Here is a 72,089-nt window from a genome sequence, read left to right as displayed (position 1 = left end):
ATGCGAACAACGTGGTTGTGGTACCCAAAGACCAAAACCCTCCCAACAGCTCAGAACTCCGCCCTTTCGAACGGTATTGGGCCTTGGTGAAACGGAATCTCAAAAAAAAAACTAATAAATCCATGGAAAATGAGCAGTAGTTCATATCTATCTGGCGTTCGGCGTCGAATAAGGTCGATGAGACCACTGCGCCAAATTTAATGGAGGGGTTAAGCGGAAGGCACGACAGTTCGGATTTGGAAAACCAAAAGAATAAGCGAACATTTTTTTTCCTTTAAATATATTAATTGAATTACCAAAAGAAAAATAAGAAGATTTTTGTGATATGAATTTTGACTGAAAGAAACGTTTTTTTTGTCGACCAATTTTTGCGCGTTTCTTGCGTGAGAAAGTAATGATAAGTTGGGTTGACCACCAGTCGGTTTAGACTACACCAGTCAGCTAAGATGTCAATCTGATTTTGGAGAGAACGGAAATCAGTGAGTGAACAGATGCACAGAATAACATTCAGATTGTTTGCAAACGATAATCGGGGAGTTTCATAACATGGTGAACGTCGTCGAAGTAAAGGGGAAATACCAATGGTCCCAGATGGTTACCCTGAGGTATACCGGACTTAGCGCAGAAGCTTGCTGAGCGACAAGTACCAAAAGTTACTGTCAGTTGGTGCTCCGTGAGGTAAGAACGAAATCATCTCAAAAGATTTCCACCGATCCCTAGCCTATCAAGCTTAGCGATCGCAATTTCGTGGTTCAGCTTATCGAAGGCTGCCGTACGATTTGTGTAAATAACGTCCGTTTGGGTCCGAGCAATCAAACTGTCTGTGATGTAAGACGTTAGGCACAGCAGGTTCGTAGCTGTGAAACGCCCAGTTATGCATCCGTGTTGATCTATATACTTAGATAAAGGGTGTCCACGATGAAATTGCCACACTATGAAATTGCTCTAACTTTTTAACCGTTGGGTAGAATTTAATGAAAATTTGGGTGGATTTAGTTCATAGTGCATATTTACAGTTTTAAAGTCCTGTGATCAAAACTCGCGGAAATGGAGTCGAAAGAACAGCTCGTGCGTGATAAAATCTTGCGCATTCATCACGAGAACAAGGATCTCTCGCATCGTTCCATCGCTAAAACGTTGGGAATCGCGAATTCCACGGTGTCGCGAGTGATTAAGCGGTTCGAGGAACGGTTGACCACCGATCGGAAGCCCAGAAGTGAAGGAAAAAGTATTCCGTACAACACCAAAAATCACAACCGCGTAGTTGGGGCCTTCAACCGAAATCCGAACGCCTCCGTTAGGGATGTGGCTAAGAAGCTGCACCTAAGCCGAAGTTTTGTCCAGAAGGCCAAAACTAAGGCTGGGCTTCGAACGTTCAAGGTACAAAAGGCCCCTAATCGCGACGAGAAGCAGAACAAGTCCGCCAAAACCCGTGCCAGGAAGTTGTACCTCAACATGCTGACCAAAGTTGAATGCTGCATCATGGACGACGAAACATATGTGAAAGCCGACTTCAAACAGATCCCCGGCAACCTGTTTTTCACGGCCAAGGATAAGTTCAGCGTTCCGGAGCATGTCCGCACTCAGAAGATGTCCAAATTTGCGAAGAAATTCCTGGTTTGGCAAGCCATCTGCACGTGCGGGAAGCGGAGTGCACTTTTCGTGACCCAGGACACGATGAACGGACAGGTGTACATAAAAGAGTGCCTCCAGAAGCGGCTGCTTCCTCTCCTGAAGGCCCACAACGTCCCAACAATCTTCTGGCCGGATTTGGCCTCATGCCACTACTCCAAGGACGTGCTGAAGTGGTATGCGGACAATAAGGTCAATTTCGTGCCGAAAATGTTCAACCCTCCCAACACTCCGGAGCTCCGCCCCATCGAGAAGTACTGGGCGATTATGAAGCAGCACCTTCTTAAACGACCTAAGGTAGTGAAGACAGTCGAGGAACTGAAGAAAGTATGGGTTTACATGCAAAAAACGGTTGATTCACAGGTTGTGCAGAATCTTATGGCCGGGGTTAAGGCCAAGGTGCGGGCATTTGCGTATGGACTGTAAAAAAAATACGAGTAAAATGGTAAAATGAAGTTTAATAGTTATTTCTCAATCCCTGAAAATTTGATGGCAATCGGATGAAAACTTGAATTTTGCGAATCAATTTTGTGTGTGGCAATTTCATCGTGGACACCGTTTATTGCTTGCAATACGCATTTAGGGACTCTATGACAACCAATTCGAAAAGTCTTGATACAGCACTCAGCGACGTCATTCTCCGGTAGTTGTTTACTTCGCGTTTGCTTCCCTTTTTATGAACAGGAAACATATCCGCAGTCTTCCAGCAAGATGGAAAGAGAGAGCTGGAATATGCGGCGCAGTGGATCTAAACGACAAGTGATGTTCTTTTTTAAGAATAATCGACGGGACACCAACAGATCCAGCCTTAGCTGAAGTCTTGAGTTTAGATGCTACTCTAGAAATCGTATCAGTAGTGGTGTCGACAACGCTAAGCGTTTGGTTGACCAAAGGAACATTGCTGGCCGCGGAAGTAATGAGATTAGCGGAGAGTTGCTCGTCTTCAGGCACACTAGCAAATTTGGCTGAGAACAGGTTGCAAATGTCTTGTTGATTGCCAGCAGTTTCATCATTGAAAATCATGGAAGAGGGTAAGCCGACTTCCCTGCGTTGCTCATTCATTTACGAAGTTCCAGAAGGATTTCGGGTGTGATTTTAGCCGCCGTTGAATCCTCCTTTGATAGCGTTGGAAACAGAGACGACTTAGCCGCTTATACAATAGCGGCGCCGGTGGTGTAGTGGTAAGCGTGATTACCTCTCACCCCAGCAGGCCTGGGTTCAATCCCAGTCGGCGCCGCCGGGATGTTTTGAGGCATAACATCTCTGATCACGCCTTCCTTCGGAAGGGAAGTAAAGCCATTAGTCCCCGGTTCATGAGTTGATGGGTCGATAGGTAGGGTCCAGGTGTGGGAGCTGCCTTCCTGGCGTCGGTAGCATTGGTGCTCAGCACGGAAATCAAGATCGACGGAAAACAAACCAAAAAAAAAGCCGCTTATACTCGTGGTTGAGTCTGACATATTAGCATTTCAGCGGCAGTGTGCGGAATTTAGTAAATCTTCTGAGAGCCTTCTTAGTTCTTTTTAACGAGCGAAGATCTTTCGTCGGGATGATCTTTTTGGAAACGTGCCTGTCAATGACATATGCCAAGACGCGAGAAAAGGTTTGTGCAGCAATGTTGACGTCTACAGGATCTATAATATGCTCCCAATCTAGGTTAGACAGCACATAAACAATACTGCGATGGTCAACTCTACGGAAATCATATGACACAGCGTTTGGAGTGATGATGAAATCATGGACAATATTATTTTCGATCACGATAACTAAAGCAGGGTGATGATGCACTTCCTTTACTAAAGGTTCGGGTGCCGTGGAGAGGAAAGGAGCTGTGTCACGAGCACTCACAAAGCAGAGATCCAGGGTGCGGTTGTTTTCATTCAACAGACCATTGATTTGTGACACAATTGCGGAACTATAACTATCCAGGAGCTGGATGGTTCCTACGTGGAAAGATGAACGCTCGTGATCAGGTCAAAAGAAACCACTATGTGTTGGAGTCCATGCAATGTCCGGTAGGTTAAAATCGCCAAGAACAATAACTTCTTCGGAAGGGCCTGCTTTTTCTGAAGCGACCAAGACGGATCGACAATGTGCATCAATAAGTTCCACGTTTCGATCTGGAGGAATGTACACTGCACAGAGAAGCGTTGTTCGAGTATCGGGGACACTCTCCCATTGTCCCTTTGAATCTCGAAGGGTGTTACGGCAAGGTGATGGACTTTCGTGCTATTTAACATTCTTCAGGAAGTCCATCCAGCTTCTTGGTTTCGCCGATGACATCAACATCAAACTTTGAAACGATGGCGGAAACATCAGACTAAAGGTTGAAGCTAGGCGGATTGAACTTGTCATCACCACATTGAAGACGAAATACATGAAACGAAGAGGTTCTAGGGAAGACAATGTTACGCTCCCACTTCGAATTCAAATTGACGGTGACGAATTCAAATTGGCCGACGAGTTCGTGTATTTGGGCTCACTGGTGACCGCCGAAAATGATACCAGCAGATAAACTCAAAGACGAGAATCGTGCCTACTTTGGATTCCGGAGGACGCTCCGGTCGAATACTTGGTGTTTTCGAACTGAAGGTGTTGTGTATCATCTATGGTGGAGTTGACGAATTAACCACGAACCATGCAACCATCCATCGTCCACACTGCAAAAATTTGGTGACTACGGTGGGCTGGGCACGGCGTAAGAAATGGTTCTTGAAAGCAACCCAACGGGAACAAGAAGAAAAGGCGCGCAGCGGGCAAGGGTTGATGCATATATTATGGGGGGTTAAGATTTTGTGACAAGCAATGCATTAAGTATAGAGTATAGGAAAAACGTCACGATAGGGGGGGGGGGGGTAAATTTCTCCTCGATTTAGCGTGGCATAATTAATGCCCCAAGGTGTATCAACGAATTAGAAGGTGCCTGCGGACCCTTCACAGACTACGAGGTTGGCGACGTTCATGCAAATCGGAGAAGATCTAGTTTTTCTATTATTTTGCGTATTTGGCTAGAAATCTGCTCAAATGCTAAGTAACAATGAAATAAAGGCTATTTAGAAACCTATTTGAATGAAAATTAGACTTTACTTCGCAACTAATATTCAATAATTTTTGGTAACGATCGTGTACACTTCAAATATTTGGAACGATCTAGAAACGAATATGCACACATATTTGACAAAGCTTAAAGTTTAACTATGTATTCATATAGGGTATAAGGTGCGTCTACTCTATATGAAAGTAATCCATTCTCAAGCATTTTTTTTTTCTAATACGACACTATCCTATTGTTGTGCATATGTTCATAAGTGGACCCCCCGCGTCCAATTTTAAATAGTGATTTGGAAAACCCTTGTGCATAGCCGTACTCAGGATTTTTTTATTAGGTGATGAACTCTCAGTTTGGTGCTATCACTTTTACGATATCCTTATCACATTCCATAAGGGTATCGTAAAAGAGAAAAAAAAAGATATCATAACAATTTCTCCTGTCCTTCGTAGAAGTTCAGTCAAAATTGTACAAGCTCAGCAAACTTCTTAGAACTTCAGGGTTGATTTGGGAACTTTGCCTCACACAGATGTTTAGGAAAATTCGTAGAAAAAGGTACAGGGTGGTGGTCGAATTGAGGGTCCCAAGTAACCATAAGCATTAATTAACTGTTTATCAACATCAATCTAGCATTCATTATACCCGGAAACAACAGATCAGCAATTATCTGATGTACATCAATTTTACAGCATGACTAATGCCACCAAGAATTACACTAATCAAGTACAGAAGAAAAAAGCGCTTGAAATTAAATTCAATGAATCACATCAATTGAGCAGTTTAAATTGACGCTTCCTACCACTCTAACTTTCCCGTTGAACCATATATTGTTCATGCCAAGCTAGAAAATCAGGAATGAATTGCTTAATTATCCTAAAAACGCTGGTAGTAGATCATCTTAAAACGGCTCAACAATATGATTAATTGATTACATTACTAGATCGTTCTTTTAGGATCAGCGATGCCTGGTAATGTTACAAAAAAATACCCATAAAGCATTGGTAAAAACCGAGGAAAAATAACTGCTGAAGTCACTGTATTTGATCACAAAACCACATCATAAAGTCCATTAAGGTGAAAACCGTTTTTCCAGACTCACCTGGAGGTAATTTTTCGATTCGATTGTGCTGAATCACTTGACCGCCGATGTAATTGCGATGCGATGAAAGCTCAGTTGCCGAGCAGCATACATTTCATGCTTGAAAGCTTCTCTAAGCTTTGTGCCTACGTTTACGGCTTTCGGTTTGGTATCGTGCTTTTGCTACACATTCGAAGCAATGCGATGTTTCGGAACCCGTATGCTGTATGGAATTTTGTCCGATAACAATGGACTGATATGGGCATAGTCCTTCGGTTGAAAGACTCCAGCAGACTGACAAATTCCACAGTGGAATCAGTGTAGCTAACCTACAGATTTTGGCACACGCAGAAAAAGGGTGGGTAAAAACTAGACCATATTGGCACAGCGTAAAGCATAGCCGTTCTAAAAACTTGTTTAAATATTAGGAGGCAAGGATTCCCTGTTTATATGAGGATACACACATTTTAGATATTTGTTACATTTGGCTTGAATGCCGTCAATGTGATCTTTAAAATTTGGTCAAGTACTATTCCAAGAATCTGGATAATCTGGAAGAAAAATGAACTCATTACAATTACAGATATAAATTTCACCAACAGTTTGTGAAGCAATTGATCACAGCTATATAAATTTGAAAAAGCTTAGGCGTTCAGCTCTTAGCTCCGTTTAGCGCATTTAGGAAAACGAATCCCTGTAGGGTTATCGAGCATCTCAAAACCACAACAGTCCATGGCAAAATATAGTTAAGTTTTCCCTTAGTATGTAATGAATAACAGAAATACGCGATAATTCATATAGTTTCGGCGGATGATGGTTTTTTTTTCTTGATTTGTTTTCCGTCGATCTTGTTTGGGACGATTCAGTTTCCGGTAGGACACAAGCCTGATGCTGTGGAAGATCCTCAATATCCGTAAAAGTGGCCAATTCATGAAACTGATCCTAGAGCTCCACGGATTTTTCGAAACCACTCATAAAAGTCTTATCAGAATAAATTCGGAGTTGTGTTTGGAATATGGACTCTGGGGACCACGGAATGGTTCACCAGAAGATCTGGAATATCCGTAAAAGTGGTCAATTCATGAAAATGACCCTAGAGCTCCTTGGTTTTTTCGAAACCACGTCTTATCAGAATGTATTCGGAGTTGTGTTCGGAATATGGACTCTGGAGACCACCGAATGGTTCACCGAAAGATCCGGAACATCCTGAAAAGTGGTTAATTCATGAAACTGATCCTAGAGCTCCGTGTTTTTTTTTTCGAAACCGTTCATAGACGTTTTATTACAACTAATTCGGAGTTTTGACTGGAATTTGGACTCTGGAGACTACAGGATGGTCCACCGAAAGATCCGGAACATCCGCAAAAGTTGTCACTTCATGAGACTGATCCTAGAGCTCCGTGAATTTTGCGAAGTAGTAGTAAAATTTACGTTTATTTTCTGGGTTTTATGTTTCAACATTTGATTTAACATTTCAATTGGTTAGCCTTTGGCTCTTCATCTTTGTTCTAGTTAATTGGTTATTCTAATGTGATGATTGCGTTTAGCGCTAATTTACAGGATACCCTTTGTGGGATTGTATTGGTTTGAATTTAAAAATTTGATAACCTACCTACTTGAGCACCTAACTACTTATACTAGGTTGCCAAATCACGAATGATCTGGTGGTTTGATCGCAGACAGGCGACTCTGAACCTTTCCAGCGTGGAAGTCTTTCGCTCCTCGAGTGTTTGAAGACCGGCCAGGTGGTGAATCTCAGAATTACGAGTTCGCGGTGGACTGTTAAGGATCATTCTGAGGATCTTGTTTTGGATCCTCTGAAGCTTTAAGTGGTGGCACTTAGCACAACTCTCCCAGATTGGCATACCATACTCAATAGCCGGCAGAATGATTTGCTTGTGGACAGCAAGCTTGTTTTTGAGGGACAGGGTGGACTTCCTGTTTATCAGAGGGTAGAGCGACCTGATCAAGATGTTACACTTGGTGGATGCCTTGTCCACATGGGATCGGAATAGCAATTTGCTATCGAGGGAGAGACCAAGGTAGACTACTTCACTCGACCATTCAATGGGAGTGCTATCAAGATGGATCTTGACGTTAGCAGGCGGGACAAGCCGAGGTGAAATCGAGTGTGGAAACAGAATGGTTTGTGTTTTAGCTGCATTGATACAAATCTTCCAGCTCTTAAAATAGTCGGACAAAACATCCAGGCCTGATTGTAGTTTACTCGCCAGAGCACGGATCACTCGACCCTTATAGATGATTGAGGTGTCATCTGCGAACATTGACAGGATACCACCACCCGGCAGGGGAGGAACGTCTGACGTGAAAATGTTGAATAGGATAGGCCCAAGCAGGCTACCTTGAGGGACCCCTGCATCAACGTTGAACGTATCAGAGGAGACATTGTTCAAGTAGACCTGGAATGATCTGCCCGACAAGTAGTTTTTGATGATCTTCACGAGGTAGTTCGGAAAGTTGTATCGATGCAGCTTGTACACTAGACCATCATGCCAGACATTGTCGAACGCCTTCTCGACGTCCAACAATGCCATGGCAGATGTATTGGAAACGGACTTGTTCCGCTTGATGATGTTAGTAACCCGTGTTAGTTGGTGGATGGTAGAGTGGCCTTTCCTAAACTCGAATTGCTCTTTGAGAAAGATGTTATTCTCATTTGAAAACACCAGCAGACGGCTGAGTATCAATTTTTCGAATAGCTTCGAGATGGAGGACAAGAGGCTGATGGGGCGATAGCTTTTGGAGGGGAGGGGAGGAATGGGCCTCGGCTTATTTTTCGAATTTTGCGAAACCACTCATAAACGTTTTATCAGAATGAATTTGGACTTGTGACCGGAATATGAACGCTTAGACGGAAAATGGACCTTTGGGACCACGAGATGGTTCACCAGGAAGATCCTGAACATCCATAAAAAAAAAATCAGTTGTTGAAACTGAACTTAGAGGTCCGTTTTTTTTCGAAACCACTCATTGGCGTCTTATCAGAATTAATTTGGAGTTATGACCAGAAAATAGACCCTGGGGACCAATGGTCCCAAAGCCGTATTTATGAAGACAAAAATATTAGCACCAAAACCATCACTTTGAGGTATATGGTGTCTTGGGGAAAGTTTCTTCGTATTTTTTAGCCAATTTGAAATTAGGGTGGTCCTTAAAATTGCTGAATTGAAAATACCACCTTTTTATTGCTTCAGATAGACTAATGCAGTGTTTTAAAAACTTGTAGAACAATTTTTTTTTTTTTTTTTTTTTATTATAGTTACTTTAACACTCTTGGGTCATTCGTGATTTGTCCGGGGGTGAGATTTGAACTCGTGACTTTGGCGTGAGAGGTATGGATGTCAACCACTACGCCAGGGTCACCCCCGATGTAGAACAATCAATTTTAACCAACTTTGTTCACGGCATCAAATTTTTATCTCTTATGGTTCATAACTTATGGTTATTTTAAACGAGTAAGTTAGAGTGGCCCCTAGAAAATCTTTCTTTAAATATTTTTATTGGTGATCAACGTATGAACAATATTTAAAGAAAGCCGGTTTTCTAGGGGCCACCCTAACCGCTCGTAAAAACATTTTTCTAAATTTTTTTAGAACTTTTTATGACGCATATTTTTGCAGAAGTCACTAATTTGATATCTCCTTTATTTAAAAGTTATGGCTGTTTTTGATTGAAGATTTTTTTTTTATAATTAAATTAAATATTTTAAACAAAAAATGCTCTCACAGTTTTTTCCACTAATAATGAAAAAAACACGATTTTTTAAATGATATCAAAAGTTTGAAATTCGGTTTGCTCCATTTAGAGACATTGTCATTTTAATAGAACCATTTTTTCGAAGAAAATCTCCATTAATTTTCTAATAATAAAAAAAAAGATAGCAGCAAGGTTGCTTCAGCAAAAATATGCGTCATCATTAGTTCTAAATGTAACCAAAACAAGGTTTTTACCAGAAATGAACTTATGAAAAGATGTTCGAAGAAATCTGTTTTTAGGGGCCATTTATGCTTGTTTAAAAAATCATAACTCATGAACCATAAGAGATAGAAATTTGGTGTCTTGAACAACATTTCGAATTGATTGTTCTAGAACATTGCATTGGTCTATCTCAAATAATAAAAAGTAGAAGGGTCTGTGCCTAGGGGCACGAACGGAAGCTTGACGTAGGACCGCTAGTGAACGGAATAAATGTGAAGAGCATTTAGTTCTTTTAATTGATCAATTATCTATTATCTCAACTCTTTCCGTTTTTGAATTGTAGGTGTACCAAATTTGTAGTAATTTTTTTTTTCAGAGAGAAAGTTGATTAAGAGAATCAATCAAAATCACTTGCACCACCCCTGCTTCCAAGTTTGGTTACAAGATTACAACTCTGGAGAGCATTTTGTGTAGTCGTTGGGGTTCTTGTCGTTCTGAATATGGACAAACAAGCACAGATAAATTCTATTCCAACTTTTTACTGACGTAAGCTTGATGGCCCTGAAAAGGGCCGTTTTATTGAAGAGGACATCCATGGCCACTTACGCTTGGCGTGTTTAGTGTAGGTGACAGCATCACGGACCTCATTTTCCAGGAACACCTTCAGCACACCTCGTAGATCAGACCGGAGATGACACCACCACAGCGAGCCAGACGATGGCGGTTATCTCGAAGAACTTTGCGATGACGCTTGGCGCCTCCTTTACCACGACCAGTCAATTGTTGCTTGTTCGGTTATAGAAGAGTGGACTAGTTACCACCTGCCTACTGCTGCTATTGCTGTTCATCACGCCGTCCGAAGCGAAAATGAGCTAATGCCATACAGCAGCGCTATTTTATATCTTTTCAGGTTAAAGCAGAATGATTTGCAACCAAGTGGTATAAAAGCTACAAAGACTCCTCCCATTATGAGTAGTTTGCTATCAAGTAGCGACACTGGCTCTTTTCCTTGTTCAAAATATTACGCAATTCCAAACTCCGTATTCGCACGCGCCCGAGGATCGGAGGCGAATGCCACTTCAACTTGTTTCGTCTACTTACTTCTCTCTGACGACTGTGCTGGGGAAGCAGCATATGCATGTAGGTAATTGGTTGATTTGTTAGTTAATTCGACGCTTTTGGACAATGCTGGACATTTACCAGTTTTTCAATAGTTTCTTGTTGAAAATCAACATTCGGAAGCATTGTTATCGATGCGTAGCCATATTTCTGATCGATTGGTGATAAAATTATTGGTATTGGACCAGGGGCAGCTGAGTTAATAACGTTCAAAATCTTTCTTAATTTGTTACATGTTCCATTTTCGGTTTTCACAAAGTGTGCCCCCATATAGAAATCAAAGACGTAGTCCTACGTCAAAACAAAAGTTTGTATTTTCAAATCTCCAATTTTGTGGACCACCCTTATTTCACTAACATAAAAGATCGGCCAAACAATATGAAGAAACTTTCCCGAAGACACTATATACCTGAAACTGACGGTTTGGGCGCAAACAATTTTGTTTTCCTAAATACGGCTTTGGGACCATTGTACAGTGGATGGTCCTCCGAAAGATCCGAAACATCCGTAAAAAGGCTCAATTCATGGAACTGATGCAAGAACTCCGTTTTTTTTTCGTAAACTCTCATAGACGTCTTATAATTATAAATTCGGAGTTATGCTCGGAAAATAGACCCTGGAGACCATGAACGCTCCTCTGGAAAATAATAGACAACTCATCAGAATGAACCCGGAGTTGTGACTGGAAAATGGACCACAGGGTCCATTGGATGGTCCTCCGGAATATCCGGAACATCCGTTAAAGTGCATAGGTCAATCTATAATCAGAGTGATCTAAGCATTCTGTGGTTTTTTTTTAAATATTTAATAACTTCCAGACACTTTTAACAGAACTTTTGAATGTTATTCCTTGGATTTCATGGACTTATTTCCACTGACTTCTTGGAGATGTTTCTTTGGAGTTACAAGTTAACGAGGGACTAGCTTCAATGTTAATATTTTTAATTCATCGCATCAAAATTTAATCAATGGCTTAAAACATCATCTAGTTTTGAAAAAAAAAAACCGTGGAGCTCTAGGATCAGTTTCATGAATTAATCACATTCAATGATCTTCCGGATCTTTTAATGGACCATCCCGTGGTCCCCAGTATAAACTGTCTGGTCAAAACTCCGATTTGATTGTGATAAGATGTCTATGAGTGCTTTCTAAAAAATCGTGGAGCTCAAGGATCCATTTCATTAATTGAACACTTTTACGGATGTTACAGATCTTCCGGTGGACCATCCCGTAGTCTCCAGAGGCCATATTCTGAAGTCAACTCCGAATTCATCTAATAAGGTGTCTATGAGTGGTTTTGAAAAAAAAAACGCATAGCTCTAGGATCAGTTTTATGCATTGACCACTTTTACGCATGTTCTGAAGCTTCTAGTAGACCATCCTGTAGTCCCCAGGGTCCATATTCCGGTCAAAACTCCGAATTCATTCTGATAAGACGTATATGAGTGGTTTCGAAAAATCCATGAATTGACCGCTTTTACGGATGTTCCGGATATTCTAGTGAACCATCCAGAGTCCAAATTAAGGTCATAACTCCGAATACATTCTGATAAGACGTCTATAAGTGGTTTGAAAAATCCACGGAGCTTTAGGATCAGTTTCATGCATTGACCACTTTTTCTGATGTTCCGGATCTTCCGGTGAACCATCTCGTGGTCCGCAGGGTCCATATTCCCGTCACAACTCCGAATTCATCCTGATAAGACGTTTATGAATGGTTTTGAAAAAAAAACCGCGGAGCTCTAGGATCAGTTTCAGGAATTGACCACTTTTACGAATATTCCAGATCTTCCACAGGACCAGACTTGTATCCTACCGGAAACTGAATCAAAAGGTGGCAAACTTTCTGCTTAATAACTGCTCAGAAGACATCAGGAAGTTGCCTCTTCACTTGCCGTACAAACAGTGTTTGGTCCCAATTAGCTCTAATCCCATATGCTACGTGTATTCGTTATGCCGGTTCCTATAACCGTACTATAGGAATCTTGACTGTATGTTATATATACAATTCAACAATGAGCATACATAAGGGCGTATATGCGATGATCGATTCTCTTCATCGATTTTATCTTTGCATTGCTACAGCTAAGCGAAACAATTTTATAGAATTTGTTCCATGCTGAGTTGTAACAGCTAATATTGGCTATCAAAAGCAACAGCAAACGCACCGAGAAACGTTAATTCTAGTGAGTTATTAACGAAAATCGCGTTTACGCCCTTTTGCATGCTCTTTGTCAAATTACACTAGTTTACAGCATTTTTGAACTCGGTAAGGTGATGATCATTTCCAATGCAAAATCCTACGCTGAATTCAATGCCGTGGTCAGAAAAAATTAAAGTAGAGCCATTTTTGAGATATACAAAAATTTTGATTTTTTGAATTTCGGACAAAAGTACGATTACTAAAATGTCAATATCTTTGGAACTAGCGCACCAATTTTAAATCTTTTTTTATAAAAATGAAGCTAAATAAATTTGCTATCGTTCACTAGAATGTTAGTCTAAATTAAAAATTTAATTTTGAAGTCATTTAAAAATTTACAGCATTTTTTTTTTTATTTTTCCTGCGAATTTTCTTTTAAGCGTGATGCCAGCAATTCAGATTTCTCCTTCGATAAGTCGAGATCTCGCACCAAATCATTAAATTCGGATTGTGTAAACAGTTTTGGGTTTCTTTCCAATTCCACCTCGAAGTCTTCCTCGCATTCCTCCTTGAATTCCTCCTCACTTTTTGTAACGGTCGATTCAACAGAGGGCGCTCGTTTCCGCTTTGGATAAACAGGATACGGGACCGAACTTGAATGTGGAACAGGTTTTGTCATAGAAGCCACTTGTGGATACTCAACTGTTTTGTGACGTCCTTGTTGCTTAACTTTTGTCAAGCAGAAATAGCAATCCGTTGCATGACAAAACGGTCGACGCCATATGGCGGGCACGTCAAAGGACAAATAGCGACTGACAGATAACAAATAAGTGAGTTAGTAAGTAAGACATTAACACTTATCAAAAATAGATGAAGTAAGATAATGTCGATCAGGAAAGAACAAAGCACTACCATGCTGTACATAAATTGTTTATATGAAAGTTATTCAAAAAATCAATTTACCTTGCGCCTGACATCCACCTAGCCAAGCACGTTTTGCACGAACTACATAATACTTTTGGAATCCACGGTTCGTCAAAGTCTCCAGGATCAATTTTAAAATAAAGCCTGTATGCAGTTTGCAACGAAGCAGTGAAATTGACCGATTTTGTAAATATATAGTTGCCACACGCGTAACAAAACTTTTGAGGATCATTTTTACACTTGAATTAACGTTTTGTCGTATACATCGTTAAGCAATGTTAAAGAAAGAAAGCTGTCAAATTGAGTTGGTTGCGTTAGGTTCTCGCCGAGCGGTCTCACAAACACTAGCGTAAATTATATTGTTGAAAATATCCCATTTAATTTTGCGTGACAGCTGGTAGTGTGAGTGAAATGCACCGTATGCGTACACGTCCGCAGAAAGGCTTACTGGAAGTGGTGCTTGAACCTAGGAGCGGGACAACGGCCAATCTTGGAACATTCAATTTCCATGATTTTACAAAAAAATTCATTACTTCGACAATTTCCAACCGATTTCATCCATTAAAGGCTCATTTTCTCCACTTTTTAATGGACTTTAAGAATAAATTATGGAATGATTTTTTGAATCTTTTTATCCCATTAAAAATGTTGATTAAAACAAGATTTTTATGGAAAATTCGCAGGAAAAATAAAAAAAAAATGCTGTAAATTTTTAAATGACTTCAAAATTAAATTTTTAATTAAGACATAATATTCCAGTGAACGATAGCAAATTTATTTAGCTTCAATTTCATAAAAAAAGATTTAAAATTGGTGCACTAGTTCCAAAGATATTGACATTTTAGTAATCGTACTTTTGTCCAAAATTCAAAAAATCAAAATTTTTGTATATCTTAAAAATGGCTCTACTTTATTTTTTTCTGACCACGGCATTGAATTCAGCGTAGGATTTTGCATTAGAAACGTTGGTCAACCACTAAAGTTCACACTTTTTATGTTGTTTTGTAAACTAGTGTTATAATTTGACATGGTCAGCAAGTTTCTTTGTGCAAGTTGAACACTACACACATTGAAATTAATAATTTTACACGTGACGGAATCCATTTTCGACGTTAAGGATGATACGTTATCATACATTTTATGCAAAGTTAAGTGTTCTGAGTCTGAAAAGTTCGTTTCTCGATGAAAAATACGATTGATTTAGCTGCATTTCGCGTCTGCCATGACTATTTTTTTAATTGACGCTTGTATATGTCAGTCTCTGAGCACCTAAATTTACATGAATTTTTCCAAGTGCGTGCATCTATTTCAAATTTCATTCGATATAAACTACAAACTGAGTTGTGCTATTTAAAACATTTTGACCCACCACTGTTCGTTGGTTCATACAAGTGTTTTGTACTCAATCATATTTATTCACTTAACTCTCCAAAAAGCATGAACTTTGTTAAATATATCTTAAAATTAATTGCAAGATAATCAATTTTATCTCTAGAACAGATTCTTCGCACACAAAAGTAAATTCAAACGCAGATTACAAATCTAATCCCATCAATCCACCTCTAGTGAAAGTAACCATTGCATCGCCTTTCTATGGCCTAACGACTAGCACGCACGAAAACTGTCTTAATCGGGAATCGAAGCAATAGATTCGGTGAAATTGACTACCATTTCTGAAAATTTAAAAATAGACAATAAAATCAAACACAAGCTAACTGGCTAACAGCTTTCGCTCACCACAAGACAAGTATTGCAATCGTTCCTCGCCGTTGGAACATTTCCCGCGAACATTTCTCCTTAGGTGCATTGATCGGGGCTGGCCATTCTTCCTTCTCAGCCACAGAATCGCTCTCGATTCGCACAGCGCGCACCAAAACATCGAAGCGCACGCCAACCGTCGTCATCAGCTGCTTCACTTGCGCGTCCGCCGAGTTGATTTTGTCGGTCAAATACCTACGTTGCCGGTCCAAAAATAGCTCAGTCGTCGCGATTGCTCAAATACGAAAACATCGGGTGGGAAAATCACTAGCAGAGTTTTCCTTATTATTTTGCAGTACCTACATATCGAATCGAGTGCGTTTTTTTTCCTTTAATTTCTCAACTCGCTTATTTTCCTACCTACCGTTTGAAGTCCGAAAGGACGAAACCGTGCGCGTGTAATTTCGCAATGGTTTAATAATTGTTCCGGGAAAAGTTTGACTCAACGACCGCGGGAAAGCGAATAAATATTGGTCAACTGCAGCAGTAGTGCGAAGGGTGATTAATTTTCCGAGCGGATAAAAGGGGCCAGGAAAAATGGGCAGTTTTCAGTCGACCCATGGTCGCGAAAGTCGGGAAGACGAGTCGCGGCCTGTGGATGATGGTGGGGGTGGAGGTGCGGTGACAGGGCAAGAACATGACACCGATGTTGGTAGCAGCAGTTCGGGTACGATTGTGGATGAAAGTTGTGCAATCGTAGGTAATAAATCAGAAGAACATACGATAAATAACGAAACTCGCTCTGGAAGCCTCGAGGGCAGTGAAGATGATCCGGATGGATTCGAATCGTGCGATGGAGGGGAAACATGTCGAGAGTTGGCTGAGTTCCGCGAGGAACTGGGCATAAAACGTGAACTGCGAAAATCGAAAATGGCGGATATCAAACAGGAGATGGAACAGCTGAGGAAGGGTTTGGCCGAGGAGCGAGCCAAGAACCGCGCTCTCATACGCTACATCCAGCAAAGCCAGGATCAAACAAAGGAAGCACCGGAGATCACACCAAGCGGCAATGAGGAAATTGCGGTAGTTGTAAGCGATCGCGTGGAAACGTGTCACAACGACTGTGAAAATCACTCAGAACAAAGCAATTCTAGTCCCAGCGATACAACCACATCAAACGGCGATGATCTGCGTCTTGCTTTGAGGTGTGATCTGGCTGAATCACAGCTGCAGCTTCAGCAGGCAAACGGTGAGATCCTGTCGCTTCAGTCCGTCATCGACCAGCTGCGAACGCAGATTCAATCCCTCCAGACGCCGTCCGAAGAGGAGGAAGCTGCTCAACAGGCCCGAAACAAAGAGTTCCGCCATCTTAAGGCGGAACTGGCCGAAGTGCAGTTCCAGTTGCAAATTACGAACGCTGAAGTTTTGGCGCTCCAGAGTGAGGTCAGCCAGTTGAAGAATCAAGTCAAGGGACTGAAAGACGTGATCAAAGCCGGCAAAGAGATCATCCACATCAGGGAGGACCAAGTAGAGCAGGTTAGTCGGCGGTATACATGTATGCATGCTAAAATGCTAAGTGACCATGAGGAAAGCCATTAGTGAACTTGAAGCGTGTTTTTGGGGCAGGTGTAACATGTTTGAGGGGAGTCTGAGCATGTTTACGGAATTGATGCCAAAAAATGGAAGTTGGATTCTGGCCACAGAGAAGCGACTTGACGGCGAACTTGAACTTTACTAGGCAATAGGTATTTTAATTGGAGGTACTGTCTGATATTATTCCAACTTTGTGGAATTATCTGCAAACCCATCAATCAACAAGAATAACATTAGCAACCCAAACACATCTGGTGATCATCAGACATAAGCATGTGTTATACAGTTGATTGACAGTTCAGATCGATGGGCTGAACTTTGATTCATGGATGGTATGGAATATATTTTTTTCTTTTAGATGTTGACGCTTCTTTTTCGAGCGTTTGGCCAACTCTACAAGTAGTGCTCTCTGAGCACTTATTAATTGTTTGTTAATTGTTATTAAGTGATAGCATGATTTTGAATTGAATTGATAGAACATAGTTATTAATAGATAGCTTCAATGTCGTCCTCTGCATGCATTTGTTTATTGTTTGGCAAGCACAATGATGCACCATGTGCACACGCAGAAAAATATATAGTAGTTTCAAATATTGTTTAATCAACAAAATGGTTTATTGGGTTTATTTATTATTATTATTATTATTATTATTATTATTATTATAACCATCTTGTTGATTCAATTATATGTGTTGCTGAAATAATGGTGCAATATTTTTAAATCGTTGACAAAAATCTATTAGACCTTGACCCTAGAAATATTTCGAGGGAGTCGAGCATTCAAATCCAAAGATATTCTTGACCAGTCGAGGAATCGAACCTAGGCAAACAGTGAGATCTCGATATTGATGACACGATCAAATTATACCAAACACTGTATCGTTAAACTAAATGTTTTATTTTAAATTATTATTATTATTATTATCATTATACGGGAGTCCAAGGAATAATAAACCCAGTAGGAAGCCAAAAGAGCAAACACTATATGTTGCCATAATCGAGATCTAACTATATGGGTCATTCCAGCTCAAGTGGGTACACCACCTGTGGTCGATGTCACCGATTTGAGCCAAACTTGGCCAAAACGCTTGTTTTGGCATTCTGAACAAACGCCTTTTTTGATTTTGCTCTAAAGCGCCTAGATCCTTCTGGGTTACAACCCTGGATCTCCGATTTTTTTTTAATTTAGACTTTCAGAAGAGATTACTCCACAACCAAATAAGCTATTCGTGATCTTAGAATGTAAATTTGAAGGTTTTTAAGGTAGATTTTTATAGGTGTGCCCAAATTTTGTTTTTGGTACACACTTAGAAATACCTAATTTTACACGTGACGGAATCCATCTTTGACATAAAGGATGAGACGTAAACAAACATGTCATGTAAAATTAAGTGCTCCGAGATTGAAAAGTTCGTTACTCGACTAAAAGTACGTTTGATTGAGCTAAATTTCGCGTTTATTATGACTCAATTTTATGTCAAAATTGACGCTCGTATATGTCACTCTCAGAGCACCTAAATTTACATGATTTTTTCTAAGTGTGTATAGTAACTACAGTAAGCAAACTGATTACCGGCAGGTATCCAAATTGTCAAAAAATGGCCTACGAGCATAGTCCAGGTCTCGTGGCCGTAGAGGACCACCGGTCTAATCAGCGTATTGTAGACAGTCAACTTCGTGCGGTGGCGAATTTTATTCAACCGGAGCGTCCTCCGGAGTCCAAAGTAGGCACGATTCCCTGCCATAATGCGTCTTTGAATTTCTCTGCTGGTATCATTTTGGGCGGTCACCAGTGAGCCCAAATACACGAACTCATCGACCACCTCGATTTCGTCACCGTCAATCTGAACTCGGGGTGGGAGGCTAACATTGTCTTCCCTAGAACCTCTTCCATTCATGTATTTTGTCTTTGATGCGTTGATGGCAAGTCCAATCCGCCTAGCTTCAGCCTTCAGTCTGATGTACGTTTCCGCCATCGTCTCAAAGTTCGGTGCCATGATGTCAATGTCATCGGCGAAACCAAGAAGCTGAATGGAATTCCTGAAGATCGTGCCACTCATGTCTTTCCCAACTCTTCTGATCACACCTCCTAACGCGATGTTGTACTTGACCAATCGCGTCAGTTTATCCGGAAATCCGTACTCGTGCATAATTTGCCGTAGCTGATCTCGATAGATTGTGTCGTATGGGGATTTGAAATCGATGAACAAATGATGTGTGGACAAGTTGTATTCGCGGCATTTCTGCAGAACCTGCCGAATCGCGAATATGAACCCATGAATCCCGCCTGGTATTGCTCCACGAAGTCTCTTGCAAATGGTGACAGCCGGCGGCATAGAATTTGGGAGAGTAGCTTGTAGGCGGCGCTCAGCAGTGTGATCGCGCGGTAGTTGCAGCAATCCAACTTGTCGCCCTTTTTGTAGATTGGGCATACGACAACTTCCATCCACTCCTCCGGTAATATCTCCTCCTCCCAAATCTTGGCAATTACCCAGTGCAGTGCTCTAGCCAGTGCTTCACCATCGTATTTTAATAGCTCACTTGGTAGTTGATCTATACCAGTTGCTTTGTTGTTCTTCAGCCAACCGATCTCCTTCTCAACTTCTTGAATATCAGGGGCGGGTAGCCTGTCGTCTTCTGCGCGTGCTCCAAGGTCTGTTGCCGTGCCACCTTCGTTTTCTGCTGCTTCACCGTTGAGGTGCTCGTCATATAACTGCTTCCACTGGAATGACCCATATACCTATATAAATATATTTTTCAGTAATTCGGAACCAAATATCGAACGATAATGATCGATCCAATCGATTTTTGGTGTGTTTGAAATCGATTAAAACATCGATTCATCCGACCAAAGTAATAGATTTTCCGAGTTTCGATTCAAAATCGCCTATTCATTCTGCACTGATTTTTCCGTTTTGAACATAATGAAGACCGCTTTCTCCTCCGTTTCTACGGGATTCGTATGGTGGGATTCGCACTTCTGTTAGGAAAGCCAAATCCAATCAATTTCTTTTGTTTCCATAATTTTTATAATTTTTTCAGCGGTGAAAAGAAATCCAATCAATTTCTTTTGTTCCCATCATTTTGATTTTTTTTCAGCGGTGAAAACAAAAGGCACCGATTGTGTAACAGGCATTGAACAAATCACAGTATTATAATGTTATTTGATGTATTGTATGATCGATTTTGGATCTTGTGAGCTTATGGCCACTTCTTCGGCGCGTTCTAGAACATTTTCGGATTTGTCCATTGTGGTTCTGAACACTAATTATAACCATTGAGCATCTGTTTCCTGAATTTTCACATCATTTGATATGTCAGATTATGGCCTGACCACTTTCCTGGAGACACCCGAATCGTGTCCAGGAGTGTTCGACCTAGGTACTCAATATAACCAACCGGTGGAAACTAACGATTTTAAATTGGCTCACTACTTGACTAGCCTATTGGTCCCAAACAAATCGATTAACGTATCCCATTCTTGTCAAAATTCTACTACTACACTATGTTTGTTTTGATTCGCTATGAAAATTTGACAGATAAAATGAGGGGTTCGTGGATTTTCGTATGTTTCGAGGGGTGCATCGATTAGCTTGGGACCGAAGAGAGTACCAGAGCTGAGCCAAAAAGTTGAGCACGTTTCTTCGGGAACTTCTAGTTTTAGAGTAACCTCAATGATATAACCGCCAATAATATTGTTCTTCAATTCTTATGTGATTCGGTGATGAAACACGGGTTTTGGTTCTCGTTCCTTATCTTTCGCATTTCCTGGTGCAACGTCCTTTGGTGAGACATCACCTGCTGTACAATGTTGCGCCAATTAACTCGGTAGATGACTGTTTGTCTGTTTCTTGAGGGTTCCTAGACATTGCTCCAATTGGCTCGCTGTTCTACCATAGAGGTAACTCTAAGACTAGAAGGTCCCGAAATAACGTGCTCAACTTTTTGGCTCAGCTCTGGTACTCTCTTCGGTCCCAAGCTAATCGATTCACCCCTCGAAACATAGGAAAAACCAATAACCCCTCATTTTATCTGTCAAACTTTCATAGCGAATCAAAACAAACATTGCGTAGTACTAGAATTTCGACTAGAATGGGGTACGTTAATCGTTTGCTTGGGACCAATAGGCTAGTCAAGCAGTGAGCCAATTTAAAATCGTTAGTTTCGTATTGATTGTTGGTTCTACTCTGCGTCGAGATGTTGACCCATCATTTACACGACAATTATAAATTCGCTAGAGACACCTATCGAGAGGATTCCGAACTAAACTGTCAACAATTAAAAGAGCCTTGACATCTTGAACAACACTGCAGAAAAAAACAGCTTTGAATCTATCAGAGATACTAGTGCTACCTAGCGAGAGGATACCGAATTAAATTGACAACATTCATACTGAACATCATTGTAGAAACAGGCAACTTTCTATATATCAAAGATCTTCAGATGTCGATCCAGCGTTCACACGAAATTCATAAGAACACTAGTGCCTTCTAGTGAGAGTCCATGATTCCAAAGGCCTTGGCCTCCTGAACAACATTGCAAAAAACAGAAACGTTATTTATAGATTGGATCATGAAATATTGCATGTTCACAAATTTCACATGAACACTAGAGCCACCTAGTGAGAAAATTTCGGAACTAGAATATACACTGTAGTGTTTGATTTTGTAATTTAAACAGCATTGCAAAAGATCGGACCCTTCGGATATCATGTGAACTTTATTCTATAAAAGTTGATAAAACAAAGTTTTCTAAAGACACTAACACCACCCAGTGGGTCAATTCTGAACTAAATTGTTTACCATTTTCAAGTGATTGGTCCATGGAACAATTTTGGTGAAAAAAATTATAGCTTTTGAGCTCAAGTTTCTCGACAGTAGTCAAAAATGTAACTGATCTTGAAATAGATCACTGGACGTTAGAGGATGCTGATATAACTAATCTAACAATACAAAATGATCACTGGGTGTTAATGCGTTAATGGGCACATCATACCACGCACACAAGTTATATTTAGTAAAAATGAATTTTAAAACCTTCATTCAGGCTTGCTTCCACTCACTTGCTATAAAAAAATGATTTTCAGAATTTTGAATTCATTAGATGTTATTATGATTTTTTACTTGTTAGATACAAGAAAAAGTTGACAGGCAAGTGCTTAATTTGTCTAACACATAAAACCTGTCAAATTCGCTTTGAGATAGTCACTATCAGCGCTTTTACGACTCGCGAGCGCTCACTCTGAGTGAACGCTCACGAATCATAAAATCGCTGATTGTAACACTCTGGAAGCGAAATTGTCGGGTTTTATGTGTCAGATACTTGCCTTTCAACATTTTATTGTATCTAACAAATACAAAATATCCTTATAACGTCTAATGACAATTTCAAAATTGAGAAAATCATTTTTTTTTTATAGCTAGTGAGTGGAAGCAACCCTGCCCACTTACGCCACGGACTCACATTATTTGGGACCGCAATCCTCACACTGTCGTAGTTTTCCATCAGAAATAGATTAATAGGGTTATTTTGATTGCCATAGAAAAATTTCAGCAAATTGTTTTTGATGTCTAATTTCTATTCACAAAAGAAATATGGAAGACTAAATTTGAATTTAAAGGTCCATAATAATGATTTTGTAAAATTTGCTGAAATTACTTCCATTAGTGTGCATTAGCTAGAATTCAAAACGATATTTTTACATTGTAGTGGAAATCAGATAGAATTAATAACATATTTGTCACAAGCCTCACACAGTAATTCTGAATTTTATTGCTGATGTAAACATTGATGCGAATAAACTTATTTTTCATTTCACGCAAACCTGCAACTTGCAAGAAATTTTGCTTACAAAGATGGAGCGTGATTGCATCTCACCCAAAAAGGCCTGGGTTCAATCCCAGTTGGCGCCGCCGCGATGTTCTGAGGCATAACATCTTTGATCACGCCTTCCTTTGGAAGGGAAGTAACAGCGACTTTACCCCCGGTCCATAAGTTGATGGGCGGTCCAGAGCAGGGTCCAAGTGTGGGGGCTGCTTCCCTGGCGTCGGTAGCATTGGTGCTCAGTACGGAAATCAAGATCGACGGAAAACAAATCAAGGAAAAAAAAAACGGTTTATAATGTAAACTTGCATGACAGTGACGCTCCATTTATGTGCATTATTTTCAACACAAATTTACATTACTTTTTGGAATTGTGCTTTTCCTCCAGTGTACATTATGTTGATATAGAGCTGATATATTACTGATTAGCAATTTCCCTGCTTTTGCCGGAATTTTGGAAATTTTCCCGGTTGGGCGATATACAATTAAATTAAGCATACATATAATCAAATACAATTAAGCCGAAGAGATCACTAGGTTAAATAACAAGATTAGGCCAGCAGCATTTTTGCTGAATATTAAACTTGTTTCTACGTTCGAAGTCTTGAAGAATGAGTTTATCTAAATTCGCTCAAAACTTAACCGGATTTTATTTTATTGTTCTCAAGCATTTCCTTTAACATAACTAGTTTCCCGTCACAGAGTTCTTTTAAGAATCATTCTTAAATAATAATAAAAAAAAAAATCATGAAATTCGTCCTTATTGTCTTGATTTCTCCTTAGAATTCCCATGAAGCTCAGAATTGTCTTAAAACTTTGCTTAGAATTCTCTTGGTGTTCTCCCTTAAATTCTTCTGAAAAGTCACTTGGAATTCTCCTTAAAATTATTTTATAGAAGTCATTGAAATTATCATCGCAATAAACTTAAAATTCTTTGGAATTGTACCTTCAAAACTCAAATCCAGTGGTTTTTCACGGGCATTAGAATCTTTTTCACAATGGCTATGGAATTTCCTATAGAGCTAAATATAAAAAAAATGACTCACACAATTGAATTGGACTTCTAGTCAAAACTCTCTAAAAGTTCATCCCAAAGCTCTCTAGGACATATGCTCTGAAATATCTTGGTGTTATCTCCAGCATTCATTCTAAAATCGGCTCAAAATTGCTTAGGATTAAAATTATCTAAATAGTTCTTCAAAGTGCCCAGGCATCAAAATTATCTGATAATTGGATAGGTTTCTATTTGATAGATTCTCTCTCAGTCTATCATGATAGAACCCCTATCCCATCTCTTGTACTATCATGATAGAAAAAATGATAGATAGAATCAATGATGGGATAGGAGAGATAGAAACAATATCATTTCCCATCGCTATCATGATAAATGGTCCATCTGATAGTTGAACTATCAAATGATAGAAATGGGGATTCTATCAGTATCAATGATAGTTCGAAATTATAAATTTTATACTGAACAACGGACAATTCACCTCGCAAATGGTCAACATAAAAAATATTCCAAACTGAATCAATTTTTAGATTTCGGACCTGGGACGAAGTGTAGATGCCGGCAATTGAGCTCTGTCCTTACAGTATGGATATTTTAACCCTCCGTTACTCGCGCTGTTGTACTTTGTACAACACACATGAATTTTCTATTGCCATTTTGTTGCTGAGTTACCAATCGAACTAAAACCAACGAGTATTCCTCAAAAAACTTGTTTTGATCTAAACAAGCTAAACTTTGATTACAGTAAACACCTAGAAATGCGGATAATAGGGAAAATGTAAATGGAAACCGCGTAAACTGTAACCATACTACGTGGGATTTGACTTCATTGATTACAGCATAAAATATATCGAGATCCTTACCAGATAGAAAGTTACTGTCTCCGACAAAGTTGTTCAAGAGATCATAGCCTTGTCGCTGGAGGACAGTAGTTCAGAATTTTCTCACTACGTAACGCTAGTATACATGTGAAATTGTCGCATGTGATGTATCTAGAGATCCTGACCAGATAGAATGTTACTGTCTTTCACAAAGTTTTTCAGGAAGTCAAAGCCTATTGCTTGGTGCTCAAAAGTTCAGAATTTTCTCACTACGCGACGCCAGTATACACCTGAAATTCTCATATAAAGTATCTCGAGTTCCCAACCAGATAGAAAGGTACTGTCTTGGGCATAGTTGTTTAGGAGGTCAAGGCTTTTTTGCAGGTGGACAGTAGTTCAGAGTTTTCTCACTTTGCGGCGCTACTATACATGTGAAACTCTTGCATATAAAATATATCTAGATCCTTACCAGATAGAAGGTAAACGTATTCGGCAAAGTCTTTCAGGAAGTCAAGATTTTTTTGTGACAATAGTTTAGAATTTTCTCACTATGCGGCGCTAGTATATACGTGCCTTTCTCGCATATTCATAGCTCGAGATCTTGATCAGCTAGAAAGTTGCTGTCTTCGGTAAAGTTGTTTAGGGGGTCAAGACTTTTTGGCTGGTAAACAGTAGTTACGTAGGGACGTGGCGTTAACATACATGTAAAATTCTAGCATATGCTTTGTCTCGAAATTCTGATCAGATAGAAAGTTACTGTCTACGACAAAGTTGTTCAGGAGGTCAAGGTCTTTTGGCTCGTGGACAGTAGTTCAGTTCTCACTTCATGGTGCTAGTATACATATGAAATTCTCGCATATAAAATATCTCAAGCTCTTGAGCAGATAGAAAATTACTGTCTGCAGCAAAGTTGTTCAGGATATCACAAAATTTTTGTTCGTGGACAGTTGTTCAAAATTTTTTCACCACGTAGCGCTGGTGAAATGTGAAATTCTTGCCTGTGATATATCTCGAGATCCTGACCAGATAGAAAGTTACTGTCTTGAAAACAGTTGTTCAGGAGGTTAAAGCCTATTTTTGGTGCACAATGTTTCAGAATTTCTCACTACGCGGCGGTTTTACCAAGACAGTAATTTTCTTCCTGTTCAGAATCTCAAGCTGTAGCATACGGGAGAATTTTACACGTTTACCAGCACCACGCGGTAAGAAAATTCTGGGCTACTGTCCACCAGCCAAAAAGTCTTGATCCCCTGAACAAGTTAGCCGAATACAGTAACTTTCTATCTGCTCAGTATCTCGAGATATTTTTTATACGAGAATTGCATGTGTATACTAGCACCGAGTAGTGAGAAAATTCTGAACAACTGTCCACCAACGGAAAGATCTTGACTTCCTGAACAGCTTTGCCAAAGACATTTACTCTCTATCTGGTCAGGATCTAGGGATGTATCACATGCGAGGACTTAACATGTATACTAGCACTACCTAGTGAGAAGATTCTGAACTACTGTTAACCAGCAAAAAGGCTATGATTTCCTAAACAACTTTGTCTTAGACAGTAACTTTCTATCTGCTCAGGATCTCGAGCTATTGTATATGTGAAAATTGCACGTATATACTAGTGCCACGTAGTGAGAATTTTCTGAACTACTCCACCAACGAAAAGACCTTGACCTTCTGAACATGTTTGCCGAAGACAGTAACTTTCTATCTGGTCAGGATCTCGAGATATTTTATATGAGAATTTCACGTGTTTACTAGCGCCGCGTATTGAGAAAATTTTGAACTATTGTGCACCATGCAATAGACTTTGACCTCCTGAACAACTTTGTCGACGACAGTATCTTTCTATCTGGTCATGATCTCGAGATATATCACATTCGATAATTTCACATGTATTCTAGCGCTACGAATTAAAAAATCTCTGAACAACTCTCCACCAGCAAAGAGCCCAAGTAACCAAAAGTTCTGATAAAAGGCTATTTGTGGCTTAAGCAGCTTGGTTGGTGGTGGTCTATAGAATTCTAAGCAGCCTCATTTTTAAGTCGTTATAAGAACTTGAAAGTTCCGATACCATAATTGAAGAGCATTCTAAGCAGCTTCTGGCGGAACTTGAACGGAACTTTCAGAAAATAAATTCAAAAAGGTTTTTGTCCTCTACACCAAATTCTATGTTTAGTTCGCACTTTTATGAAAGTTATTTCTAAAGGCAGGTATTATTATATAATGCGTATTGATTTATCAGCATTAGTAGTAGAATTGGAGCTGTTTGAAGAATTAAACCCAGTCCTTCTGCGTGCGAGCCCCAGCACGAACCGCTGCGTCATTTGAGATATAATAAAGTGAGCTGTTGTCCCGCCTACTGTTGGAGTTTTCAGTGCCAGCTGACTGACTTGAATACGAAACACAACACCTTGATGAATTTTAAATTGATGTTTGCCCGCATGGTATTCCAACGCATTTGTGGCGCAGTGGTTAGCGTTCGTAGATCGCATGCCGAATACACGGGTTCGAATCCAGTAAATTACTTTTTAATTTTTTTTTATGTTTGAATTGAATGTTGATGCACTGCATAAATATAAAAAAATATGATTTATTCGGGCCGCTGATCGTTTAATATTTACGTACATTAAATTTTGTTACTAATAAAGACTTGTGCGGATTGCTTCATGTGGATTGAAAGTTCTGTCGGAACTTTATTTGAACTTTATGGAACTTGAAAGTTCTGTCGGAACTTTATTTGAACTTTATGGAACTTGAAAGTCCTGTCGGGACTTTATTCGAACTTTATGGAACTTGAAAGTTCTGTCGGAACTTTATTTGAACTTTATGGAACTTGAAAGTTCTGTCGGGACTTTATTCGAGCTTTATGGAACTTGAAAGTTCTGTCGGAACTTTATTTGAACTTTATGGAACTTGAAAGTTCTGTCGGGACTTTATTCGAGCTTTATGGAACTTGAAAGTTCTGTCGGAACTTTATTTGAACTTTATGGAACTTGAAGGTTCGGTCGGAACTTTATTTGAACTTTACGGAACTTGGAAGTGATTTTAATCGTTGAATGCGGAACTTTTGGTTACTTGGGAGGTTATGATCTCTAGAACAACTTTACCGAAGACAGTAACTTTCTATCTGGTCAGGATCTCAAGATTTTCCATGTTGTAACCAATTAAGTCAAATCCCACGTAGGACGGACACCGTTAACGCGGTTTCCATTCACATTTTCTCTATTATCCGCATTTTTTGGGGGTTAAATGTGATAAACGTTTAGCTTGTTTAGTTAAAAACAAGTTTTTTTTAAGGAATACCCGTTGGTTTCATATCGATTGGTAGCTCGGCTGCAAAATGGCAAAGGAAAACTCACACTGTTGTACAAAGTACAACGCGCGAGTAATCGTGTTACAAAAGTTGGCGCGAGTAACGGAGGGTTAAGAACGAAGATGACGTGGAAATACCGGAAACAATGTTCGCCATCATTTTTAAATCCAAGATGGCGGCTTTCGGTTACATTATAATTGAGAAATATTGTTAAATACCCTTCATCCCAGATTTTACTATAACCAGAAGCCACCATCTTGGATTTAAACTGGCGTCGGGCATTGATTTCCGATCTCTAGACATCACCACGATTCCAAAAATACCCACATTTAAAAGTGTTTGATATTTTTTTCCAGACTTTATTACAACCAGAAGCCGCCATCTTAGATTTCAAAATGGTGTCGGGCATCGATTTCGGGTCTCTAGACGTCACCACGATTGCAAAAATATCCATATTGAAGGGTATTTGACAATGTTTTCTACATTTTGTATAATCAAAAGCCGCCATATTGGATTTCAAAATGGCGTCAGAGATCGTTTACCGTTCGCTAGATGTTACCACCATTCCGAAAATATCCATATGTACACTCAAAATAATGTTCACGTCAATGCTACGTGAAAACATACGTAGATTTTTTTCCATCGTACTTTTCACGTAAGAGTTACGTGATTGGCATGTAGATGCACTCATTTCGTCAAGCTTCAACTTCACATGAGTATCACGTATAACTTACGTGATTTTGCTTATGAATGTCATGGTGGTTTTAAGTACCATTGTTATTGATGATACTTATATACTTTTTTTTATTTATTATTATAATGAATTTTCACAATATATCAGACTAATAGCCACAATGAAATCCGATGAAACCAAGGAGAAACACTTATAATTCCAATCAGGTGCAGTGTGATAACATAGAGGTTGGTGATAATCCAAGTTATTTTTCCGCGGGGAACTGCTGGATTGCTTAACACCTACCTGTAAAAAATAATAAAATAATAAAGTGAGTTTTGACAATGGAAAAAATAACCCGTATCTTATACTTACATCTTGCAATTAATTTATCAAAAACATCTCTATATCTAGCCGCCATGTTGTGCACCATGCTGAGTGTCGTACTCTTTTTTTCAGAAGTGGAAACCATGTAAGGTTTACGTGAAACGCACATAGAAATTGTCTATGTGGAAATCACGTAAATTTCATTGGATGCGTTAGAGTATTCAACAGAAATTTTCTTTAATATTCAAATGGTATCACATATATGCTACGTGAGTCACGTAAAGCTGATAGAATAGGGAAACGAGATACCTTATGTGATTTTTCACGTAACTTTGACGTGTCGATTATTTTGAGTGTAGTTTGTTGGACAAGTTTGGCGGACTCTTTACTGATAAAAATAATTTTTCCCACTATGCCAGGTTTTTCGCTTTGCATGATAATATAAAATTATAGGGATGAAACAGGTTTCCAAAAATGTGATGGAGATAATATATGTACGCCGTTTAATTGATAAGGATAATATCACGAACGTTCTCTCAAAAGATAGGGATGGATAATAACATCTCCATCATTGATAGGTTCTCTGCTGATAATATAACTCTCACTCCTATCAATGATAGGGATAATACCCTCTATTATCTACACACTTAGAAAAATTCATGTAAATTTAGGTGCTCTGAGAGTGACATATACGAGCGTCAATTTTGACGTAAATTGGAGTCATAACAAAGGTTTGAGCCTCACGCGCGTATTACGGATATAGAGGACTGAATTTAACAATCGATTAAAAAAAAAAATGCAATTTTGAAGCTTATTTGGAAGATACCTTGAGTTAGTAGTAAGTTTTCTGGCAAATGTTGGGGGTTTGTGAGCATTCCTGACATTGCTGAAAATTATGATAGCATCAGATTGCGGGGTTGCTAGTGTAATAGGATGATTTGTTGATTGTTCATTAACTCTTGATCGCTTCTTCTTCTTCTTCTTCTTCTTCTTCTTCTTCTTCTTCTTCTTCTTCTTCTTCTTCTTCTTCTTCTTCTTCTTCTTCTTCTTCTTCTTCTTCTTCTTCGCATTTCAAGCTTATTGCATATCGCATATTAGCCTATTGCGTGCTCTCAACTTAGTGTTCTACATGCATTTCCACAGTTATTAATTGAGAGCTTTCGATGCCTGTACCATTTTTGCATTGGTATAATTGTGTGGCAACAAGTCCAATCATACTTCTATGCCCAGGGAAGTCGAGAAATTTTCCAACCCGAATAATTCCTAGACCGGACCGGGAATTGAACCCAGCCACCTCCAGCATTGTCTTGCTTTGTAGCTGCGCCTTAGCCGGCTGAGCTAAGGGAGGCCGCTTGTAATACTTATGAATATTTTAGGTGGACAAAAAGGCGAACTAAGAGGTGGACGCCTGAGCTTTTCCATATTTATATCGCTGTGAAGCAACTGTAAACTCTAGAGGGAATTTATATCTATAACTGTAACCAGTTCGATTTTGTTTGCAAACCTGGTTAAATTGTCTTATTTAATTATCTTAAAGATAAATCGTTCAGCTCAAACCTTTGTAGGGGTAAGAGGTGGGACCATCACCATCATAACAGACGCGAAATATAACTTAATCAAACGTACTTTTCGTCGAGCAACGAACTTTTCAGTCTCGAAGCACTTAAATAATATTACATGACTTGTTCGTTTACGTCTCATCTTTTATGTCGAAGATGAATTCCGTCACGTGTAGAACTAGTTATTTCTAAGTGTGTATCTATCATTTTTTCTATCACTGATAGTATAATTGATAGAAGCAGTTGTGATGGGGATAGGTAGGTAGGTGATTTTGATAAATGATAGGGATAATTTTGATGCCTGAAAGTGACTGTATCGTGTAAATCTTATTCAGTCCAAGGGCCTTAACATTTTTTCAACGGCCAAAATCTTATTTTTTTTTTTCAGATTCCGATTTGGAATCAAAATACGCGCTCGGGTCTTCCAGCCAACAGATTCTTAATCTTCGACGTATACACCTTTAATCTAACGTTCACATAAATGTTTTTTTTTTGCATAGAAAGCCTTCAATTTATAACTGATTAAGTGCTTCAAAGACCAACTAGGCACGTACACGTTTGTACGGGAGTGTCAAAGCCGAAAAGATGAAGGAGAAAGATACCTTACTGAATATTAGCCAATTACTATTAATAGATATGGAGGACAATGCGTCTCCATGGTATTTGAAATGTCAAACAACAGTACAGTTTATAGTGTCACTTGACAATGTTGTTTTCGAGCGCTAAAACTAACTAGAGCTACATATATCAAGCAGCAATAACCTCACAAGAGAAAATACAACAAACCGTTGAAGTATACAACAAGACTACTTCAATGGAAACCTATAAATTTTCAATTAATTTACCACAAACGCCGCGTGAAAGTCAAACTTAATCCAAACAAAATTTCACTTTTCATCGTGACCTAACTTCTTGCCGAATGGCAAAAAACAACAGAAAATCGCAGAAACAAGGAAGTAAACGCCGACAAACGTCTTAATAGTCGACCGACAACATTATTCCTTTGTGTTCCCCCTATTTCGCTTCGCAATGTCACCAGAACCAGACTATTTACCGAGGCTCACGTCGCGACGTCGTCGTTGTCGTCGTTGGTTGTTCATGTTCATCCCCATAGCTCAACCCGTGTTTTATTCCGTTGTATTGTAACAATGATTTTTGTTTTCTTTCGCTTCAGCTTAAGGCGAAATTGCGCCAGATCGAGGACTCTCTGCACGAGCGGGAGATGCAAATTATGTCCGCCGATCTACGCCGCGAGTACGAACGACAAATGTCCAACATCCGCAATCTTCGCGAACTGTACGAGGAACGGGAACGTGTCTCCCGGATGGAGCGTGACAATCTGCTGCGACAGCTGGAGCTGCGCAAGAATGACCTGGAAGCCGAGCAGGAAAAGTACGTACAATTGTTGGTGTCCTGTTGCTTTCCGTTTTTTCCGTTTTCGTTTTGTTTATCTACCCTACCTACATCTCGAGACGCATTTAAATTTAAATGATGAAAACAGAGCGTAAAGCTTTCTCCCCTTCTAGCGAAGCACAACTAATTAATCACGAAACAGAGCACAAAAATGACAATTTTTCCGCTCGACCATTGCAACTGCGACGACGCCCGATCTGTATTCTATTTTCATTTTTCCGCCATCAACAGGAACAAAAATCACGAATCACACGTCGCCAGCCTGCAGGCGGACTTGGAAACAATGAAAAACGAGCTGATTCAGACGCAGGAAAAACTAAGCCAATCCGCGGTGGAATCGCGACAGCTGCAAGCCGAAATGACCGTTGTAAATCAATTCATATCGAAATTCCTACTGGGAATGAACCGCAAGCAGACGGCCGGCAGTGTCAAGCTGGACAAGCTGGCCGAAGTGCTGCAGGAGAACCGGGGGCTGCTAATCGAAATGACCAAGGAGGAATCGGAAACGATCGATCTGGGGGCATTCCTTCCGCGGGCTCTCTACGATCTGGTAGCCGAAGTGGACGAAGAAAACCCCGACGCCAACGAAAGCGAGACTTCCACGGAAGACGGCGCACTCACACAGGTGCAGAATGCTTCGCCGGAACAGATCGCTGACAAGCTGCCAAAAGTGTGGCGGGTGCTGATTGAGCTGGTGAATCACCACGAACGAGTGCCGCAAGTTCCGTTTGTGGTGGGTTTCGGTCGATTTCGACCGATGATGTCATTGTTGAATGATGATTATGTTCTAAACTTTGATTCTGTTTACCCAGGAAAATGGCGAAAGTGAAGATTGCTTCAAGACGGAGATGACGAAAAATGGATCGAAAACGGTAGTTAGCGTTAGCAAGACGTATCTCAAGTTGAAGGTAGGTGGCAACGGGTGTGAGCAATCGCGATAAAGCAATGGTATGCAATTAGTTGGCGATTCGATTAATTTAAGCGGGATAACGTATCATCATCATTATGTGAATCATGGTGGGTCGAAAGTTCTACAGGATTCTGAAAATTGACGCAAGAGGGATTTAATTTCATTGGAAGCATATCAAATTGATAGCGAATTTGTTTTTGATACAGTTCGAATCTGGACCGGGTATCAAGATTGGGTTGGCTTGTTGTATATCAAACGTCAGTGTAAACGTTTGTTTTTTGTAATCTGGCTCGGGTTGAGGTTCGCACTGACAATAAGCTCGGTTTCGCATGGGTTGGAACTGGTTCCAACCTGGATAATAAACAAATTCGCTATAAGGGTTGGTTGATATCGGGGATTTTTTTATTATCGGACAGGTTTGGGTCGAAGGGTCTCATATTTTTATGAAATTTTACCCACAGGTAGAGTTTATCATTATATGAACGAAAAATAATATAGTTGAAGATGCTAATTACAAATAACAGACTGTAGTGGTAATTTTTATACGATAGATGGAGTACACTCAAAAAAATTTAAAATCTAAATAGATTAAAAGTTACACTAAATCGCAACTCTCCTGACCGACGCATAGATGGGAATAAAGAGAGAGAATACGAACTTAGTATAAAATTAGTTTATACGTGAAAAAGCATAAAACAGCAATATCCGTGAAATGCATACACATGATTTATTTGGAGAAATGCATTTTTGTCTTCTTTTACATTTTCTTGTTTCAATTAATTGTTTACAAATCAAAATAAAAGCATTTGATCAAGAATAATTAGTTCATAGCAAAATAGCTGATACATTTTACAGTTGTTTTATTAAAATGAAAAATTCAACTAAATTTACTAACCATTCCTGTGCAACTAGAACTATGCTACCTACAAACTAGCAGCACGATATGAAGAAAGGTCAGCTACAGAGGCAAGGTGAGGTTTTCGGTGAAGAAATCTGACCAATTCCCGACCAGGCCAATCTAGGTGCAAGCGATCGAGTCTTGGAACGATAATTGGCTACCGTGGAATTGCAGAACTCGGTGGTACTCTTACAGAGGTCCATTTCGCAGTGTAAGTTTTAATTCATCTAGGATTTGGCTCGGGATTTGGGGTGTAGGGAAATTGAAGTTGATGAGCCAAGCTGTGGGCAGATAAGAGGGAATTTTGAATAGGGTTCTTTTAGCAATGTTAAGGGACTGAAAACTTACGTCCATATAATTTCTCCTGGGGCAGATCCTATGGCAGTTGAGATACCATTTGTAGATTCTTTGATGACCCTCACCGTGTTGATCCGCACGACTTACGAGGGAAGCTCATCGGGCATCTATGGTGACATCACATTGTACAGGACATTCGGTCCCGGTTACGTGGGTTAGTTTTCCATTTTGGGAGATCCAATCTGCTCGGTGGTGGCTAGCTTGTTATTTGTGAAAATGAAATAACTTGAAACCTGAATTCTTCCTAAAAAGGTAATAATGTATTTTATCCAAACTGAGGTAAATGAAAACTATACCATTAACTGTTGAATTTTCAGCTTTCTTTTTAATGTTATTTAAATAACTAATCTTTTTCCACCCAAAAACAAACTTGATCGACTACATGAGCCATTGCGATTGAATTGTAATTTTCATTATGAAATTTATATATCCTCGGTACACACTGTAGGAATCTCACGGCGTTATTCTGACTTAGTATAATTTTGAAGAGAATTTTAATCCGATCAATGTATAAAATTTGCATATCCCAAAAATGATTAGATTTAAATCTATCTTTGCTTAGTAATATTTTTGAGTGTAGATGAAAGCATAGAGTTGATAGTTCCGTTGGAGTACGGCAGTGTGAAAATTGCATATAGATATTAGAATAGCGAGTTAGGACAACAAACCGATTTATACCTTCCTTAAAAGTTGTCCTAGCTCGCTATTCTAATATCTATATACAATCTTCACACTGCCGTACTCTAACGGAACTATCAACTCTATGCTTTCATCTACTCCATCTATCGTATAAAAATTACCACTACAGTCTGTTATTTGAAATTAGCATCTTCAACTATGTAAATCGTTGACTTCACGCAGAAGTAATACTAAAACATATAGTCAAAGAAAAATAATAATTAGGAATAAGAAATCACCGGGAAAAGGGCCTTAGCCCGGGAATTTTGATGCAAAATTGGGGAAAAATACATAATTCGATACTAGTCCTTGGAATGTTTCAAAAGCTCCTTGGAATGGACTGGATGTTTAGGCTTTTTTTTCAGTTTGAAGAATTAGGAACATTTACAATGAATTCTAAAGATAACACCAAGGAGTTTTGATAAAAACTTGTAAGAAGTTGTGAAAAAATACCAAGGTTTAAGAGAAGAGTAGGTCTGAGTAGAATATTTAGCTGGTTCTTCTTGGAAGGAATAAGAACGTCTGTTACTAACGGTGATTGACAAACTAATTCTAGATAGAGCTGGAATTAGGGCGTAACAGCTTTTGTAAATAATGACTACTACCGACGATTTCTAGGAATTCAAGGCACGCCTACGCAGACCAACCTAAACAATGGATGGCGGAAGTCTTTCCCTACCCGATGAGGGTGTTGATTTGCGTAGGCGAGCCTTGAATTTCTAGAAATCATAAAGAGAAGTCATTGTTTACAAAAGCTGTTAGGCCCTAATTCCAGCTCTATCTAGAATTAATCTTTTATTTCGTTATAACTACATAGGCTGCTAAGGCGCATGTTGCTTAGATCGAGGCTTCGATAACTCTACAAAACTCTTCAACATGTGGTCAGCCCAATTATTGATCGCAAATCCTCCATCTATACCCGGTGTAATGGTTTGGTTAGCATATCAACCAACATGTCTCCAGTTGTTCGTCGATTTTCCTCTTCTTCGCCAAATCCCGAACAAAATGGTATCTTGTATCCACATGCTTGGAACGCTTGGTGTAGTCACCAAGTTGGAGAAGTTTGATACAATTTTGGCAGTCTTCTAAAATCTTTACTGACAATGGGATCCTTTCTCCAAAGCATTCCAGTAACCGTAGTAACCATTCCAGTTCTTGTCAGAATACGGACAGCGAAATATACTCTGCTTCCGTCGACAATAATACTACGCATGTTTGCTTCTTCGTACCCTAGTGAACTAATCCACCGTCCAAACGAAATAGATTGCCCGAAGTAGATTTCCGATCAGTTGCATCGCTTGCCCAATCAGCGTCCGAGAACGCTCCGAGTATCTCGTCTCCTCCAAGGCATAACTTCAAACTGCGGTGTCTGTCGGTTTGCTAACTCGTCATCCTAGTATCGATGTGCTTACTGCAATATTCGACCTGGTGGTCACCGCTAAATACAATAAACTATGGGCTTTGAAACTTTTTGTGGTTCGGAAGCCTCTCTTTCCCCTCCTTTTGTTGGATATAGCCTGGATCTATCGGAATATGCTACGATTTTGCTTCGAGAATTCCGAATTGTTCAGTCAGTTGCCGGATGTAAGCAGTCTGGTTTAAATAGTACTGCTTTCCTCTCTTCTCGATCTCAATTGTGCACGTCTCCTAGCTGGGTCAACTTGAATTCAGCTCCCAAGGACTTCACAATACCAGTTCTCCTTCTGGCTTGAGCACGCCAGGGTTATTCTGCGTGGCGAATGAGGTGAGACGAGTTGAGTCACCAAACTCACGCGATTCTGACAGGCGAAAGAAGTGAGAAAAGTCACCTCGGATGAACTCTGATGAACTCTCACTGAAGTATTGCAGTCAAAAATGTCATTCAGAGACGTAGCCTAAAATGTTGACGACTAGGGAAAATGGAGGCGAAGAAGTAAGTAAATTCAATTTTTGCGATTTGATTTCTTTAACAATACAATGAAATTCGTTTTTATTTTTCAAATTAGCAGCTCTATTATAGGTAGTTAGTTACTTGGACAGAGTTTTGAATTTTTCTTATAGCTGTGACCTCGACAATTTGCCGTGGCGATAATTAATTTCAGTAATATTCAGGACGTATACAAAATCTAGAAAAATTCTCAAAAAACCTACATAATATTTCAAAATTAACTATTTATTTACTATCACAGATATTGTTGTTGGAAGGCTTATCAATTGTTTCGATTGATGGATTGTCCGATATCTGGCAGCTGGTTTTGAAACTCCGGAGCAGCCGGTTGGCAAATTCGTACACGGTGCAGGTCTACGGTTGTGCGCCTTTTGGTAACGGAAACGATGCGTCTTTGCACAGTTGAGCCAGGCTGGAAATCCGTAGGTTAGAATAGGCCGAAGTACACATTTGCTTAGCAGAAGTCTGTTGTGAAGCTGGAGGCGAGTTCTTCGATTCACCAGAGTGTACAGAGATCGGGTCAGTCCCGAGCACTTTGCAAGCGTTTGGTTAATGTGTTTGGTAAAAGTAAGCTTAAAGCAGAGGACTAATCCTAAATATTTAGGACCGCCGAGTTTCATACAGGAGGCTGGAAAGTGGTGTTGAGCTCTTTTGCGTGTGAAGAAGACGGCTTGAGTTTTAGTGGGATTGATGTTGATTCTCCATTTGTCGTAGAACTCCTCAAGGCGATTCTGTGCTTCCTGAAGTTTAACCGTTACGATTTCTGGATTTTTGTCCGATACAAGGTAACCGGTATCATCAGCGAAGAAAGCATATATTGCTCCGTCTACCATTATGCCATCGGCAGTAAAGATGTTGCACAGAGTGGGGCTAAGAAAAGAACTTTGTGGGACACGAAATGGGATTTCGTGTGTAGTTGACAGTGATTCATTCATGACGACTTGGAAACTTCTTCCCTTCAAGAATGAATAGATCATTTTAATTTGCTATAGCAAGCTTGTGAACTAATGCTTCCTGCTACACAGAATCGTAAGCTTTTTCCACGTCGAGGACATACATGCCTGTGAACTTCTTCTCCGAAAACCCCTTTTAATATTCTGAGTGATCCGGACTTGGTGGCGCTTGAATCTAAACTGTTCGTTAGGGATTATTTGCGTGTTATCCAAGTGTCGTTGCATACGAGTAAGGATAACTCTTTCAAAACTCTTACTGAGCGAACTTAGCAGACTTATTGGACGATAGTTGCCTGTTTGGGTGATGTCTTTGTTTGTCTTTAAGATGCCTATTACAAGCGCGTGCCTCCATGTTGTTGGGATATAGCTCAGTTTGAAACAGCCGTTGCAAATCTTTGTGAGAAAGACTAGTGCTTTCCTTGGAAGCTGCTTCAGTAGCACCTTTTGGAGGCTATCCAAACCCGGTGCCTTTTTGTTTCTCAGCCTCCGGATAAGCATCTTTATCTCCTTTGGTTTCGTGTAGGTTGACCAGCCGGAATTCTCACTCTAGCCTTCTCGTATCATGTTTACTGTCTCCTCGACCTCCGCACTGGTGGCTGGATCTCCCTGTAGTTGGTTGTCGTACGCCTTCGCAAAGCTTCTACCGAGTGCATCAGCCTTTGCTTTCCCAGACGTGACTAGTGACCCTTCGATCTTGAATGGTGGATTGTATTTGATACTATTACGAACAAGCTTGGAAATTTTCCAGAACCTTTTTTTTTTCCTTGGTTTGTTTTCCGTCGATCTTGTTTTCCGTGCTGAGCACCAATGCTACCGACGCCAGGAAGGCAGCTCCCATTACCTGGACCCTACCTATCGACCCATCCACTCATGAACCGGGGACCGACGGCTTTACTTCCCTTCCGAAAGAAGGCGTGATCAGAGATGTTATGCCTCAGAATATCCCGGCGGCGCCGACTGGGATTGAACCCAGGCCTGCTGGGTGAGAGGTAATCACGCTTACCACTACACCACCGGCGCCACTTTCAGAACTTTTTACTGCCGTTTGTAAGATCCTGTACCGTTTCGCCAAAAATTTAAAAAACGAAATCTGACATATTCTGTCTGAATTCTACGGTTCAGAGAATCAACAATAATGTGGAGATAGGGGTCGCGTGATCGCATGTACTGTCGTCGCCTTATGTTGCGGAGGCTAAACAACTTGATCTATCAATACTTCCGTAATACTTCCGGTACGGACATTTCTTAAAATTTGCCGTGTGATTCTGTTGGCAATTTGCACACTTCAACTTCTGCCGTAAGTTGATCTCCGTATCCTTGTTAAGCTGTTCTTTCTTGGGTAGAGGGCAAGAGCTCGATGTATGCTTTTTGCCACATTTGCCACAGCGTGTAATCATATTGTAGTGACGACTATACCGTGCCCGAATCTTTGACAACGGTAGCATTGAATCACATCACTTTTCTTTTTAGAGTAATAACGCCACATCAGATTTTTTTTTCATTGTCTTGAGCATACAAATAACAAGAACATGAATGTACACTCATTTTTGGGATCTGACGACTTATTTGCTTGACACCCTACTAGTCTCGTCTGTGTTATAGTATAATATTTATTTAAATGAAAGCGAAATGAAAAAAAATTGTTTCTTCTTCTTATTCTTCTTCTTCTTCTTCTTCTTCGCAAATCTAAAAAAAATATTCTTCAATCCATTAGCATTTTCTTCTTTTTCTTCGCAAATCTAAAAAAAATCTTCAATCCATTAGCTTCGAATTGAGGATCCGTTCCACTTCTTGATAGAAACATGCACTTCTATCGATTGAACGTCGCCTCATTAAGCACCAACCTCTGGATTCTACTGTACACCGTTATCGTAAATTTACTGTGTTATTGAAGGAGATGTTTTTTTTTCGTTCATGGAAAACATCAACCTTGAACTTCTGGAATGAGCCGGATCAGCTACCCTGCAGAAATTCTAGGTTATTGGAGTTTCTCCACAATTTAAATAAATCGTTAACTTACCATTTATATCTACTTACTTAGTAACCCATGGATTAAACATCACAGTTGTTAAGTTTTTGAATGAAAGGAGATTTTTTAAAGTTATTTTATTTTTCGTTATTGAAATAAATGTAAACACCAAGAAACTCAAAGCTCAAAAAACCTCATTCGCCACGCAGAATAACCCTGATTATCGAAATAAAGAAGGATATAAGTAGTCTTACCTTCTTGGTGACGAATGTACCGGCATGGATTCGCATCCGACGATTCGAATCTCATTTTCTTCAAAGTACCGTACCTGGTTCCACTTGCCGATTGTTTTAGCCCATAGAGACTCCTCTTCAGTGAACACGCATTTTTCTCTATTTTTAGCTTCAGTGCCGGGTGGGAAGAAGAAGTTTGATACAAGGGATCCATACAAATACGCTGTTTTAACATCAACGTGTTTAACCATCATAACTTCTTTGCCGCAATCGTCAATAGAACACGAAGCGTAATTTGTTTCGCTACAGGTGCAAAAACTTCGTTGTAGTCTTGTGTGTTGCCTTGTGCTACGAGACGGGCCTTGTACCGAATCATCTTTCCAGTAGCATCACGTTTCTTCTTAAAAATTCACCGGCAACCCACTGACTTTGTACCTGATGGTAGATCAACCTCCTCTCAGGTGTCATTTGTCCTGAGGGACGCAAGTTCTTCGGTAATAGCTGCCATCCATTGCTCGCGCTCCGGTCCACTAACTGCATCGTGATATGACCGAGGCTTTTCAGTCAGCATACCCACCTGGTACCACAGCGGTGGAACTCCTTTAGTGCTTTGATTTGTGCGACGAGCTTCAGCGGTCTTTGTCTCCTCTTGCACCACATCATCACTGTCAGGATCATCCTCAGATTTCTCTTCTTCGTCAAACTCGTTGGCGTCTTCAAATACCTTAAAATTACCATCGACATCGTCATCATCTTGCTCTTGATTCCCATCGTTGTCCAATATATCAACCTTTCGTGGCACGGGCATCTCTTGTAGTTGAGTTTTGAAATTCGTACTCAACATCATTTTGCTGTGGAACAAACATCTTCCAGTTTCAAAAACCGCACATCCCGGCTAATCACGATCTTGTTTGTCTTCAAGTCGATCATCCGGTACTGCATGTGCTGTTGGGAGTACCCTACGAAAATCTACTTCTTCGCTTTTGACACCGCTTGATACAACACAACCAGCTTCGTTAAAGCGCACATCCGCGCCTTTCTTTATCAGACAACTTGCAAATACCTTCTCCTTTAACTGGGCACTTTCGACCATCAGCATCTACCACTTCTTTGGGAGTTTCTGCCTTTCGTTGTTCCATCTCCATGAAGAACTTTCGGTTCGCACAGATATGTCACGACGCGCCAGAGTCCACAATCCATTCTCTTACGAAATTGGTAACTGCAAACGCAAATGTTCCAGCATCCGAGGTTGTCGCTTTGACCTGCGCTGACCTGTGATGCCTTGAATCCTTACGAACATCCGTACTTACTTTGACGTTACAATGCTTCTTTTTGTGGCCAACTTTCTTGCAGTCAGTTCTGTATCCTGTCTTCCACCTTCAACACGTGATCGGATGATCCTTCACGCCCGGGCTTGAGTACTTCATCAATCATATTCTGCTTGACGAGCTCCAGAGTAACGTCATCTTCCTTGCGACAGTCCAATGCAGTTGTGAGGGTACTGAACGACTTCGGTAAGCTTCGTAGTACCATCATCACCTCCAACTCACGGCCAAGATTCGTACCACCTTTAGAGAGTTTCTCGAATAATCGTTCCATCTCATAGAAATGCTGCTCCATGTTTTCGCCGTCTACGTTCCGTTTTTCGCTCGTGATGACGTTGCAGATTCTTCCACGCTTCTTTTGCTGATACTCCTGTGTTTACCAAACGCCAAAGATCTTCTCTCACCAACAGCAATTCAACTGTGAACTTCCAGCTACCATACTTCTCGTTGTTGAGCTTCTCAACTCCGAGCCGATTCATCTTCAATTTCGACCGAACTGCGTCGAAAAAATTTCAGGAAAAATGCTGGAACAATAATGGGCTGTTTATTAACTACGTAGACATTTTTTTGGGATTCTTGCCCCCCCCTCCCTCTGCGTAGACAATTGTCCATACAAAATTTTTAAAATTGGTATGGGCCGTGGATAATTGCCAACCTACTCCCTCCGAAAACTGTATACGTAGTTAATGGACAGCCCCTAACTTATTAGAAGGAATAAGAACGTCTGCTTATAACGGTGATTATAGTTTGTTACTAATAAATATTTTATTTCGTTACAGCTACACAGGGGAAATGGCTCTAATGTTGGCCTATGGATCTAAGATTGGGCCCATCGCAAAAAATCTGCTATTTATCAATTTTATATAGATGAACGCGTCATTAGGATAATAATAATGGATATTTTTGGTCGCTATTGAAAATTAAGTCGATTGCTGAATTTATGTATGGGCCCAAATTAGGGCATTTAGGCCGACATTACATCCATTTCCCCTAGGTTGCTAAAACCCTAAATGCGAGTACTCTGCAACAGTTCTGATGTGACTTTCATGGCGATTGTGAAGAAGATTTCACGGAATATTCCATAATATGTCTATATTAATATGTCAATAGAGCGCTCCAGAACAAATAGCTTAATAATATTGAATTTAATACTCGACCTTCTCTAATTTGCATGAATCTTTGCATAATTGTTTGTTATGGGCTATGCGGCCATTTTGAATTTGGCATTTAGTTTTTTTCTTCGAAATTGCGTGTTCGTTTTTAAGAAGTCGTAGCACGAATAGGCCACTTTTAATCGAACGATAGCCAATTTGTTTTAATAATTTTAAGAAAAAAAAAACCAAGACAGTATAAAAATTTAAATAACGAAAAAAGTTCTTGTTCAATATCTTGATTTTTTTTAAATGCTTATGTTTTAATTTGGAAATATTAAAAACCTTGTAAAATTAAAAAAATTAAAAAATCGTAGTCTTGTCAAATTTTTTTTGAAATATTTGATACAAGTCACGATTGTCACGAATAACCCAAGAGAATTAATGTGACTATAAATTAAAAAAAAAATGATAGTTCGTTTTATATCTGTTTTTTTTCACAGAAAACAACATTTGACACCTTTTAAAGCGTTTTTCGTGTTAAAATTACAAAAGCTTAATTCCAAACCAAAGTTGGATGACATTTTCAAAAAAATCCAGTAAATTTTTCAACAAACTTTGTCGCACTTGGGTTTGGAACTAAGCTTTTGTAATTTTTACACAGTAATTTTGTTCTACATCTTAACAACCCAATTTGTGCAATTCTCGTTACAGGACCTGATCTTGGAGAAGAAAGCCCTCAAAAAAGAAACGAACCGCATGAAGACTCTGAACGTCCACCTGGAGCGTCGTTTGGAAACGCAGGAAAAGCGCCTCAGTGCTGTAAGTTTGGAGTTGACCAAAACGTGGCACCTGGTTGGCAAGATGCAGGTATGTTCAATGCAGATTTCCATGCCATTTCCGATTCAATAACTGTAACCTTCCCCAACAGCGCCAACACCGTCAACTGCACACACAGGAGCAAATCCTACGCTACCACCTGCAACAGAAACGACGTCTGCTGTGCGAGCTGAAGGAAGAGTTGGAGTACTGTCGGCTAAAGTGGAGTGCCGCCCGGCAGAAGAACATCGAGTCCGAAGATCAGTGGAAGATACTGAAGGCAGACTTCGTTGCCCGCAAGAAGCAGGATTCGTTGAACAATTCCGGCGAGAGTGGATACAGTGATGAGCAACCGACGGACGACGAAGACGAGGACTATTTGCGCAAGGGTAAGCCATCGAAGGAACACCTGACCCGGATGGTTAATCTGGAACGGTTCCGAAGTGCTTCGCTGACGAATGTTCTTCAGGTGGCACTGGAGTTGAGAAGGTGTCACAGCGAATCCGATATGAAATCGCTGAATAATGTCGAACGAACCAATCAGTTCTGTAATGAGAAGATTGAAGATTTGCCGATATTTCCGGAGGAGGAGTTGGACTGTTCGGTGAAGAAGAAAGTCAAGAAATCGAAGAAGAAAAAAGCGAAAAAAGGTGGAGCGGAAACAGCGGAGGACATGTTTAGGAGACTGGCTGGGTTAGAACAGGATAGCAATGTGGATGAAGATGAAGATGAAGAGACGGATGATGAGATCAGTGAGGATTCGGAGTGTTCGGAAATTGAAAAAATCGAACAGCGAGAGTCAAGTCCAGTGGAGGAAATGGCGAAGGAGCCGGAGTTGAGCAGTGAGGAACTGTTCAACATGAAACGAGAAGCTCGGTTGAAACGGATGGCTGAGTTGAACTCCAGATTGGACAATTACTCAAATCCGAGTGCTTCGAAAGACTCCGAAAGTGGTGTTAGCGAAGTAGATCAAGTAGACGCAGGTCCGTCCAATGTGTTTACTACCACCGAAGAAGATTATCTACAGAGAAGATCTGCCCGGCTAGAGCGGTTGGAGAGGGAAGCTAGGGAATTCAGAAACAAACTGTCACGAACCGTGAATCGGGGTAGTGAGATTGCTGCTCAGATCGATGAAATTCACAGCGGATTCATAGCTAGGCAATCAGAATCGCCAATACCTGGTAGTTCGTCGGAGAACAGGTCGACAACGCCAATGGCGGTTGAAATACCCGCTGCAGATCTAGCAGTTCTTACGGATCGAGAACGTGAATTCACTCAGAATAGATCCGACCGTCTTCAGTCACTGGAACACCAAAGCCAATCCCTACTGCAACAGATGAATCGAACGTTGAAGAAGGGTTCCAGACTTACGACGCAACTTGATATGCTGCACTCTCGTCATAGCAGTAGCGAGCAGAGAAGTCATCCAAACGATTCTAATTCAAGCGCCGAAGTTGCCGAAGGTAACCAACGTGAACCGTCTTCTTGCAGTCCTAGTCAGAACATTGAACAGAACCTGCTACCAGAACCGGAACCGATCGACACGGTCCTACTGGAAAACTCAATCGTCATACCTCCGAATGGTCCGATCGAGCTGATTCTAGTCTCGGACGAAGAAATTCTGGAAGAAGTTGACGAATTGTTGCCCACACCTAGCAATGCTACCTCAACGCAGCAAGGGCAGGATGAAGACAACGAACGAAACGGCCAACCGTAACTTCGAAGTCCTGATTATTCTTATGATTAATAATGTTACTTATTAAAAGCACCCTATCGAAAAAAAAAAAGACAATTCCACCAGAATGTCGTCAGTTTTAGATAGACCGTAATAGTTATTCTCACTTTGTACCAGTGTCGAAACTGCTTCTGTGTTAAAACTGTATTTCTCATGTGTACTAGAAAGAGTAAAATAAATGATTAAAGCAAACATCCTATTTGGATTATTTTATGCTTGAAAGAAAATGGTAAGATCAGTGGGAGATCGAAGTAGGTCGCGCTGGAAAGTTGACGCATTTTATTCTGCTGCTGATTTTCATTTGGCGATTTTAACCATGTTTAGTGACACTTTTGATTGTTTAAAATTTGTCATGGACGGGAACAAAACAGATCAGACCATGGCGGATGAGTTAAAAAAAAATGATAAAAGGAAGATCCAGTAACAGTCTTGTAAGCGGTCACGGTAGTCGACACATTTTCTGTGATAATTGACTGCCTTTGCCTCCGACACTTGCAAAGCAAGCTATGATAGTACAGTACCAAACTAAAATGTCGTATGACAGGCTCTGTCATACGACACTGTCGCCGATGACCGTCACGAATGTATGTAATAAGAGCTGCTGATGGTGTGCTTGTGTGAATTCTGAAAATAGCAAGCAATGATGTCCTAGTAATAATATTTCTGATCAGAAATGGGTTGATTTACACCAAATTGAGGAATTACAACGAAATCACACATGTCATATGATAGCTATTTTGATAATTTTCTTTTAGCTCGAATGTTATTCTACCGCTCGTGTTGTGTAAGAGAGACGACGGTAGAGCATGAGTGTTCGAATACAAACAGACTGTCGCGTACGACAACGAGGCGAGTATAGTAAAAAACGTCAACTGTTTCAACCCCTGTCCAGGAATATTTTTTGTTGGTGTTAACTGATGGGCAACGAAAAACCCAAGGAGATCGCGATGGTGTGAATCCAGCAGGTCAACGTCCGGTGGCTTATAGTGGTAGTGTGAGTCAAGACGGTATTACCAACAATCAATACGAAACTAACGATTTTAAATCGGCTCACCACTTTAGTAGTCTATTGGTCCCAAGCAAACGATTAACGTACCCTATTCTAGTTGAAATTCTATTACTACACTATGTTTGTTTTGATTCGCTATGAAAGTTTGACAGATAACATCAGGGGTGTGTGGATTCATGCAGAACATGCAGGGGTGAGTGAAATAGCTTGGAACTGCTTAGGACCGTTGTTCTGGTACTGAGTGAGCCAAAAATAATAATGATTTTCTTCGGGACCCAGTGGTCTTAGAGTTACCTCTATGGTATTACCAAGCCGGAGGCGGCGAGTTCGATTCCCAGTCCGGTCGAGGGAATCTTCCGGGTTGAAAATTTTCTCGACTTCCCTGGGCATAGAGTATAATTGTGCTTGCCACACAATATACAAATTCATGCATTGGTATTGGCATCGAAAGCTCTCAATTAATAACTATGGAAGTGCATTTAGAAAACTAAGTTGAGAGTACGCAATAAGCTAATATGCGCTAAGCAATAAGCTTGGAATGCGAACAAGAAGAAAAAGAAGTGAGTCAAGATCAAAGAAGCTTTTGTAAACTGTATTCGGATGCTTCAAGGATTATTCGGGTGAGATCCTTTTTTTTTATTTATCTAGTTCGTAACATTATGTTTCATATAAATTTCACTACTACAGTACTAATGATTTGCGACTTTTTTCAAAAGCGCTGGCCTAAACATGCTCGTACTAAGGCTAAGGTTTTCAAGAGTCGCGCCAACCGGTGGAAACTAACGATTTAAAATTGGCTCACTACTTGACTAGCCTATAGGTCCCAAGCAAATCGATTAACGTACCCCATTCTAGTCGAAATTCTACTACTACAAAATGTTTGTTTTGATTCGCTATGAAAGTTTGACAGATAAAATAAGGGGTTCGTGGATTTTTCTATGTTTCGGGGGGTGCATCGATTAGCTTGGAACCGAAGAGAGTAGCAGAGCTGAGCACAAAAGGTGAACACGTTTCTTCGGGACCTTCTGGTCTTAGAGTTACCTCTATGGTTCTTCTATCTTACTTTCTTACATATGCATTCACCACAGACAAACAGACATAACACATTGAATATTTATCATTGTAAAACATCGTCTCTAAAACATTACCGCCACCTGTTGAATACATTGTGGTGGGCACTAAGCTGAACAGATGGCGGTAGTGTGTAAACGTCAAACGCAAGGGAATTGACTATGCGCGCCACAGGTTTCGGTACTACCAACTACGATACTTTTAAATTGTTCGTTAAATGCTTGTTCGATGAACAACTTACGAGTATTATGTCTGTTTGTCTGTGCATTCACTATTGGTTCACGCTTATTGAAAAACAGAGGTGAGCACTGTGGAAAACACTAAACGACTCAGGATTTTTAATGAATTTGCTAAACCCAAACTGTTCAAACGGTTGAGAATTAGTTTCTCGAGTCAAGCAGATGCGACGAAGCAATGTGGTTGCCAATCGCATTTGCTTTCTCCTGTGGGGTGATTTTGAGCCGTTCGTCATCATTTTCGACTCTAAGAGGTGGAACGGGTTTGGGATGAGGGTCGGTTCATCCGGAAATTGAACTGTATACAGCCCATGCTGCGAGTCGTCGAATAGTAGGCTACCGTTCTGGTTCCGTTGGCGCTCTGCTTCGTGGCGGGCATTTAAATCGCCCCCAATGACGAATCGTTAGCTCGTGCGAGTGATGGTGGTCAGGTCATTTTTTAATTGGATACCTAATCAATTACTGGCAACACACTAACGAGGGCAGTATACGACGACGGTTGGCGATTCCACCTCCACACTAAGGGCCTCGGTGATAGAAGTACGGATGTGGGGCAGGGTGTGATACTTTATCCCCTTCTTGATGATGACCGCAACCGATCAAGTCGGATAATGTTGTGATCAGGCAACCAAAAGCTGTCGCCGGATTTAAGATGGGTCTCTGTTAGGAGGCCCACGTCGATACTATGCTTGCGGAGGAAGTTAGCAAGCTCGAACTTTTTGTCTCGTACAGAGAAAGCGTTCCAAGGGGGGAGAGGTAGCTCATCGATTCTTCCGGTTCGCCTCCTAGCATCGTGCTATAAGGTACCAGGCGATAACCAGGGTAGTTGATCGATAGCTCGATGACGTCATTTCGTTGGCGTCTGCAATGGGAAATTCTCATAGCATGCGTTGACGATGGGACGTTGTCGAGTTGTTGAATAGCAACTATCGTGGTAACTCACCGATTACCTGTCGATCTGCCAAATTTGGAAAGACGTCTGCATTGAATTGTCTCATATAATAATATTCCGCCCACTATATCACAAGAAATTGCGAGTAGCTGAATGGAATGGAGATAAGTTAAGCATTGGGTACAGGACCAAGTCTCCCCTGGATGGTGCCAAAAGATGAGCGCAATAGAATCATCAAGTTGCCATAAGGCACGGAATGAGACTATTGCATGGCTGGGTAGTCAAAGTCTTCCATTCGTTAGTCATTTCAGGTGGATTAGAACAAATTTAGGTTTAGGGTGGGCGTTGGCCAGATTTGGATTTTTCAGATGTAATCCTGGATAGGACCCTGTCATTGAACGCCGCGTGAAAGTGGAACTTAATGAAGGTCTACACACTTAGAAAAAATTACCGACTAATTCATTTACCGAATTCTCAACAGCTGAACGGTCGGTAATGTTTTCAGTAATCGAGAACATTACCGAAAAATCTGTAAACTGAATCAGCAAAATTAGCTGTCAAATTTACCGAACGATCGGTAACGTTTACCGAAAAAATAAGCATGATTTGTAATCGACTTTACCGGAGAACTGTAATTTTGGAGTCGATATGTAAAATGAAATTTACCGAAAGATCTGTAGTTTTTTAAAAGGTTACCGACTCAACTGTAATTCGCTTAAATATTGTTTCAAGGTATTTTCTTGGTTTTATCAATTGAATTAAATAATTTTTCCTTATCCTTTATTTTATATTATTCTTACGGATATGCTTTTCGTAAATCTAAAAACCTTACTTACTCGTAGCGCTGGCGGTCACTGCAATCCATGCAAATATTTGGCTCTAGTTGTGGTCAATGTATTAAAGTTGAAAATTGTTGCCGGTATAAAATTTCTCTTCTTATATGATATTGATATGTCGGTGCAGTCCGGTAACATAGCCTGGTACTTGCGACCGACAGAAAAAACAAGCAACAACATCGGCCATCTGTAACAATGGGTGTTTATTTAGATAACGAAATACCATTACTTACGGAAAATATCTACGATTTGCTCATCCTTATGCGTTGCAGCTGGTCCATAAAAGCCTCCATCATTTCACTTTTTGTTTTTCATAACAGTTTCCACTTACACACTTTTTTTTAAAGGTCGAAAACACATTACGACGGATTTGACGTTTCTCGCTGTGAAAGCTACCGAACTCGGTAATGGAACACTTTGTTTACCGAAACTTCAGTAAAATATTTCACCGAAGTCAGTGATTAAGCTGATTTACAGATCTGCCGGTATTTTTTTTTTACCGTTTTCGTTGAATTGAAATTCGGTAATTTTATTTACAGTTTTCAGCAATATAGCGAGAAAATACCGAAACATCTGTAATTTTGAGGATTACCGATATAAGACGGTAATTTTTTTTACCGAACTCAGGGTCTCTGTTTAAGTGTGTATTATGTGATATGAGGGGCTCGGTGGCCTTAGAGCAACCGTTTTTGCTTACTGAGCAGAACATCATGAGTCTAATCTCAGGCCCATCCACATTCAAGATTCGTCAATCGTTTTATTTGTTAATATGACTACATGGTAATAACAGCAACTCGGTGATTAAAAAGGTGCTCGTCTGCCTAGTGGCAAACGTTTTTGCTTACTGAGCAGAAGACCGTGGGTTTAGTCACAAGCTCCTTCGCGTTATATGATCGTTAGGACAACAATTCAGCTTATCGAACGAACCCTGCTGCAAACCCAACCCTCTTATCCAACATCCCAGTGATTCTTCGTGGAAGTGCAGAGGTGTTCTCGGCTTCCATCAAAGCGAGTGTCATGTCAACACAATCCTTCCCATTCCTTTCTTGACCTGTGTTCGGGCGCGGCCGGCGCTGGTATTGCCTAATTTAAGATCACCAGTTTTTACACATTGAGGATGATTGCTAGTCCCAAGCATCGTCTATTGGTTCTCTGTGTAATTACAGCTGATCTGGCAGTAACAGAGTAGCAACCGTGGGCGGTCAATCAAGCTCAAGCTCAAGCTCAAGCTCAAGCGTACAGAGAAAGCGTTCCAAGTGACTATAGTTGACGGTTTAGACGCCATACTGAATGATAAATTTACCAAGCACTTGGATCTGTTCGGGCTTGTTGCGACACTGACGAAGAGCGCTGGTCATGTCGACGAAAATCTTCATCAGCTCATCCGCAGAGAAGAGATCCGGATTGGCGATTTGTGCTGGTGGTTGACTCCAGAATCCAGGAGGGGATGGAGAGGCGGGAAGTCCTCCACCCTGAATGCCGGAGTGTTTTCCTTCTTCCGTCCTGGTTGGCTTCTTGTGGACGCCTGCTTTCGGATCCGCTTGAAATCCTCGCGGTTGGGGCAATGTTTGTCGGACCCTTGATGAGCTCCACCACAGTTGGCGCATTTGCACGTTTCCAACTCGTGGACAACGCACTCGGAGGAGACATGATTTTTGGCGCATTTGCCACACCGCGGCTTGATGTAGCAGTTTCGGGTGCCGTGCCCAAAATTCACTGGGTGATGTCGTGACGGCCGCCACGGTATGGCTCCCATTGAACAATGATGGAGCGCATGGCCTTCAACGCATTGAGCGTCATCGTTCCCTTCTGGAAATGCAGCAGGAAAAGGTAATCCGGGTACTTCTTGACGTTCTCGTCCCTCCTTGTCATCCGATAGACGGCAGTTGGGGCTAGCTTGTAGTGGTTCTTGATTTCCGCTTCGATTAACTTCGGGTCAAAGCTCGATAGACCCCTGATGACGACCTTGAATGGTCTGCCCAACTTGAATTCGGCTTTAACGCCCAGCGACGCCAGATCTGCGATGAGATCGTTAAGATGGGCATTTTTTACTACCAACGGAGGTAGCTTTACTTTTGCCTTGCTTATGCGGCAACGTCACCGAAATCTCCGACATCACTACGGTTCGTCGCAGTGGCATCGTCACGAGAAATCGTGCAATCGGACTGGCCCCGATTCTTATTCCTCTTCCTGATGAGCTTTCCTGTTACAGCTGGCTGGGTATGCCCATCGATGGGAAGAACAGCAAACCTGTTCGATGTAGGCACACCGGAGCTTCCTTCACCGGGGTCCTGGTCCTTCGCCGGGCTTCGCGAGCGATGCTCTCCATTTCGGGGCACACACACACGCACGACAAACTACTAAAGAGAGAGCGCGAACACTACCTCAAAAAACTTTCCGAATAACTCAAGAAAGCGAGCTCAAGTCGAGCTAAACTGCATGACGGTCAAGCAGAGAACCGATGATTGAAAACATGAAGTACAGTTTTTGCAATTTATAAGCTCTGAGAAATGGGAAGTTTTTTTATGGAGCCAGTTACTATGGCAATACAATATAACCATAGCATGCTAACATGATCAATGTAGTACAAAGAATAAAGAAAATTGAAGAAAATTTCTCAATAACTTATCGTATATAAATGATGCAGGTGTAGTATATTCTAAAAAAATGTGTATTTTAGTATGACAAACAACTTTGTAGAACATAGTGAAGACCTAAAAGAAAAGAAAATATGTTTTTGGTAAAAAAGTGTTTTAGGGGTCCGTCCTCAAACAAACCGCTCTATCTCGATTTAGGTGAAATAATCGACTTATATATCCTGAGCAAAGCTCCCGAGCAAAGTCTGAGATCAAATTGAAATCTAAATTTGATGTTGTGATTTCGCTGATAATTATTTCTCAGGTTGCTGTCGTTTTGGTCGTTTTAACGGTTAAAAATCAAAATCTTCCTGTGACATCACATTGAAAACTATTTCTGCTATCAGTGAGAGCAAACTGAAAACTAAATTTGATATCCATTTTTCCTGTTGATAACAAAACAAGTATTCAATTTTATGTTATGCCAAGGCAATGAAAACAAACCCGTAACAGCATATTTTTGAAGAGCAAATGTACAGCAAAATGGAAACAAAATTAGGTATCAAATTGGTCAATTGCGTAAACTGAAATCAAATCATGATTTCAGTTCGATGTTGATATCAAAACTTGATTTCAATTTGCTGTCATTTTGATGCTGGACTTTGCTCGGGTTGTTTGTAACAACTTTTGCTCTAACTTTGCTCAAGACGTTAACCCTCTATCTCGACATTGTGAAAAAATAAATGTATCATCTCACTTTTAGGGAGATTAATCACAAAATTCATATCTTCAAAATATGAAACATGTCATACCCATCAACTTTGCCCAAGGCGTCATTACTCCAAATCCACTCTCCATGGAGCTATTAATTAAGAGCGTCAAAATGGACTTTTAAACCACTGTGCGACGCCAGGGGCCTCATAGCCTAGTCAGTAATTCCCGGTCCGGTCGAAGGAATCTTTCGGGTTGGAAATTTTCTCGACTTCCCTGGGCATAGCATGGATGTGCTTGCCACACAATATACAAATTCATGCATTGGAAATTGGCATCGAAAGCTCTCAATTAATAACTGAGGAAGAGCATTTAGAACACAAAGTTGAGAGCACGAAATAAGCTAATATGCACTAAGTAATAAGCTTGAAATGCGAATAAGCAGAAGAGGATAAAAGCTTCTTTTATTGATTTGTGTGCTTAAAATACCTGGGAATGTCTTTACATGGCCATTGGCATTGTGGCGACCAATTTTTTTAACTGCGCAGAAAAACATGGGTTCACATTATAGAGTAATAGTGTAAATAGTGTTTTTATATGGGAAGACGAAACAAATCCATAACAAATCCCTCTGAAGAGCACCATAATAAAATTTGAATGGTTATTTTGCTTAAAGATGTGTTCAGGGTATCATCCAAATCATTGCAGGAATAGCTCTATCATTTGGATTATCGTTCGGGTATGGTATTTTTTATTAGTACAGTTGTTATCATCATTACTGAGGTTGCTGCCGGGATCAATACCTTGTATCAACAAGTTTAATGGAAACTTGTGCGTAATTTATCTGTGATATAAGGAGCTCGGTAGCCTAGTGGCGATCAATTTTGCTTACTGAGCAGAATACCATGAGTCCAAAGCCAAGCTTATTCGTGCAATTGAATCTTTAGGATATCAATCCAGCATATCGTTTACCAAAACGAATCCTACTGCAACCCCAACCCTTTTATCCAACAGCTCAGTGATTTCTCGTGGAAGAGCAGAGGTGTTCTCGGCTTTCATTAAAATGAGTATTACGTCAACATATTCCTACCCATTACTTTTTCTTGACCAGCATTCGGACGTGGTCGGCGCTGGTATTTCCAAGTTTTAGATCACCAGTTTTTACACATTGAGGATGATTGCTAGCCCCAAGTAACGTCTATAGGTTCTCTGTGTAATAACAGCGGATCTGGCATTCTCGGGCGGTCAATCATGCTCATGTCATGCTCATGAAAGAGAAAGGTAACATTAGCGATCAGAGTAGGGCAAGGGATGTTTGGGAAACAATCTGCAACAGTGTCTTAGCTTCAGTCTCATCTCTGCAACAATTGTGTAGCTATATTTTTTGAGAATTCGTATTCAATATGGATTTATTTGTGACTCTTTACATCGGGAAGTTTCTAGTTTGAAGCAGCAACACCATTTATTTTCGCGTGACCACTTGCAAAGAGTTTCATATTGAATATTTCCAAATTATGTAGGATTGGCTCCGTGGTTAATATGGTTTTTAAAATGGTTTGCATGGTAGAGAGCGCTTCAAATTTCAGATTGCTCAAAAAAGAAATGTTTTCTACACCGTCGTTGAGACTAACTCAAAGTTGATTAGAATTTCACTCAAAATCGTAGAAAGTGGGATTACTGACTGGGTGAGTAAAACTTTTCTCGATTTTCCTCAAGAAATCGACAAAAAAATTCCAAATATTTTAGTAATAGCGTGGTTCAAAATATAGATTTTGCTCCACCAAGCTCAATCAATTTCAAATCAAAAAAATTGGGAGAATGATCAGGACCTGATGTAAAATTGATTGAGCCTGGTGGAGCACAATCGATACTTTGAACCACCCTATTGAGCATACTCGTGGATTATTGAGATTAAAACTATACTCAGCACTGAGCACCCCACTTTCTACGGTTCGGAGTGAAATCCTATTCAAGTTCAGGTTAGTTTCACTAATGAATCTCGTATCGACAAATCTCGCTCGTTTCGGCTTTTCAATAGGCGGTTTTCATATACATATAACTGTTTGCCGCCCAATGTGCAGATTTTTAATAACTTTTCAAATGAATACACTATTTCCGCATGGTTACATTTAAATTCATCCTTCTGGGAATGGTGCTTCGTTACGGAATCATTTTCCGCAGTGGTTCGAGTTTCTATACAATGAGTTTAAATTGTGTGCAAATGTGGTTACACTTGAATAATGCGTTTGAATGCCATTACAAACGTGAAGAAATCATACAATTAGAGTGAAAACAAAAAAGAAAACTGCACTGCACTACATACAGCAAGACTTTCCTTCATGGCATCGTTCTTTGATACACCCTCAAGCGAGATGGTATGCGGCGTCTTCGGGATGCTCGGTTAAAGGATGTGTGCGTTCGTGCGTGCGTGCGTGCATAAGAGAGTGAGTGTAGCTTTTCATCACCTGAGCAATTTATTTTCTAATTTCATCATACTCCCACTGGAAGCGGCGGCTGCGGCGGTGGCATACGATATTACACGACTGTGAATGTGTCCTATATCTACGCGAGATGAGATGCTCGCAGGCTTTCATAATTTATGATACAACGAGGCATGGCGAGACGAATGTGAACACATCGCGGCTTGCACGTTTTTATTCGCGTTTCATTCGACATGGACAAAAATTTTAACAACGTAGTTCTCAAACGCCCACCCAGCAGTGTGACTGCAACCAATCTGACTTAATCGTAGAACAGCTTGTCATCTCTTCTCGCAGAGCACATACGAACACACACACATCCACATCAGGGGAGGCAGCGTCTTGTTGCGATATGCACGTTTGAGTTGTGCGTTCTTTTCTTTTGATGTGAACAGGGATGGATCGCTCTTTTGGGACTTTATCATTACTTTTTGCTATAGAATGCTAACGTAAAATCCAGTTAACCCATCTTAAAATATAAATTTTAGTACTACATATATGTAAATCTCACTATCAAAATTCAAAATTTCCACACCGCAGAGTCAAACTTTGTGTTTTCATTGAAAGTGCACTTGAGAGCGCTCTGATCGGGAGATAAAAGCATTAAACTATCTATTTTACGATGAGTGAACCGAAAGACCAACTGGATTTTACGTTAGCATTCCATAATAAAGAGTAATGAAAAATTCCCAAAAGAGCGATCCATCACTGGATGTGAATTTTGCGTGAAAAACCTTTGAAACGAGGAAGCAGATCTACGGTATTTTTCCTCTCTCAGTGGAGTGTGCCATCGATTTATCTTCAGAGTTCCACAGAGATAATCATATGAAATTTGTTTTGATCCTCCTATGCTTTGCTTTATCAGATAAATCATATTTGGTTTCATATAGGATGTATCATATCCAGGTGGAATTGATAGTGGGTCTACTGAGAAAATACAGCAGCTATACTGAAATAGAGTAACAAGATACAGACTTCTGTCAAGTTGATTAAAAGTGATTGGCATTTTTGGTGTACTATATGATCAATATTGTAGGGTAAATTTACAAGTAGCTACGAATTAATGCAATTTTATTGCAAATTTGGAGCTACTGTTCGTGCTGAGAGTTGTTTCCATTAATTCAGAATGGCTGTCCGACTCAACTGTAGTAAAGTTGAACACGAAAAAATCCGGACACAAAAATCTTGTTGGGGTTTAAACATGCGTTTTATTTTTCATAGTTCATTGTTATAGGCAGTGATGGAAAAGATCGCGAAAACTCAATATGACTCACGAACTTTTCCCTTGGTGAACTTTGTGAAATATCACGAACTAACAGCTATGTTTGTTGTACGACCATTGTTTCCGTCTTCTTTCTGACCATAGGCCATTGCTCGATTTTGTCTTCGTACACGGCCCATCATCTTTTGCAAGAGCTGTGTTCGCACTTGTTTGGCTGCCAAATTCCATTTCCACTTCAGGTCAATTCCATTTCCACCTTCAGGTCAATTGCAGTTCCACCCTTTTTCTTCAGTATGTGCTTCACAATTGACCAGTATTTATCAACAGTATTCCACTGTTTGGTGGAATTTGAGTTGTGGCAGCTTGCTAAGTCCGGCCAGAAAAGGCAATCCAACTCATGCTGCTACAGAAAAGGCAGTCTCTTCCGTAGGCTCTCTTCCTGGTAAATTTGCTGGGTCATGGTCCCAGAAGTAACGAAAGTTTCGCTTTTCAGCCCACAACTGCAGATTGCTTGACAGACAAGGAATTTTCGACGACTTCTCTTTACATTTAGATTCTTCCGAGGTACTCTTCTGGTTAACCGAAGTATAAAATTCCTGCCCAGGAATTTGATCGAAATCAATCAAGCGAGCAGGATCAAATCGCGACGTGCTTGCTCCTGTTAAGCTATGATGTAAACAAATGAACTTATCCTGAAAACCAATGCCTACTATGATTCTATACACTCTTAGCTTGATTCAGTGAAATTTTGAAAAAAACCCCACGATTCGTACTCCATTTTCCCACTTTAAGTTCGTCCCCTTGAGAGATAGAAAATTTTTATCTTAGACATAGTTTCTTAAAATGACTTCATCTACAATGTTTCCATAAATGTTCATCAATTTTAACAAGACATAAAACAGATCTTCCATTTATCTGAGTGTATACCGCCCTAAAGCAAACATTTTTTACTACTCAAATAAAGTACTCAAAAAAGTAAGAGGTTGTATCCAAGACACTACCGTAGATTTGACGTAGGATTACGTGCTCGGTATCAATATTCGGTGACTGTGTTATAGAACCCATTTTTTTCCCTCACGTGAACTCCTCGTTTTTTGATGACAATATTACGCGTTTTCGGGCACAATAATAATATACTAAGCGAAAATTTATTCGAGGAATTTCTTGCTTAAATTTTCCAATCGCGAGACATTCGCAATCAATCATGTAAATTCAAGATTTTTTTGCTTTTTCTAGCGTCCTGGAGAAACCCTTGCCTTCATTCCAAGTGTTTCTGGTTAATTTACTAGGTAATGTGGTATTCGGCCATTGGGAGATTTTGTATATACCACTTCAATACTGTAACGCATTTGACCACAAACGCTTGGCTGCTGGGTACATTATCAAAGAGTTTTGAAGGTGATGTGGCTGGCAGCAAGGCGAGCGAACTTTCAATGAAAATTGACCCTCAAAAAACAATAATTTATGGTGGTCCTGAAAAGAACCATTTTGTCGTGATGGTTGAGTATTGTTCAGCTATTAGGGTGTTCAACACGGATGAGGCTGGCGAGCTGCATGTTGTTTGGAACGAGGGTGACCCGCTTGGCATATATGGCCCATAGCGATTCACGAAGAGCAACTGAATCCGATCAGCAGCGGTGTGGTTTCTTCCTACTTGTTCGGTGAATGGACGCTCATGTGACACACGGTGATTGAATAAGCACTGTTCAGCGAGACCGGATGGAATTCGATTTTGAAATCTGTGTTAGGGAAAGTGCTTTTCACAGGCAATCGGAGATAATTTTGATCACCATTGCAACAGTTGGACATTTTTGTAATTTTCAATAGCAACCTTTTGAAAATTGATAAAGCGAGGGGTTGCTCAGAGTTGCTGAGAGATACTCTGGTTTGCTCTGGGATCTGATCAAATTTGTGACGAAAACAGAATTTGTAGGGCATATAATTTTGGAATCTGACCATGCAAATGTCAGTTCGATAACGTAACGAAAACTTTCTGCAGGGAACTTTTCTCTTTGCAATTGTAATGAAAATGCCCAGGATCTTGCTACCGTAGTACTGGGTATCCAGATGCTTAGAGCAAGCGAATGGATATTCCTTTCTGGCTACCAGCGCCGGCGGGGACATGTACTTGAGAATGAATCTTGTGAGGGTCTCGGTTGCTGGAACAGGAAAATACAAACGTGCAAACTATTCCACCAAACCCTCACAGACGCCCTCCTAGCCATTTTGTATCAAAACAGCAACGTTATTCCGTGATATTTGTTTTGCTAGTAGGTTCTCCGTGAATTGAGTTTATTGTACGGCATAGATCACCGGCTGAAAAAACTAACGTTCCTTTACACCGAAAACAATAATTGCTTAGGCTGCTCTATCAAAACAATCGAGATAATAAAAAAATACATCAGAGAGCAAAAGAGTTTCTCTGGATTGCTCTTAATTTCTCACTGTCTTTCCCCTCGTGATAAAATGTTCATTTTATTTAGATTTGTAGACAAATTTCCAATCGATTGGCTAGTTTAGAATTTAAATCCATCCGCTATAAACAGAGTTATAAGTGGTCAAAACCACCAATTTTGATTTTAGAAATTGCACCCCCAATATGTCGCCGAAAGACGTAATCAGACGTCAAAAAATGAAGCAACATTCTAGAAGACATCGAAATGCTACACTCAATAGCTTCATCGCATATAGTAATGTTCCATTTTTTGTCCCACTGTGTACCGTCGGACTTGAACGACTATAGCATTAACTCTATAATATGTGGTGTGATGTGATATGAGGGGCTCGGTGGCCTGAGAGCGACCGTTTTTGGTTACTGAACAGTTTAATACGAGTTTATTCTTATGCCCCTCCACTTTCAAGATTCGTTAGTCACGTTTATTTTTTTAGATCGTTCCTATCATTGTAATTCAGCGTACCATTTTTCAAAACGAACCTTGCTGCATACATTACTCTTTTATCCAACATTCCAGTGTTTTCTCGGCTTCCAACAATGCGTCAACACCTTCCTACCCAATCCTTTATTGTGCTTTATTCGGACGCGGCCGGCGCTGGTATTACCTAATTTTAGATCAACAGTTTACCTCAATCAGTGGATGATTGCTAGTTTCAAGTATATTCTGTTGGTTATGTGTAATTACAGCTGATCTGGTAATAACGGAGTAGTATCCGCGGGTGGTCAGCCATGCTCTTTCTCAAATCAATCATGTTATTAACCAGAACAACCGCAGTTTGGATCTTTGTTTTGTAACCGCCCAGGACATAGCTCTTTTCTTATGCGAGGCGCCCACTCCACAATTGTCCCAAAACCGTATTTAGGAAGACAAAAATATTTGCGCTAAAACCGTTGGTTTTAGATATATGGTGTCTCGGGGAAAGTTTCTTTATATATTTTGGCCAATTTTTTCATGTTAGTGAACTTAGGGTGGTCCATAAAATTGATGAATAGAAAATGTGAACTTTTTATTGTTTGAGATAGACCAATGCAATGTTCTTAAAAAATGCAGAACAATCAATTTGCAGCAACTTTGCTCAGGACACCAAATTTCCATCTCTTATGGTTCATGAGTTATGATTTTTTTAAACAAGCAGTTTAGGGTGGCCCCTGAAAAATTGGTTTTCTATGAATATCTTTTCATACGTTCATTTCTCGTAAAAACGATGTTCTAGACACTTTTAGAACATTCAATGACAAATATTTTTGCTCAAGCAAGCAAGTTGCTTTATTTTTATTTGTATGTTAAATGTGATTTTTTTTCAATAAAAAAAAGGCACCTCTCAAATGTAAATATCTCTAAAAGGAGGAAACCCATTTTCAAACTTTTAATTCCATTCAAAAGATCGTTATTTTGGATATTTATGGTGGGAAAACTGCGAGAGCGATTTTTGTTTAAAGCATTTAATTTATTTTTAAAATCCATAATTTTAAGCAAAAACTGCTATTACTCTTCAAATGAAGGAGATAGTATCTTAATCACTTTGACAAAAATGTTCACCATCAAAAGTTCTAAAAGTGTCTAGAACAAATATTTTGCGAGAAATCAATGTATGAAAAGATAATTAAAGATAACCTTTATTCTACGGTTTTACATTGCCATTTTTTTTAATAAAAAAAAATAGCAACTTGCTTGCTTGAGCAAAAATATTTTCATTGAATGTTCTAAAAGTGTCTAGAACATCGTTTTTACGAGAAATGAACGTATGAAAAGATATTCATAGAAAACCAATTTTTCAGGGACCACCCTAAACTGTTTGTTTAAAAAAATCATAACTCATGAACCATAAGAGATGGAAATTTGGTGTCCTGAGCAAAGTTGCTGCAAATTGATTGTTCTGCAATTTTTAAGGAATATTACATTGGTCTATCTCAAACAATAAAAAAGTTCCCATTTTCAATACACCAATTTTATGGACCACCCTAATTTCACTAACATGAAAAAATTGGCCAAAAAATATAAAGAAACATTCCGCAAGACACCATATGCCTAAAACCAACGGTCTTAGCGCAAACATTTTTGTCTTTCTAAATACGGCTTTAGGTCTGGGTAAAAACACTTTATACAAAGACTTGCGAAGATTTGTTTTATGCAGCCAAACGAGCTGTCAAAAAGTGCAGCCAAATGAACATGTAAGATTCGATGGTTCGGTAAGGGGGAAGCATCGTTATCCAGATTTAACATTTTCGAATAGGTAATTTAAAATGGAAAATAAAGAAAAATGCTGCAAACATGTTTTTGTTGTTCCATGCCGATTTTAATTCAATCTTTCATTAAGCGTTAAAATCTAGTGAAACTTCAATCAATTGTGTATATTTTAAATATTGTCATTCATACGGCCAGCTCACATTCGGCAAAATGCAACTAAAATTGTGTAATTTAATGAGATAATAACTCTTTTTTTTGTCTAAATACTAACACTGCACAAACGATGGCTTCCCAAAATTTTTAAATCATCCGGAAGCTCACAAAACGATAGCCACTTTTTGCGCTCTGATTCTGAACGAAAAAGCGCCACGAAACGCATTCCACTTCGGGAGTTATTTCCACAATATTTATAAAAACAGTTCATTTCCACTGATTTACAACGCGTTGGATGATTTTTTCGATTAAAAAAAAACGGTTGCCTGATGACGTTGAAGCGAACATTTTTTTCTACGATATCAAAACAAACATTAACAACGGCGCCGGTGGTTAGTGGTAAGCGTGATTACCTCTCACCCCAGCAGGCCTGGGTTCAATCCCAGCCGGCGCCGCCGGGATGTTCTGAGGCATAACATCTCTGATCACGCCTTCCTTCGGATGGGAAGTAAAGCCGTTGGTCCCCGGTTCATGAGTTGATGATGGGTCGATAGGTAGGATCCAGGTGCGGGAGCTGCCTCCCTGGCGTCGGTAGCATTGGTGTTCAGCACGGAAAACAAGATCGACGGAAAAAAACAAACCAAAGGAAAAAAAAAAAAAAAACAAACATTTTCAAGCGTTCATGTGAAGTTTGCATGATTTGCAGTGAGGCCAGTTTTTAAGTAGCTTTTGTTGTTATTTTCGCTGGTTGCTAGTTCTACTGTTTTTACATCCGCAAGTCTTTGTATAAAGTGTTTTTAGGTCTGGGTTCAATCCCAGCCGAGGTCGGTGGGATTTTTCTGAGGCAAAAAAATCTTTGGTCACGTCTTCCTTCGGAAGGGAAGTAAAGATAACGCTAAATGAAGGAAAGAATAAGAAGAAAAATAAGAAGAAGAAGAAGAAGAAGAAGCATAAGAAGAAGAAGAAGAGACTGAATCGGCACCACCTGCCGCTACTGGTGACGTTAAGTACTAAGCTGATGCATGATTTTAATATTTCACCTGCTACCTTTTCCTACGATTTTAGCAACGCCGACCATGGTAGTATCGCCGATTTACTCTCCAGTTAAGATTGGGACGACTTATTGGACACCGTTGACATTGAGTACGTCGCTCAAACTATTTCCAATGTCTTGACATATGTCATTGACAAACAAGTTCCGAAAAAGATTCCATCATCATACGACCCATCCACCATGGCATACGAGCGAATTTCGTCGACTGAAATCCAGAAAGAGAGCCGCTCTTAGAAAATTCACCAAGCACCGCACATTATCCCTTCAACGTTACTATGTCAGGATCAATCACGAGTTGCGAAACGATGCTTTCTTCAGTGTCGACGTGAATTGCAGAGAAAGCTTAAGTCACGTCCCACGCAGCTTTGGAAGTTTGTCAACGAACAACGTCATGAACATGATACATAATGGTAACGTGGCCTCATTTACGCAAAATATCTGTCAGCTGTTCTCTGAAAAATTTGCTAGTGTCTTCACGGACGAGAGACTGAGTGATGACCATGCCCGACTGGCTGCCAGTAACGTACCACTCTCTGGCCAAACCATGAGCAGAATTGATATCAATCCCGAGATGTTTTCCAGGGCTTCCTCGAAACTCAAGTCGTCGTGCAATCCGGGTCCTGAAGGAATTTCATCGGCGTTCCTCAAAGCGCACTTGGATAGTTTGTTGTCTCCACTGCTGCACGTTTTTCAACGGTCCGTGAACGTCGGCGCTTTCCCATCCTGTTGGAAGCTAACGCCATGTTTCCAATACACAAGAAAGGCAGTAAACAGGACGTTGGCAACTACCGTGGCATCACTTCGCTTAGCGATGTTGATAAATTGTTCGAACTCGTTGTTATGGAACCGTTACTCGCTCACTGTAAGCCGTATATTAGTATCGACCAGTATGGTTTCATGGCCACTAACTTGCTGTGCCTTACTTCATAGATCTCTTACGGTATGTCGGATCGTGCTCAGACGGATGAATCACCGCAAATCAATCGCAAAATTGGACAGGATCGGCATTTTGCAATGGTTTTAGTCGTACCTCACCGATCGCTATTTTACTGTTGTCGTTAGTGATCACCAGTCCCGCATGTTCGCTGCCACGTCCAGCATACCCCAGGGTTGTCACCTGGGACCGCTGATTTTCTTGATTTACTTCAACGACGTGAATCTAATAATTGAGGGACCACGATTAACTTATGCAGATGACCTTAAACTCTTCATTTTTTTCCTTTGATTTGTTTTCCGTGCTGAGCACCAATGCTACCGACGCCAGGGAGGCAGCTCCCACACCTACCTATCGACCCATCAACTCATAAACCGGGGACCAACGGCTTTACTTCCCTTCCGAAGGAAGGCGTGGTCAGAGATGTTATGCCTCAGAACATCCCGGTGACGCCGACTGGGATTGAACCCAGGCCTGCTCGGTTTTCTGGACTCCTCACTATAACAACGGTGTCGAAAGAGTTGAGTCGCATATCTCAGGAACCGTCGCATTCCACTGGTAGAAAGTGATGAAAATCCCCATATAGAAATTGAGAAAAGTGGGTGCATATTCAGGTGAAAAAAAGTGAACGACAACCTAAAGAAATTAATCAGGGACTTTGCCGTTCAGTTTTTTCCCGGAAATTATTGTTAAACAAGCCACAATTAATTAAAATTGATTTTTCCCCATACAGTTTTACCTGCTTTACTACCAGTTCCCAGAGAGCCAAAAAATTCAAATTTGAGAGAGAGAATTTGCTCTCACGACCCCAATCTCTCAACATGCCATGTATTTTGTTGACACTCGATTTGTGATTTTCCTTTTACAGATTACAAAAGAGAGTACCTGACACTACAAAACATGTCTGGTACCTCTATATATGCATTTACTTTAACATTTGAAATCCCTCCTTTTTTACATATTCTGCCCAAAAGATACTTTATGCCCCGCCCCATATATAAAATTTGGCGAGAAATTCTGTGAGGGGTGAGCTATTTTGTGTGCAGAATGTGTAAAAAAGGAGGAACTTCGAATGTTAATCGAAATGCATATATAGATGTACCAGACATCTTTTGCACTGCAGTGTCCTCTGTGAACAATTAACGGAAAACATATTGTGCGTAGTTTTCGATAGATGTCACCACAAACAACAGCAGTGACATCTGATGGAACATGAATGCAGAAGCTTGACAAAATGATTAATTGTCAGTGAAGTTTGTTTCGCCATGCACCTTTGTGGTGCAGTTTTCAGGCTCTGCCTCTTCATGCACTAGAATGCTGCAAATTTTGCATCATAAATTTTCAATGAAGCTTGCATTCATTAGAACGATTCAAAGTATTCACCAGAAAAATGAATAAACCTTGCTTCTACATTCGCCACAGTGTAGCGAACTTTCCACCAGAAATTTTTAGTTAAATGTGCACCTACAAAATTTTAGCGTGATTCAATTTTTTTTAATTTGTATTTTGATTAGTCCCTCCATGCACCATGATATTTTTACACCAGAAATATTCAACAAAAAAGTTTTTCTTCGATTTACCACTACGATGGTGAATTTTGTCATCCTTAAATTTACCCTCTTCTTTTTTTATGAATTGATTTATTTGTACAGGCTCAATCGAATAAACTTTACAGAGCCAAGTTATCATTTTCGTTATACATACTTAATCCTAATCTTAAATCTAGAGTTACAAGGATTGAACCGAATATACCCTCTTCTTTTAAGCCTCTAAAAAACTTAACAACAGAAATTTATTGTATGCACCACCAAAAAATTGCAATTTTTCCACCAAAAAATTTCCCCACAGGTTTTACTTCCCTTCCCTTTCCAGTGATTCTAAGCGTCACAAAATCCCGGCGCCACCGACTGAGATTGAACCCAGGCCTGCCGGGGTGAGAGGCAATCACGCTTACCACTATACCACCGGCGCCGTTAAAAAATAATCTTCAAGAGTTTTCAAAGTGTAAAACCTTAAAAAATAGCAGATTATTGATGCTCCATGTCCGGTTCAGGATCTTTGTGAAATTTCCTGTATTGGAGATCCTAATATTATTTTCCTGGAACTCGATTTCGATCAAGGATTATATTTCTTTAACCAGTTCTTTTTACTCAACTTAATGGCATTTGACCTTAGGTAGAAATACTTCGCTTTTCGAGTTTTTTTTTTATGATTTTTTATAGATGATTTTCCATCCTTTGAAACTTGCGCCAACATAGCCATACTGCGCGAAATAAGGATCAAAACATCACCAGAGTCTTAACTTATTTATGACAAAGGCCGCTCGCTACTGACCCTTCATAATTACACCGGAATTGCTTTCATCGTTCATTATTCAACTTAAACTTGATTTGCATTTCCTGTCTTCCGCGGTAAATTAGTTTGCAAGAAGCTAAATCACCACAGAAAGTCATTCTCATTATTTTCCACTGTGCAAGTCCGACCCATCTCCCAATCCAATTAATTGCACCATCGCTGCTTTTATCATAATTTTTGCAATCGCAGAGAGTAATTTCCAACTTCTTGGCAGCTTACTCTATATAGGAGAAGAAAGGCACTCCCGGGCAACAACAAGTTCATTCGGAACGCTCGGTTTTACGAAGCCTCAGAAGAAAGTTTTCTCGTAGTAAAAATTACTGCTACTTATCTTCTGCGGTACTTGTTTAACTTTTGGCGTTACGTTATTTTTTTTTTTACATTTTGAAGCACCACCAATGCCAACGCTAATTGTGATGAAGATTAAGGGGATGTTACTGATGCTGATTTTTTTTTGGTTAGGAACTTTGTATTGGAAATTAGCTTGCAATCTTACGCATTCGCTCGATTGGCAATGAGAGATGTTGAGTTTTCGCAACTAAGTATCATAAGCTGGATATCAAACAATGTCAGTTTACAATATGATTATAAAATAAAATGAATCAACTAGGTTCAAGTTGGCTTTAGATGGTTTTGAATGTAAATCTTTCAAAGTAAAGTAAAATGTAGAAAATCAACGTATGCTGAACATTAGTTAACTACCTGTTGACGAAGAGTCCAACATTTTGATATGTCGTGTAAATTTAGTTGTTTTATTAGCTCAACTTAGTCAAAGCCACGCGAATCATAGTAAAACTTTGCAAATTACATTGTTTCATTAGTTAGAGCACCGCACTAGGGATACCAAGCTGTCTTACTGGTAAAAAATACGACCATGGTAACCCTACTGCACCAAGAGCACCCACCCTCACTGAGCAAATAGTGAAACTCATGTCTTAAGTGCACTTTGGAAAACTTTTCCCGATAAACTAGTTGAAGCAGAAATAAATCATTTCGTAATTAATTTTCTCGTAACTACCACTTGCTTGGGCGGAGGCAGGCGAGAATAAATTTATGCAGTTTCTTTTTCCGGTCTGATGTGGTGGTTTTTGGGAAGCACATCTTCATCCAATCTGAGTGACACGTTAAACGAGAAAATATGCTTCGTATTTCATACTTAACTTGTTGTGATGTTATTTCCTTCAACGAGATACGGAGCGAGGGGGTGGGAGGTTCCTGACCTTCGTCTTCGTCAACTGACTGCTGTCAGTGTGACCACATGCCATTGGCAATATTTTTCTTTTCCGGACTACGTGCATCCTACGCATATCGACCAAAAGGATAACCGGGCGAGGACGTCAACACGAATGAGATGATTGTTAGCAATATGTCCGGTTGGTTTGAACCCATAGTTCGTTGGCTGGAGATGGATGTGAACAGATCGGAGGGTCAAACCATATTCAAATGCCATAAGGATTGAAAGAGGGTTGACATCTTGACTGGTTGGTTACTCCTATTCAGTAAGAATATTTGAAAGGGAGAATAGAATGCTTTAAAGCTGAAATGGGCAACTTATCCTAAAAACTGCCGGTTGGAAGTGACACAGGTTTCCAGCTGCCTGTTGATAAAATTCAATTGATGATTTGAAGAAGAGTGACAATTTTTGAGGTCATTCAGTTGTAGGTATGTGCAAATAGCCACTCGTTTGACGTGTTCTTCAAAATTTCAGCGATTCTCTCATCGGTACAATTTGTTTCCATTCGTTTCCCGTGCCTGGTCTGGATTCTATTTCCCGGTTTAGATTATGATTTGCATAGGGAAGTGTTCTGGTTTCCCGCAAAAATAAATGTACAACCGGTCGTCGTCACCGCCATCGTCGTCATCGTTATCATGGCAGTGTAGTGTGGCGTTGAGGGGAAACATAACAATATTATTAAAATTCAATTTTCGCCGTCAGTGAACAGCAGCACTGTTGAAAAACATAGGCAGTAGTAGAGTGTCCCTGTTCTCCGAATTGAGTTTTCGTTGTCAAGGTTTAAGGTTTCAAATACTATTTTTAGAAATAAATCATCGGTTTAGGATAAGACTTTTTTCAACATTTTTGACGTAGGACTACGTCTGTGATTTCTATATGGGGGTACACTTTGTGAAAACCGAAAGCTCAGCAAGTAACACAATTATGAAAGATTTTGAACGTTAATAACTCAGCAGCCCCTGGACCAATTTCAAGTATTTTTTTATCACCATTCGATCAGAAATATCTCTAAGCATCTTAATAAAATTTAAGACATTATCATGTTTCAAAATGTCGCTATTGAAAATTGCTCGACTGTACAACTGTTGCTATGATAATTTAAATTATTACCGATTACCTGCGAAAAGCGATTCCCTAACACAGATTTCAAAGTTTAATTCCATTCGGTCTCACAAAACTGTGGGTATTCAAATACCTCATGGTGAGTGGTGATGTTCTCCAGTGCACAAGGAAAGGCTTCCTGCAAGCGGCTAGCTATCAAGGCTAGTCTCAACCGCTGATCGGATTCAGTTCCAATCACCGTGTGTGGTGGAGTCCGGTCGTCGGAATCATCATCAGCAGCAGCAGCAGTGCTTTCGGCACGTGGCGTTGAACATTGTTCTCCAGTATACAGCGAAAGGCTGCTTGCAAGCAGCGAGCTACAGCCCACATGAGCATCCATAAAAAGGAGGAAGAAGCCGCACCACTAGTGATCGGAATCAATAGCTCTTCGTGAGTCGCTGTGAGCCATCTATGTCAAGCGCGTCATACTAAAGAGTATAAACAGAGAGAACCCCGCTCAAATTCCTATTGCTACACAAAACGCAAGCTCCTGCTGTAGTTAACAAATAACATTTATTATATAAGACCAGGGTGTCCTACGTCACCATTGCGGACAACCCCATACACGCTTATTCTGGTCAACTCAAAATTGAGTAGCCTTATGTTGACTCACTTTTGAGTAAACTACGTTCTCACGTAGACTGAGTCAAATCCACTCGTCGGTATTTTCAGTTGCGGGAGGGTTTTTGTTTGGATTTTTATTCAAGGAAATGGAAATTGCCTGCTCCGGATTCATTCTACCGGAGCAAAAAACGGTTCAACACCGTTTCCCTAAGCAATTCGTACTTACCTGAAGGCATTTCAACCGGTTTTGAGTAACATTTTCTATGAGGTTTCCTCCGACATGACTGGCATTTTTTCCAAGTCCAGGATTTTGCTGACTGAGTGGCTTTTACTCAGTTTGACATTTCTCGTTTACTCAATTTTTGACAACTCGATACATCGGACGAAAGTGTGTACGATCGACTCACCTGGTGAGTAAACAGAAGTTAGCGTGTAGGGCTGTGCATTGTAGTTTTTTTCTTTTATTTTAGGCTAATACCTTGTTTAAGATATAATGTAAAATCCTTCGAAAAATCTACACTCAACAAAATTTCACCTATTTTTATTCCTTAATTTGAATGTGGAATTAATTATAATATTTATGGGAAGTTGAGCGGTCATACACCACATTTGAAGGATTACTAAAATTTATGTGTTAAACACATGAATGCAATACGACGTTTTGGAAATATCTACAGTACCCGTTCCATTTAAGCACGGTTCGATTTTTGTAACAAAACCTTAAACCGGTCGTTTTTATTCCTTGATTGGTTTTCCGTTGATATTGAGTACCAACACGAACTTGAATCTTCCCGGCACATCCCCATATCCAGTCGCGATTTAAAACTTTTGACCGGGAAGCTGCTAAACATGTTGCCCCGTAACGTGGGTAGATCACCTTTTCGTGGTACGTAACGGGATGTAAGATCTACCACCGATTCCTAGTCCTGACCAGGCATGGAAAATCATTTACATTCATTTCATACAATCATTTACATTCATTTGTCTCTAACTTTTTTCATCAACAGTATTCCGCAAAATGATGTGTGGAGCTTTTGAAGGTTTTGTTGTTAACTACAACAATTGCTCATAACTCAAATCTGTATCTCTTATGCATCACGAACTAGAGCTGGCAGAACTTGTTACTGTTTTTCAGTGAATGTAAATTACATTCACTGAAAAACAGTAGTGGCTTCTGTTCGCTCTGGTTCGTCATACATCAGAGACATGGATTTGACTTGTTAACAAAAGTTGTAGCTAATAACAAAACCTACAAAAGCTATTTACATCATTTTGCGGAGTGCTGTTAATGAAAAAAGTTAGAGGCAAATGAATGTAAATGAATGCACGAAATGAATGCAAATGATGTTCCATGCCTGGTCCTGACTACTTCAAACTAGGGGAACAGGATTTTTCAGTAATCCAAGGAACACATCTTAGTCCTTGTTACTTTTTATGCCTTGTTGATAGTGACAAGACTCGGCTTTGTCTACCGAGGATGATCTTGAAACAAGGAAAGAAATGAGTTAGTTGTCTTCATCTATGTGATTCCTAATCTTCTATTCGTTGTTCCCTAGTTTGAAGTGGTTAAGACAAGGGTAATGCATGGTAATTATCGGTGTCATACCTTAATTTTGTTACTAAGGAATCCAATTTTGACTGACAAAGGGGCGTGCCTTTGGAGGCTGTTTCAACACTCCGAAGGGTATAAATAGCGGGACTTTTCAATTAGAGTCGGATCCTTGCGATAAATGCAAGAGTGGCAACTGTAAAAAAATCGAATACTTCATCATTTCTCAATAGTGATGGAGTAATACGACATGCACTAAACTAAGGACACGGGATATACTACAATAGATCAATTTACTGGTCGCAGTAGTGTTAGGTCCCGAACAGAGGGAAAAAAACATCGAGTTTGACGTATGTTTCGTCATCGATCCCGAACACGGTCGTACAAGAGTCTTGCACGCTTTTTGGCCACGGAACTCTGCTTCATGTGCCGATTCGGATGTTTACTGGCTTTGTACGACTTGTATCCTTCCCTGGCAAGGATGTTCTGCACCGTTTGAAATTTGGCGTTGTACCTTCTGGCCACATCTCGGATCGAAAGACCGGGGGTGGCTTTAACGCACCTCAACACCTTGCTGTGCGGCTAACGATCCTTGCTTCCAGTTTTTTCGTAGGTCCGCTGATTCCTTCCCACACCCAGGGCTTTCTTGTAGGTTTTGAGCACTCGACAAACTGTTGTTTGCGGCATCTTCAGCACTTTAGCCAGCTTGGAACCGGACCACTCCGGATGTTCCAGGTGTTTGTGCACAATATTTGTTTCTTCTTTCGAGTTCCATTTGACGTTATTTCTGAACGCGATCGACTACTTTGATCAATCTTGCACCAGTTGTTCTTTATAGAAGTGTAAGCAAACAACTGTTAAAGATGGTTGATTCCCAACACTGCACACTTAGAAATTATTATTTTTACACAAGACGTAATTCAGCTTTGACGTAAATCATGGAACGTAAACAAACATGGCATGTAAAATTAAGTGTCCTGAAACTGAAACATATGCAACTCGACGAAAAGTGCGTTTGATTGAATTGATTTTCTCGTCCTTTTCAACTTATTCTTATGTCAAAAGGGCCGCTTGCATGTGTCGGGCTCAGGGCACTGAAATTTACATGTCTTTTTCGTAGTGTGTAGAGGCGTGGTAGCAGCGCGCGAGGGCCGTACCAATTTACTGCTAGTCAACCTTTATGTGCAGCTGTTCGATTATCGAGAAGCTAACTCGCTTGCAGCATCGACACATACCTTGTAAGTTAGACCCATACCTTGCAAATAAGACTTATATTTATCTCACCACTAAACAAGTTGACAACAATCGCCTTCCATAACGATTAAACCTGCTGTCCCAAGCTTGTCCACTTCGTTTTTCGAGTCTGATTCTGGCAAATTATACAGCTCTTGAATTGTCTTTTTCAGTTCCTCTCTATTCTCTGCGATGCTATACCAGTCGTCTACAGTCATATTGTCAAATGTCCACATTTTCCGGCCTATAGTATTCCACCAGGTGAATGCAGGTCCTAGGCGGGTAATATAAAAATGACACAGTAGAAAAAAGTGTTAGTTTGTTTACTAAAATGAACTATGCCCATTTTGCTATGGAAAGTTTTGCTATAGGAAATGCTCCTCGTGTTTATTAACGAAATTCACACCAAAGGTTGATTAATTGCGTAGGAAATCAGTTTGGCATGGCATTTGTGACCAGCATAAACCTTCCGGTCGTATGAAACAGATCAAAAACTGTCCCAATCCGCCCATAAAACTTTTTGTTTTGAATTTCTGTATGACAAAATAGTGAACTTTCCGTGAACATTAACGGCAAAGAACTCGCCCACACTGGGAGATCGTGAGCTCCTGCCCACCTGTCATAAAACCATCTCGATGCAGGTCAACCTCGTTTTTTATAAAGCAATCTGTACTCTGCGGCAAGCTTCAAAAGATAAGTGTCCGGTCTTCGAACGATGATGCAATTAGTGCTGATAAAAATCATTTCTTCTACACTCAACTTAGCTGAAAATGAAGACAACCTTAACAGATAGACCAACTACTTGCATGAATCTCAATTTTGACATAACAACATTCTCTTGATCAAGGCAACCTCTGAGTATCGTAATAAACATTTGAATTTCTTCATTTGTGGCCGGATGTCAATATTAATATTCGTCTTCATCTTGGTGGGGATGATTTTGAGGATCAAATGCAAAATGATTATTTTCATTTTACCCAAATATAGCGCTGAAGGACGTGTCGTGTAAGTTTTTACACACAAGCTGATGGCAAATTATTGCCTCATAGTTAATTAATGATTTTAAGCTCTGGAGTCATAAATATTCAAAATAATCATTATGCCCAAAATGAATTTGATTATTTTGCTTTTTAAGAATCGCTTCTGATTTTGACAATTTTGGGTTGGATAATCAAGCACTAGAGAGTATCAACAAACACGTATTCGTTGATGTATAATGAACTCA

General features: G+C 40.1%; 1 protein-coding gene across 1 annotated transcript; it reads left to right on the top strand.

The window, feature by feature from the left end:
* Positions 1-15,833: 15,833 nt before the first annotated feature.
* LOC135703955 (myosin heavy chain, non-muscle) lies at positions 15,834-45,210 on the top strand. The gene is made up of 6 exons (XM_065225308.1): positions 15,834-17,115; positions 31,878-32,095; positions 32,348-32,849; positions 32,929-33,024; positions 43,172-43,327; positions 43,389-45,210. The coding sequence occupies exons 1-6, from the start codon at positions 16,177-16,179 to the stop codon at positions 44,991-44,993; spliced, it is 3,516 nt and encodes a 1,171-aa protein (XP_065081380.1). The 5' UTR covers positions 15,834-16,176; the 3' UTR covers positions 44,994-45,210.
* Positions 45,211-72,089: the final 26,879 nt, after the last annotated feature.

Source organism: Ochlerotatus camptorhynchus, unplaced genomic scaffold (genome assembly GCF_037179485.1).
Source record: "Ochlerotatus camptorhynchus isolate MF236.1 unplaced genomic scaffold, CSIRO-AGI_Acam_v1.1 ptg000225l, whole genome shotgun sequence".
Lineage (NCBI taxonomy): Eukaryota > Metazoa > Arthropoda > Insecta > Diptera > Culicidae > Ochlerotatus > Ochlerotatus camptorhynchus.
The sequence above is the reverse complement of the archived record's forward strand: the minus strand, read 5'-3'. Positions and strand labels throughout refer to the sequence as shown.

What these genes read in the sequence shown, in the direction of transcription:
- LOC135703955 (XM_065225308.1), top strand. Translation starts at nt 16,177, where the DNA reads ATGGGCAGTTTTCAGTCGACCCATGGTCGCGAAAGTCGGGAAGACGAG. An exon ending in AGACGTATCTCAAGTTGAAG is followed by an intron (nt 33,025 to 43,171) that starts GTAGGTGGCAAC and finishes TTCTCGTTACAG; the next exon opens with GACCTGATCTTGGAGAAGAA. An exon ending in ACCTGGTTGGCAAGATGCAG is followed by an intron (nt 43,328 to 43,388) that starts GTATGTTCAATG and finishes CTTCCCCAACAG; the next exon opens with CGCCAACACCGTCAACTGCA.